This window comes from Aquarana catesbeiana, linkage group LG04 (genome assembly GCF_042186555.1).
Source record: "Aquarana catesbeiana isolate 2022-GZ linkage group LG04, ASM4218655v1, whole genome shotgun sequence".
Taxonomy (NCBI): Eukaryota; Metazoa; Chordata; class Amphibia; order Anura; family Ranidae; genus Aquarana; species Aquarana catesbeiana.
This window is the reverse complement of record NC_133327.1, coordinates 201,402,857-201,474,945: the sequence shown is the minus strand read 5'-3', so window position 1 is coordinate 201,474,945 and position 72,089 is coordinate 201,402,857. Positions and strand designations below refer to the sequence as shown.

Here is a 72,089-nt window from a genome sequence, read left to right as displayed (position 1 = left end):
GATCTCAGGCACTTGCGATATAACTAATAGATAACAAGATGTAATGTGAAGGGAGGTTAATTCATTGCGTCTGTTTCCAGAACTCTGTCCTACTCCAGGAGTTTCTAGCAAATTGATATCTAGGAGTTTATTGATTATCCTGTAAAGGATGGAAGTAGTCTTTCTACTGACAAAGGCTTCTGCCAGAGACTGGTTGCAGAATGCTGAGTCTTGCATCCAATGAAGTCAAAAACACAATTACAGCAGCAAATCATCCAACTTCAAGAAAGAAAGTTCCTCTGTCACCAACCAAGGATCTGATCTTCCCCAAAAAAGTCTACAGAAGTGCTAAAGTGCACTAGGCTAGAGTGCAAGTTTCCCCATACAGAAATTCAGAATTGCATTCCATAATGGACAAGACAGGCTGATGATGAAAACAAGCAATATGGGTCCACAGAGGAGCACAGCTGAGATTATCCATTAGCTGCCAAGAATAACCTACAGTAAAACTGCAGTCAGGAGGCTAGAGGTAAGTATGTAAATAATATAGTGCAAAAAGAGCTACTACCTAGATTCCTCTCTTGAAATCAAGAAGTGTGAAACAGTATTGCAGATACATGGAAGCTGCAAGTTGAATGGTGTATGCAGCAGGAGCATTTCCACTGCAGCACAGAACTTGGACATACAGTATAGACATGAAGAGAGGACTGCACAAAAAGAATGGTTAGCATAGGCTTTTCAGGTAAAGACAAGCTCTTACTAAACATGAAAGCTTTTTAAGTAGTAATGAATCCCAACTCTTAAATCAGGACTGTATTTTCTTTCCAAGCCAACCAGCTTCCGGTTGGGTCTACATCAAAATTGTAAAAATGTCAAGTTTGCTGCATTGTATACAACTACGGAAAAGGTCTGGTTTTTCAGTTGCTGGTCTGGTTGTTAGGTTGACCCACCAGCCAGATGAGAAGCGTTCCCTTAATGGAGGCTTTTACCTGCAGCCTTGATGAATAATAGAGGTAAGTTAACCTGTGTGTGTCCAGCTAAAAATCCATGTATAGAGAGCAGTGGGACGGGAAGGAAGCTGTAAAGCCACAGGTTGTCCAAGGCTGGAAGAGGAGTCATCAATGAATACGAACTGTGGGGCATTGGAGGATAACGGGATGATTACAAACAATATAAGAAATATGGTTACAGCATGAAGAGGATCAAAAACAATTAATACAGGACAACGGAAGAGGAATTATTAAGAAGTATTAAATATGGGGCACTGGAGGCCAATGGGTGGATTGAAAACAATATGGTGAATATGGTTATAGCATGGAGAGGAGCAGAAGACAGAACACACAGGGCAAAGGGCGAGAAGGCATTCATAAATATAAACTTTGGGGAAATAGAGGATAATGGGAGCATTGGGGATACCATAAGACAATAAGAGGCAATATAGTTACAGCATGGAGAGAAGAAGACAAAACAGGAAAAGGGAAGAAATGCCATTAATAAATATGAACGTTGGGGCACTGAAGGGCAATGGAAGGATTGGGGATACCATAAGACAATAAGTGTGAATATGGCTACAGCATGGTAAGGAGAAGATAAAACAGGGCAAGGGATGCAGTGCCGGAAAAAGGTCATCCAGCACCCAGGGCAAAGATGCTAAACTGTGCCCCCCCCCATTCATGATATGCAAGTTTAGGGGACCCTACGAATAGCAGTCGCTCGCTTGTCACAATCACTGCTGTTGTCACTAATTCTGTCAGCCTTGCAACAGAAGGAAGGCGCCCCCATTCCTACAGTAAACCATGGTGCCCAGGGCTGGTGCCCAGGGCTGCTTCCCCTCCCGCCCACCCCTTGTCCCGGCCCTGAGGGGAAGAGACGCCAATAATACATATGAATTTTGGGGTACGGGAGGGAAATGGGAGGATTGGGGACACAATGGGGCAATAATGCGGGATATAGTTACAGCATTGAGAGGTGCAGAAGATACGAAAAGGGAAGAGGAGTCATGAATGTACATGAACTATGGGGCACTGGAGGGCAATGGGAGGATTTGGGATACTATGGGACAATAATGGGGGATATAGTTACAGCATAGATATGAGCAGAAGACAAAACAGAGCAAGGGAAGAGAAGTCATTAGAAAAATATGAACTTTGGGTCACTGTAGGGCAATGGGATGATTGAGGACACTATGGGACAATAATGGGGGATATAGTTACAGCACAGAGAGGAGCAGAAGACAAAACAGAACACGGGACGGCAAGTCATTAATAAATATGAACTTTGGAGCACTTGGGGGCAATGTGAGGATTGGGGATACTATGGGACAATAATAGGGGATACAGTTACAGCGTGGAGAGCAGAGGAAGAAGATAAAACAAGGTAAGGGAAGGGGAGTCATGAATGAATATGAAGTATGGGGCACCGGAGGGCAATGGGGGGATTGGGGACACCATAGGACAATAATGGGGGATATGGGTAGAGCATAAAGAGAGGAGCAGAAGATAAAACAAGACAAGATAAGAGGAGGTGTTAATAAATATGAACTATGGGGAACTGGATCAGGGCTGGGACAAAGGGAGGGCAGGAAGGGCAGTTGCCTTGGGCGCAGTGAAGCAAAGAAGTAAAAAATGGAAGCAGGGTAGAACACCCATTCTACGGCATGTATTAATCGTGGGGGAAGGGGGCACAATTCTGCATCCTTGCCCTGAGCTCTGGATGACCCTGTCCTGACACTGCACTGGAGGGCAATAGGAGGATTGGGGACACCATAGGACAATATTGGGGGATATGTTCACAGCATGGAGAGTGGCAGAAGATAAAACAAGACAAGGGAAGAGGGCTCATTCGTGAATATGAACTATGGGGCACTGGAGGGCAATGGGAGGACTGCGGATACCACAGAATAATATTGGTGGAAATGTTCACAGTGAAGAGGAGTCATTCAAGAATGTAAACTATGGGACACTGGGGATGATTGGGGACACCATTTTGGGATATGGTGACACCATGGCGAGGAGTAGAAAATAAAACAAGGCAAGGGAAGAAGACTCATTAATGAATACAAACTATGGGGCACTGGGGATGATTGGGGTCACCATTGGGGGATATGGTGACACCATGGCGAGTAGTAGAAAATAATACAAGGCAAGGGAAGAAGAGTAATTAATGAATACAAACTATGGGGCACTGGGGATGATTGGGGACACCATTGGGGGATATGGTGACACCACGTCGAGGAGCAGAAAATAAAACAAGGCAAGGGAAGAAGCATTCATTAATGAATATGAACTATGGGGCACTGGGGATGATTGGGGACAACATTGGGGGATATGGTGACACCTTGGAGAGGAGCAGAAGATAAAACACACAGGGCAAAGGGTGCATACAGATTAGATAGATTTAAAGGGAAGATAGAAATGGGTGAATGAATGAGCATTGGGTCAGTGTGAATAAGGAGGCAAAGTCCCATGTCCCGCAGCACCGTCCCCCGGTTGGGAAGGGATCTGGGACACCGGTAGGATGACCTGGTTTGGTCTCATGGACTCCTCGTAGGTGGGTAAGTACTTGACCTCGTCGTAGCTGGGTAGTTGTAGGAAGAGCGGCGAGGAGATGATGCGGAGCTCATGTTCGGAGAGGTGCCGTACACTGTCTATGAGTGAGTCCTGGGAGCTGGTCTCATTGAGGAGCCCCGGCCCGTTCTGCCCCCGTGGTTGGGGCCGGGTATACCGGCGGGGGCTGGGGCAGATCATCCGCTGTAAGAAGTAACCGATAGCAAAGAGCACCAGGAGGATGAGCAGCCCGGACAGCTTCCTGACGAACCAGCCGACATTGTCCAGGAAAGTATGGAAGGGAAGCTTGCAGCATTTGATCTCCGTATGGCTGACGTTCCCGAACACACAGCAGCCCTCCTTGTCTCCGCACAGCAGATCTCCGCAGCTCCAGCCAGCCTGGGAGTCGGGCAGCAGCAGCAAGGCTGCGATCACCAGGGAGCCCCCGGAGAAGCAGTGCACCATCCTCAGCAGCGGCAGGCACACTGCACCACCACCACCAGCAGGCACTCTCTGGAAGTGTCACATCTTCACCAGTCTTTGGGGAGGGGAGATGAGGACTGGAAAGCTGCAGCCCCCTGCAATGGATCGCTACTGCTGAGAACCCAAACTCAGGCTTTCTTGTCCCATTGACCTTGGGCTCAGACCACTTGATCATCGTATGAATGCTGGTGTGTGTGGAGGGGAGCAGGCTTCAGCTATCAAAGCCAACCCATCATCATCATCATCACTGGAAGCAGACCAGATTAGAGGGAAGACAATCAGATGACATCTCTCATTGAATCTGCCAGCGCTGACACTCATTATCTTTTCTGATGATGCTACTGAGGTGCGTTGACAACAGCAGGATCACTGACAGGTCTATTATACAGGTGAAGGAGGACTTGGATGTCACACTAGGATCATTTCAGCTTTCTATGATCTTCTCTGCCTATTAATAAACAGTTGTCTGGCTGGATATTTGTAAGATCTATGCACATTTTGCTTATATTTCTGGTTTTCCATATTAGAAAAGCTCAGGTAATATATATTTTGCAATAGTAGTGTCTAATCAGTAACAATGTCAGTAGTAATCTGGGGGATATATCAGAGCAAGGCTGGTTCATTATTCACTTGTTTCATGGGAACCCCATTACCAGGTGAGCATTTATTAGTGTAGAATCAGATTGACTGCATGTCAGTCTATGCAATTCATAGCTGTCTGATGGTACCTGCAGTCCGCCTTCTTCTGTAAATTGTTGCTTTGGTTCAGACTACAGCACTGTAGACATGCAGTAGCTGCTGAATATTGATTGCAGAGGACTCCAATTCATTGGCAGTCATCATTGTTGCTACATGTGTGTGTCTGTTATGTGCCACCTAGCCAAAGTCTGTCTCTATGAGAAATTCTTTGGCTTCCTAAAGTGTGCTGTGGCTGCAGGCTTAGTGCTCCCAGCCCCATTTCACTGATCACTACCCTGTCTGCTTCAGTTGTAGCTTTGCTGGTATTACCCATCGCCAGCCTTATGGCATCCTGTGCAAAAATGCAATACAGAATTCTACCCTGTGTCCCAAATCTCCACCTCATTACCAAAAACATGCATTGTCAAGGGGACAAGATAATATAACTGTGTGATCCCATATTTCTACAATTATGTAATGCTGATATGAAGTAATTTAAACAGAATAATAACATTTTTATAAGTGATATGTTGCTTTCCCAGTCATTGATGCCATTTTAAGTGACATATAGGTATTCTGCAGCCAGCTTCCATTTCTCATTGTCCTGTATATGAGACATTGCATACCACACCAGAATGTTAATGTAAACCCACGCTTGTGATTAACACTGTCAGCTGATGGTCATACACCCTGCCATACTTGCAGATTTACTGTAAATGACTTAAAATTCTGCCTTCTAGACCATGAATATTCTTTGCAAATATTTCTGAACATAAAGCATCTCCCTCTATTAAACTTTCTTTCTGTCTGTGATGAAGCACTACTATGGCATTGGCAGGGGTGTCAAATGCAATTTCATTGCGGGCTACATCAGCAGTATGGATAAAGGGTCGGTTGTATCTGTAAAACTATGTCTACTCTTATTATTCAGGAGTGCACTGTGTACAGAGTGCGGGGTTTAGGGGTGCGCTATGTGCAGAGTTTAGAGTTGCATTACAAACAGTGTGCATTGTTTAGTGTACAATGTACAGATTGCAGCGTTCAGGAGTGTACCATGTACAAAGTGCAGAGTTCATTGGTGTGCTGTGTACATAGTGCAGGGTTTAGGGATGCGCTATGTACAGAGTGCAGAGTTTAGGGTTGCATTACAAACAGTGTGCAGGGTTTAGGGGTGCGCCACATACAGAATGCAGAGTTCAGGAGTGTACCATGTACAGAGTTCAGTAGTGTGCTGTGTACAGAGAGCAGGGTTTAGGGATGCACTATGTACAGAGTTTAGGGTTGCATTACAAACAGTGTGCAGGGTTTAGGGATGTGCCACGTACAGAGTGCAGAGTTCAGGAGTGTACCATGTACAGAGTGCAGAGTTCAGTGGTGTGCTGTGTACAGAGCGTAGGGTTTAGGGGTGCACTATGCACAACACCAACCCAGCCCCCAAACTTCTTTGCATCTCTACCCTTTCCTACCCCTGTCTATGTAGGCAGCGCTCTCTACTACTCGTGTATTTGGCTGTTATACCTCCCTGTGTAGGTGGCACTGCCTTGCAGGGAGAGTGTTCTCACTCTCACATTCTGGAGAGCTGTCCCAGCCGTGCCCCGCTGTGAGGGATCTATTACACCTGGAACCCGCTGAAAGCAAAGCCTTACATCATAAATACAGAAGGCTTCTGTGTTTATAAGTGACAGCGAGGAGCAGGAGTGGAAGGTGAGAGACAAAAGGTGGCAGAATGGAGTTCTACTGCAATCCAGCTCCAGGGGAGGGGCACATGGCAATGTCTGGAGGGCCGGATTCCGTCCACGGGCCTTATATTTGACATATGTGCACAATTGGGACTATTTTTAAAATGTTTGCACATAGATTTTACCCAAGATTCACAAATTTTCTATTCAGATTCAAAAGAGGAAATGGGAGAATACTGGGTGAAATGTGTGTGAATCTTGGGTGAAACGATTTACTGTATAAGAAGACCCACATGATTACAAGCCTTTGCTCACTCACCTTTGTTGACTGTCAGTCAGAACCTGACACATTGGGGTTGATTTACTAAAACTGGAGAGTGCAAAACCGGGTGCATCTATGCATCATAGCCAATCAGCTTCTAACTTCAGCTTGTTCAATTAAACTTTGACAAAAAAAAACCTGGAAGCTGATTGATTTCTGTGCACAGCTGCACCAGATTTTGCACTCTCCAGTTTTAGTAAATCAACCCCACTGTGTCTTGATGTTAAGTGACACCTACCTTTTAATGCTGGGGAGAGGGCTATAGAACATTGGAGCACAAAGCCCATTTGGGAATAGGACTCTAAACAACCATACACACGATGGCAGCACAAGTCACACATAACTACGGTATCACCACTTGCATCAATGAATGTGACATTACCTGCGGCAGGGAATCCAACGTTATGGATTATGCATCATAAGTATGTGCTCCGATAATTAGTAGTGAAAGGAATAGTCATGCTTGTGGCAATAATGAGGTCTGGTAAACCTAACTGTGTGGAGCGAAAGGAGGAATTGTAATGAACGCAATGCCATCCCTCATTTTTTCCAAAATGTGCAAGTCGGTAACAGGGACAGTCAGATTTAAATTCTATGCCGGTGTTAAGCAGCCAAAGGGGTACTCATTGAGAACAGAAAATCAGTCCAGTTTAGGACACACTGAGACAAAGCAAATGAGAAAGGAATGCAGAAACATCATAAACAATACTTAGTCCAATATCTGCAAAGCCTCTTAATGCAAGCAATTGTAAACTTGTAATAATAGTCCAAACACACAAACAGATGGGGCACTGAATTCAGTTTTTCTGAGGGTCACTGAAATTGTCACTGGGCACCCCTGGCTCAGATTCGGCAGCACCCCACAGGACAAGGGCCAATCCCACGAATAGGGAAAGGACCCAGATTTGAGACTACACATTCAAACAATTCAGTGGGATTGCCAAACTTTGAAAAGTCCAAAGTAATTTATTGATAAAATTGATTCATAGCAGAATAAAGCCAAGCTCTTTCGAAGGACAAACGCTCTCCCCCTTCATCAGGGCTTAAGAATTTTGACTGTGCTTACTGACTCAGTTAAGCGGATACAAAAGAACTCTGCACTGTAGATTACTGAACAGTTTTGGGTGGACAGGTTACGTTAGTGTTAGTGAATGCAGCATTCACTAACACTGGCATAACATGCCCACCTTAAAGTGTTTCAAGCAGTAAATTACAGTACAGATTTATTTTATATCTGCTTACTTGAGTCCATTTAAGTACAGTTGAAATTCTTTAAAGCATTATTAAACCCCAAACCAAAAATGTACTAACTTACAGTTCAGCTTACTAAACCTTAGATGTGGTGGTGGCAGTCGTTTTCTTTCCTTTTTTTTAGGCTTTTTCTCTTCTGTTTTCACCTGGTGATCTAACCCAGTGTTTCTCAACTCCAGTCCTCAAGGCGCCCCAACAGCATGTTTTCAGGATTTCCTTCAGATGAAATGGCTGTTGTAATTACTAAGGCAGTGAAACTGATCAAATCACCTGTGCAAAATAATGGAGAGCCTGAAAACATGACCTGTTGGGGCGCCTTGAGGACTGGAATTGAGAAACACTGATCTAACCAGTAATACACATCCTGTATTAGAATGCCCAAACCCTGGATTAAGGAGCAACAGAGACACCTTTGGACAGCAGCACTGTCAGTTTGGGGGGGGGAGGGGAGGGTTAGAGCACTAGCAGATTTAGATACACTAACAAACTGAAGCCAAACTAAGCTAAGGCAGGGCATACATTCTTTCGAAAATCATTAGTGGGCTGTAGCAACAGCTGATTTTCGTTCACCCATCGAATTTGAGTAATCAGACATGTTGGAAATTTTTTGAAAAACGAATGATTTTCTAATCAATGATGGGTGAATCATGCGAGAAATGTAATCGAAAAAGAAATGCGCATGTGCAAGAAAAGAAAAGAAGATTCCCAGCCACGAAAATTCTTTTCTGTAGCAACATGAGGTGAAATTGAAGGCTTGGTTGGTCGAATTTCGAAATCAATGGGGGCACCATTGGATCACAAAATGCACACATTTTCTGATTTTCAATGAAAATTATTTCGAAATTTGACCATGTATGGCCAGCCTAACACTTTATAAGCAGTTTTGTTCCTTTTGGGATAAAGGTTTTACAAAAAATAAATAATAAAAAGTAGTGTTGATGGCGGAGAGACTAAGATAGCAAACCTGGACCAAAAACAACATCAAACTATTAATCATAGATAATTATAAATATTCTTAAAGGAAAGTTCATATAATGAGCAGAAGTCCTTCTATGAGGAGGTGCTGCTGGAGTAAAATCCAAAGAAGACTGGATGGAAGGAAAGCAAACAAATTGTCCCAATGGCAAACACAACTGTTAGATGGAACCAGTCTGTGATAAATTATTCTGCCAACAAATCGGTTAGGTATGGCCCAAGGTGCAATGCAGTGTCTGGTGTGGTTCATGTTCATGGTCCCAACAACCCAACTGTATCTGGTGAAATGCAGTGACACTAAGTTTCACCAGGTACAGTTGGGCTTTTGGGACCCTACATGGTCCACACCAGACACTGCATTGCACCTTGAACCGTACCTAACTGATTTAGTGGCAGAATAATTACTGGCCGAATTACCAGGTGAAAATAAAGGAATGAAGATCTAAAAAAGAAAAACGAATGCAGCCATTACATCCAAGAATTGATAAGCTGCAATATAGTGAATATTTGCTTTTGAGTTTCAAACAGTTTTAAGCGCTGATGAAGGGGGGTGCCTTGTGTGTTTGGCCCCCAAAATGCACTGGCTTTATTCTGCTGCAAAACAATTTTATCATTAAGATACCTTGGACTCTTGGAAGTTTGTTTAGTGCTCTCATTGGTATGTATGCAAACTTGTAAAACAGTCTAAAAGCAATACACATCTGGCTTGAGTTGAAGTAGTCTTAAATGAATACATCTCACATTCTCAACTGCACTCATATTCCACAAATCCTACAATAATGCAGTTACATTCATAAAAAGTGGTTATGCTAATGTATCTGAAGATACCAATCAGCAAGACACCAAACACACCTATATTACAGTGTCCAGAAGGCTAATATGATGCATTTGACCTACTGGGCAAAAGATACATCAAATTTATACCATATTTGGTCTCCAATGAATCCTAATTTCATTCTGTCCTATAATCTCCTTATTGCCGGACTATGAAATCCTGTCATGTGGGAAATATAGTTAAAATAACTGGCATTAGGGAGTGTCCACTGGAGCATAATAAACTGCTTTAATACCTCTTCAGCACACCCCTCGTATCCTTTGATTGATTGTGTTAATTCTGTAAATGCCATATTCAGGGACCAGAAAAGATAGTGGCATTTGCAGCTCTGTATCTCTTGCTTACCATTGGAACTATAAACGAGTAGGGTCATTTATCAGAGCCAGTGACTCTGATGAATTAGACTGAACAACTGAACCACTCTGCAAGGGCATTGAACTCTACACAGAACCAAAGACCAGGTGAACTTTGCTAAGTAATTTTTACTTCTGAAGTTAAACTAAACCTATCCATTTAACCGTTTCCGAAAATTCAAGGCATCCCATGAATGAGAACTATCCTATTTGCTTGTGCTCCCAACCAAATTGTCAAACCATCAAGTCATCAAATGGCTGGTTTAAAACTGATCACATGTGTAGCACCATAGCAACTGCGGATCAAACAGAAAATAAAGGCGGACATACATGGATTGAAATTTGGCCGGTTTGTATGGGCACTCTGTTTGTACAAATGTCGATCTACCGATTGACTTGTGTACAACCAGCCTTTCAGATTTTTCCAGAACGACCAGTGCCTCCGGCCATAGCTTGCAGCACTGATCAGTGTATTTTGGTGGCAGGGAAGGCTCCCTGCTATCAGAATGCAATAAGGATTCCTCCATCCACATTTAGTGTGTGGATGGGGTAATCAGGCCATTTTTTCCATTCAAACCACTAGTTTAATGAAAAAAAAAAAGATTAATGTATGACCTACCTAAGATGGCAGGTTTCTTGACTTTAAGGGATAGGAGGGTATAGTTCAGGTTTTATCTAACTGTTGCCAATTGTCTGTTTTGTAATAATGTCTTCTTGTAAATATTTTCTGCCTTCACTGTATCAGTGAATAACAGAAAGAATCCTACTGGTGGCTGTGGAGCAGCACAGATGCTGTAAAACATCTTTTCCTTTAGACTCTACTTCCAAAAGAATATATCTGATAAACCTCCCCTTAGCGGGCATGGGCCCATTTTTAATATATGTATCTGAAATTAGACTGAAGCAGCTTGCCATTTTTCCCATTCTTTAATCATAAGAGTCTAGTTCAATCTCATAATCATTATGAAGTTATACATCATATCCTTTCATTTAACAAACTGACTGCTTGTATGTTTCCCTGTCTAAGTGATTGATTTTAGATTGGCTTTTCCTGTGGCCATTATTTAAATATACTTTGATGTGGGGATATTCCTTCAATATTTCTGAAGTCGCTGCTGATTAAAAATGTATGAGCACCATTTAACAGTTATTAATGGCCTTAATGCAGTTCCTGGAACTTTAGGGATTTAAAAGGTAGTGAGGTGCATATTTTAGGAGATTGGACCTTATGAATCTCCCCTTTGTGGTGTCACAGGGGTGTCTGAGGTGTCCAGGCATGGGATAATAGAAGCAGATTAGTGAATTACAGCACTATGCTTGGCTATTTATAACATCAGCCTACCAGCACTGCTGGATATATTAATCGTATAATATTCTTTTTACTGCTATGGAAACAATACATTACATCTGAAAGGTACAGATGGTTATAAAATGAATAATCCTTTCATACTGGGAAAATGTGCTGTAAATGGTGTAAGAAAATATTTGACTTGGTGCACTCACCATGTTTTAGCAGCCTGCTTGAAGTAAAAAGAGAAAATAACTGTTAGTGGTTACCAGAAAATTGTCTGCTCTTGGATCCCTGCAGTGGTCCGTAGGTAGGCACATTCAAATTATAAGTAATGCCTTAAATCACTCTTCACATACAACAACTAGGAATAAGCTTTGGGTTCAGGTTGATGATGATTTTAACCCAAACCTAAACTGTTCGCAGAACCGCTTGAACTTCTGGCTACTGTGGCTGGAAGTTATTCTTTTAGTGGCTGTATTAAAAATGCCACCAAATACTGTAACATCATCTGGACGCCCACTGGTTTGTTTCAAATTGGTATACAAGCTGGTGGTCATGAATATGGATTACATTGGTATATATTTAAATAAAATTCATTTTTCTATTGTGTCTGTTTATTTACATTGCCTTTTTTTTGTGAATGAACAACAAGGGAGAGAGTTTCCAGATTTCTTGAAGCCTCTTCCCTGCAGAACCCCACATCCACTAGCCAAGGGATTTTGGCATCAGGCCAGTGCTGAGGACATGTGCCCTGGTATGGTTCAGGAGGGATGGGGATGAACACTCACTGCCCCCTTATTGTCTTATGGATTCTTAGGTGGACTCCACTCTGTGTTTTTCTTGTTTTTTTATTTTTTTTTTTTTGGGGGGGGGGGCTCCCTTAAAAATCCAAATCCACATAGGATAAGGGCCTGTCATACATGGGGACCCCATGCTTTTTTTTTGCATGTGTTCCCCCTTAAAAATCTGTACCAAACCTCCATCTAGGATAAAGGTTAGGTTTTCTGTTTTTTTCTGCTGCAGGAAATGTGGCTTGGTATGGTTTGGGGGAAGGGGGCGCATGCTTTTTGCCCCCTCCTGTTCTGGCCACCTAGGCAGCATACTAGGTTAAGGGCCTGGTGTGGATTTTGAGGGGGAATCCACGCAAAAAAAAAAAAAAAAAAAAAAGGGTTGTGGGATCCCCCAAAATTCCATGCCAAAACCTTACCTGGGTATGCAGTTTGGCTGTCCCCCACTTCTCCTAAACCATACTAGGCCAGATGCCTTCAATATGGAAGGGTAATGCGCCTTGTCCCCATGTTGATGGGGAGAAGGGCACCACTCCTACATCCCTGTCCCATCAGATGTAGGGGTCTCGGAGATCGGGGGGGGTTGACTTATTGGCAGCGATGAAGCTGCACATTCTTTTACCCAAGCCAAACAGGCATAGTGTCAGCAGGGCAGAAGTTGGAGTCAGTAGAACAGTGGCTAGTGTCAGAAAGATACTGAGGACAGGTTCCCCAGTCCCTTCCTCTGCAGCCTCAGCTGCACTGGACAGTGAATGAATGGGAAGTGCTCCATTCACAAACTGAAGCATACAAAACACACGTTGCTCAGTGGGAGAACAAAGGGGCACTGGTACTTCTTGATTAGAGTTTGAACACTGCTGATTGGCATTCTCAATTCCTTGGATATCTTTTTATATCCCTTTCCTGTTTTATACAGTTCAACTACCTTTTCCCGCAGATCCTTTGACAATTCTTTTGCTTTCCCCATGACTCAGAATCGAGAAACGTCAATGCAGCACTGGATGAAAGATGCAAGGGTCTGTCAGGAGTCCAGAAACGCATCGACCTTCTACACACACAAATTACAAGCAAACATATCACAGGTGAGGATGATTACCTTTAATAGCCATTCAAACCTCTTTGTGTCAACTTGTGTGAATGTTATCAGGCCAAAATAACCAGGGTATGTAAACTTTTGATCAGGGTCATTTGGGTAGTTTCTGTTGTCATTATGATTTAAAAACACAGTTGATTGATAATAAATGGCTTCAGCCAAACACTAACCATGAGCGGAAGAAATGTTTTTGTGTTATCATTCATATTCTCTGAAAAATTGCCAAGAAATCATCAATTCTACCAGGGTATGTAAACTTATGATCACAACTGTAAATCACCACCATGAACTAGCAGAAAAATGCTTTACACTTCAGAGTCAGACCACTGCCTGTGCTCTGTATGAAGACAGTAATCTCTCAGCAGCGGTCCCGCACACCCTCTGCTATCTGAAATACACCTCTCCAATCAGCAATTCTTTCTTTCCTTTGCAAATGTTACTGGCAGGAGAGCTGAAGCATTTTTCTGCTAGGGCTGGGACTTTTATAATAAATAAAGGACTTTTTTTTTTTTTTTTTGGGTGAATAGGGGGGTACTATGCACCTCATACTCATTCATATAGTGGGGGGGGGGGGAACCTCGTCTGCAGACCCCACAGCCACTAGCCAGGGTGGTTGTGGGGTCACATGGGGACAAGGTGCTTTTTTGAGGGGCAGAGCCCCCCCTGTCCCAAAGCACCCCGCATGTTGAGGGCATATGGCCTGGTATGGTTCAGGAGGGGGGGGGGGGGGCGCTTGCCTGTCCCCTCTTTTTCCTGACCTGCCAGGCTGTATGCTGGGATAGGGGTTTGGTATGGATTGTAAGGGGACACCACGCCATTGTTTTTTATTTTTGGGCGTGGGGTGCCCTTTAAAATTTATACCAGACCAAAAGGGACTGGTATGCATTGGGGGGGACCCCACGCTGTTTTTCGCCAGACTTCTTATTGCCGGCAATTCTTTTTTTTAGATTCAGCTGTCATCAGGGAATCCCGCTGACAGCTGAAGACTCATAGATTGGGACACGGCAGCCCACTCCTTAACAACCATGTTGTCTAGTAGTTATTAAGGACGCAAGCAGCCGACCGGTCCTTAACAAGCCCTATTATTTAATGTTAATAGATATGCCGGTTAGTATCAGACATTAAATTACTGCATGTTTTCAGTACTAAAATACTACAAGACTTTAAAGAATAACTCATGCGGTATTTTAGTAGCGTTTTTTGTGAATACCAAAAAACCTTTTGAAAAAAAAACCTTTTGAAAAACACAAAGTGGTATTTTACTGCATTTTGTAAGAGGAACAATGCAGCTTTGTGAATGGAGCCCAGTGTTGTTACTAGCAATGACATAGAGCCAACACTGGAGTATATGCATGTGAACAAGAAGTTGCTGCAAAGGACAAAGGAGATCAGCAGCACTAAAATGAGATTAAAAAAAAAAAAAAAAAAAAAAAAAAGGTAAGACAAGTAATTAAAAATGACAATTGTTTATGACACACGGGGCTTTAGCAAATTGAATGTCATTTATTTAAGGTTTATATCTACATTTAAATAAACTTGCAATAAGCTTATAGTCTACAAAATAATGGGATGCTGAAACTCTACCATGTTGTAAAAATTGTTCCTCTTGAATTGCAGGAGGTAGTAACATCGTGTAGCACAGTAGACAGAATCTGGAAACCTGGGCTGCACTGAAGGATGCTGGGAGCATCACATGGCCTTGCAGAAGCAAGCTGTTCAGTCTTGCAATGCTCTTCTTAGGGGCATGGTCTTGTACTGCTCCCAGTAAGCTTCTCTGTGGACCCATGTTGCATCACAAAATGTTATCACTCCCCATTTATTAATGCCTGGGGGGGGGGGGGGGGGGGGGGGAGGTGTAGTGTGGTCATTACTTCGTAAATATGTCTGCATTTTACACTAATGCCGCGTACACATGAGCGGAATTTCCGTCGCAAAAATCTTGGATGGTTTTTCCGACGGAATTCCGCTCAAGCTTGGCTTGCATACACACGGTCACACAAAAGTTTGCTGAACTTTCGACCGTCAAGAACGCAGTGACGTACAACATTACGACGAGCCAAGAAAATGAAGTTCAATGCTTCCGAGCATGCGTCGAATTGTTTCCCAGCAAGTGTAGGAATTTTGCACGTCGAAATTGGTACAGACGATCGGAATGTCAGATCGGAACTGAAAAATTGAGAAAATGCTCTCAATCTTTTGCTGGCTGGAATTCCGCCAGCAAATGTCCGATGGAGCATATACACGGTCGCATTTTCGGACCAAAAGCTCTCATCATGAGTATGTGGCATCAGCACGCCAGAGGAACATGTCCCTGCTCTGCATATCGGTAAAATCCCTGGCCTTACTGACTACTGTCCTCTGCCTTACTGAATCCTATCCTCTGCCCTGTTGACCCCTGTCCTCTGCCTTGCTGATCCCTGTTCTTTGCCCTACTAACCCCTGTCTTCCACCCTGCTGTCTCCTGTACACTGCCCTACTGACCCCTGCACATTGCCTTGCTGACCCCCTGTACTCTGCCCTACTGACACCTGTGCACTGCCCTGATAATGCCCGTGCAGTGCCTGCTGACCTCCTGTTCTCTGCCCTGATGACCCATGTATACTGCTCTACTGAGCTCTGTCTTCTGTCCTTTTGACCCCTGTCCTCTTCTCTGTTTATCCCTGTACACTGCCCTGCTGACCCCCTATCCTTCGCCCTACTGGCCTCTGTCCTCTGCTCCATCCTCTGCCCTGCTGACCCCCTGTCCTCCACCCTGCTGACCTCTGTACACTGCCCAACTGACGCCTCTTCTCTTAAATTGCTAATCCATGTACACTGCCCTGCTCACCCCGTTCTCCACCCTACTGACCCCTGTATACTGCCCTGCTGACCCCTGTACACTGCCCTACTGACCTCTGCCCTACTGACACCTGTACTCTGCCATGCTGACCCCTATAATCTGTCCTACAAACTGCTGACCCCTGTACATTGTCCTACATACTACTGACTCCTGTGAAGTGCCCTACATTCTCTTGACCCCTGTACTTGGCCCTAGAAAGTACTGGCCCCTGTACACTGCCCTTCACGCTACTGGCCCCTGTACACTGCCCTTCACGCCACTGGCCCCTGTACACAGCTATACATACTAATGACACCTGTACACAGCTATACATACTAATGACACCTGTGCACTGCCCTAGATACCAGTGATCTCTGTAAAATGCAATACATCCTACTGACCTCTGTACATAGTCCTACATACTAATGTAGCCCTCTTTGAGGGGGTTATGAAAAATGACCCTCCCCTAACAGGATATTGCACAAAACTTGTAGGTAAATAAGATAACCTTTGCTAAATGAAAGAGTGTTTTTTTTTTTTGTTCTATCTGAGTTTATTGTTTCAAAGATGTGGATACTGACTCGGTTAAATTGATGATAGGCAACTCCTATCCTCATATTGATTAGTGGTTCCAAATTAATAATAACTACTGCAGTAGGGAACAGACACAAAAGATATGCTCAGCATCTTTCCAAATAACTGTTCTGCTTTATTATGACGCAATTGAAGGTTTTTATGCACATGATTACGTAGGTATCACATTAATATTACAATTGTACATTTATGGTAACAAGGGGCGTTTCATAGGCAGGCTAATTCTAATCAGGACTCGAAAGAATGTAAACATGTACTGAAAACATTATTAGAGCTGTGTGCACAGTGAGGGCAGTGTGCAATACATACAAAATACAATACAATTATATACAGAACTTACAAATTTCCATTACAGTCTCCCCTCTTTTGATCAATATTTTGATCACTAACCATACCTGCTATCACCTTTAACCTGGAACCTCCACACGCTTAGGTGGGCAAAAAACTCCATTGTGGAGAAAATAATAGCTGAGCAACTTTTTCATTACAAAATGACTTTTCATTGTGAAAAACAAATGATTGATAAGACATATTTACAGAGTACTGGCTGTACACTCCTGTGGCCAGAATGGCCTTCTAGCTGAATTGTGGACATGCTGACTTATCAGCATATGTAAGCACAGACAATTCTACATAAAATGGAAGACATACAAAAGACAAATATGACTTCAACATGGCTAAACTATTTTTCAAATATATATATCCCTTACAATTAAAGTAATTGAATCAAAAAGTACCCTAGACTGTGATGACAAGAGGGAAACACATCAAGCACAGAGATTTCTTTAATTAAGTCATTTTTGCAGTGTCTGGTGTGGATCCAGGTGACTTTTCCTTCAAGTTTTGCAAAAACTGTACATGAAATAGATGCTGTATTGAGTCTCCAAACATTTCTTTATATATAAATGTCTCTTAACAATCCACAAGTCACCTGGCTTTAGTTTTAGATCCTTCCAAACTTTTAGGATCTGGAATTGGGGAGAAAACACATAAATGAGTTTGTCAAAAACCTTAAAAGATCAGCAACATTCTCTGTGAGATCCGAATGGAGGACTTCAGCTGCTGAGACAAAATATAAGCAAGTGAGTAACACACTCCCAAACCAAATCCCATAGGGAGAGAGTCCAACATCCCCCTTAGGGGCTTGATAAAATATAAGAAAACATTCAGGCAAAAGTTTTCTAGTTTCTTACTTTACTTTGTCCGCTATATTGTAGACAGTAGGGGGTGTATATAAAACCTCAAAACTTCTAGTAAGGACTCTCCTATAAAAATTATTTCCTCTGTTACTATCTGTACTTTCTGGCACTCTGTACTTACAAACTACTTCTGATAACACTTTTTACTGTGGCCTTTGCAGTAGCATTTGCCACTGGACATCCAAAAAACATGTCCATACAGACAAAATGCATACTTGTAAGATCCTGACTTGGGCATCTGGATATATCTTTTTTGTAATCTCTGGAAGGGATGTTCAGCTTTTGGTAACACCTTTGGTAACAGGTAAAACAAGAAGTGGTATGTTAGTAAAACAACTGTGGTGAACCCTGGCTCTATCCCATGCTCATTTACTAAGGCAGCCATAACTGCTTCTGATGACACGGTCCATGTGTCAAGCTGGAGAGAAAAGAGTGGCTGGCAGACATAAATGATCACCTTTTCCAAAGTCCTGTTTCATAAGAAGTTGCCCCCTGTGGACCACTTGTTCTTCTTGTTCTGGGGTCCTTAAAGTTGAATTATTAATCCCAGCTATACTGGGCCAGAACTAGGGTGGAATCTGTGAGTTGCACAGACCCATCAAGTGTCCGGGGCTGTTATGCAGCATCCTTAGTCACCTGATCTGCTTCCATGTGTGAAAGTTAATATGGCTACCTCAGCAAGAAGCTGGAAGGCTGAAAACAGCCAATCAAATTAACTTGGCATGCTTTATTGGTTTACCTGCTGAAGTAAAAACAAACTTCTGGCCCTTCAAATGGAACCAAAAGCTCTCTATATCTCGACTATCTATATAAATATACACTCTTTTTGTAGCTCACAGGCTTTGCTAAAACATGGAGCTCTGCTTCTTGAGCTGGGGAAAAAGGATCCAATGACTTTGAATACAGAGTATCCTTCTGGGTGATAAACTGCATACTTAAATCTACAAAAAAAATGTAATATCTGGGTCTTCAGGGAGTGTGTCCTGTACTGGGCTCACAGCAGCTGATTCCTACACTATCAATTTAACACGTGTCTTTTCCTTTCTTTTGAATAAATGTACGCATTTTTCATTGTTAGATTTGTACATAAACAAACTCATATTTTAAACCTTTCATTAGACAAAGATTTAGTTAGCTGTATATTTGCTGCACAGAATGTTGGACCATTAAAAATGAAATGTTTGACCAAAACAATATCTAACTTTGTCTAATAGCACCTTTGCATAAAAGCTGCAGCTCTGATATATCAGGATGAACCCTTCATTACTGGGTCCAGCTTGCATAAATATATTACAATGGCTTTTTTCTATCACACTGTTTGTGTAAGAACTCCAGTTTCATGTTTCAAAAGACAACTTTTTCCTGGCAATAATATAATAAATGATAACAATACCCTGCGGTCATGGAGAGATGTCCATAAATCCAAAACTATTCTTCTGCTTATACCACAGTACTTACAAGAAAAAGGGGCACATCATTTCACAATCCATATATTCTGCTTTGGATTTCAAAAATAAAAATAAATAAAAACAAAAGGACCAATCTGTATGATGGACCATAAAGCATCAAAAACTATAAAACAACTGGCTGCAGGTGGCATCTATCCTAACAGGGTGTGTGGACTTGATGTGATGGGTCTGTTATATTTAAATGTTATTTATAACAACTCTCACATCACAGACCGCACATCAAGTTGTTATCAAGAACCTTGAAATTTCATTTTTGTAGAAAAACTTCTTATGTATCCCATCCATCTTGGCTTTGTTAAATATTATGGCAGCTTTATTCAAAATAACAACCTCATCTTAATCTTTTTTTTTCTCTCAATAAGAGCTTATTGAATAAATGTAAAATTACAAAAATTGTTATCTTAATCTAAACTAATCCCATTTTTTCAAATTTCCCTGGATTTCATTTCCAACCAAAGGTTGTCTAAACCAGTTTCAATATATCTATATAATTGTTAAACTCATATTAGAAATTAATACTCATTATTACTTAATTTTACTTAATTTCCCTTTTTTAAATGCACTGTTTCCACTATCAAAGGATATTCAATTTGTGTAATACACGGTTAAATGTAACCTTCATTTTACCATGTTTGGAAAACAGATTCAAAATAATTGTGATCACATTGTTTACCAGTAGATTCCTTAACCCGGCACATTTTGTTATAAATGTTTTGTCTAAAAAACAGAAATTGGCATGGTGTCCTTCCAGCTTATCACTAACCTCTCATCCCAGCCACATTTTTCATGAGAGCGCAAAGGAGGGGGTCACATCTGCGTACATGACACACACACAAGGGATAGAACTAAAGCTCCCAGCATTCGCACACACACCAATATCTCTCTAAAATCGCTTACATTTTTCCCATTTGTACACAACACATGCATATCATTCTCTCAATTTCTTTTAACTCTCATTAATATTTCCCTGCCTAAATTTTGCTTTCCTTATTTTGTTCAGATATCTTTTATATCTAGTTTCTATGATCAGACGGGCAGCCAGAGTGCTCATCCCATCTTCCCTCTCTGACAACATATAAAGTATTCTGTTTTACCTCTCATTTCTCTATTTCTGATTTTTACTAGTTGTAGTGCCTGACCCCAAATTCATCCCACAACTTAACATGAAAATGTTCCTTTCGGTCTAGTGTTAATGTCACCCTTCATCCATCCTGCTCACATAGATAGCTGTTTCTCTAGCTGTTTACTCTGCATGATTCTTAGTCCCTGTGGACCTTGGTAACCCAGTTACCCATTGTGGATCCCTGTACACTTTAACCATTAATCTAGGGGCTCAGTATAGGCGGAACCGCACCTTCGGTTCATATATAGCGCTCCTCTTGCGCTGGGCATTTTTGAGGGTCTCTTACCCTTCATTCGCTTACTTAATTCAATGCCCATAATGACTGGCCAGTCTTCTCTACATATGCCTATACCCTCTTGCCTCTAAACTACTTTACCTAGCAGATGTACTACATATACCTGTGAACAGTACTATTCTTCCCTTTCTTATCTATAACACTCCGATGGACAATAGACAGGGACAACATAACATATAACCACCAATCAATACAGTTCGATTAAGGGGAGTAAAATAGGTACCCTTTGTCCCGAAAATGCCTTACCGATCAAGGAAGACTGATAACTCAAATGTAAGCAAAAGGCTTACCTCAGCCGGCTGATTATCAGAAATTCCCGGATCGTCTCAAGCTCCTCGTTTCGGATACTCAGGGTCACCTGGAATCCCCTCCTAAGGCAAAGCTCGCCATGCTGACTCGGTTAAATTGATGATAGGCAACTCCTATCCTCATATTGATTAGTGGTTCCAAATTAATAATAACTACTGCAGTAGGGAACAGACACAAAAGATATGCTCAGCATCTTTCCAAATAACTGTTCTGCTTTATTATGACGCAATTGAAGGTTTTTATGTACATGATAACGTAGGTATCACATTAATATTACAATTGTACATTTATGGTAACAAGGGGCGTTGCATAGGCAGGCTAATTCTAATCAGGACTCGAAAGAATGTAAACATTTACTGAAAACATTATTAGTGCTGTGTGCACAGTGAGGGCAATGTGCAATACATACAAAATACAATACAATTATATACAGAACTTACAAATTCCATTACAATACAAACAAAAAAAAAAAAAAAAAAAAAAAAAAAACAGTACAAAAGATGGTACAAAGTATAGAATAAGTTTGTACATAAAATTGTAGGCGTACAAATACAAAGTATATCAAAAGATCATGAACATAACAAAGGCTATAGAATATTATCTTTGGTATTGTTATTGGGTGTAATAACAAGGTAAAGTTCCACAGAAAATAGTGCATATCTTTAAATGTTCGGAAGAGTGGGTTTGATAATAAAGTTGGCAGTGCCTCCACTCAAGACAGAGGGGATTCCCTTCCTGGAGAATTAATCAGTAATCTTTACAAAGTAATTGGGAGCAAAAGAACTACTGCAACCCGTATATAACATTAACCAAAATATATAGATGCACACCAGTATAGAAATAATACAACCTTTTTATAAGAAGAGAATAATAACAGTATGTACAAACAAGTATTATCAGCAAAGGGCCTGATAGGAGTCCTGGTGGAATTGTATACCCAGGTATGTATAGTTATTAGCAGAGATGCCTATAGATGAATGTTGCAGCGGCCCAAGAGGGTGAAGCAGTGGCTGTCTGTGTGTCAGTGACCCGATGACAAGCTCAGCGGTCACAGGGAGATCCTCTAACTGTTGTCCAACCAAGCTGAAACAGCTTCTCACTGGCAGGAACTGTGGTGTGGCACTGGAACTCAGAATCTACTCTGTGCTTTAGTGCCTCTCTAGTAGTTTCAAAACTAATATGCAACCAGACCTCTAAGTACCAGAAGTGGCCATTGAATGCCTAACCTGGCCCCAGCCCATGCTGGTTGTTGAGCCCTAAACTAAAACTAGCTATAGAATCCCAGACCAGAAGGGATAGGCTTAACTAGAATAAACAGGAGCTACATGAAAACTACATAAACAAGTTCACTGGAAGGTGCTCACTACACACATACTGTACCACAGACCAACCTATCTGGCACTGCCCATGTGAGATAACAATAAGACAGAAATGTGTGTCACTAGGATTCAGGAATACACTCAAGAAGCTTTGGGCAGCTGCAGTTAAACTATTGGAACATTGGAACACGTGCATAACAGCAGGGGTCTCAAACTGGCAGCCCTCCAGCTGTTGCTAAACTACAAGTCCCATGAAGCATTGCAAGGCTGACAGATACAAGCATGACTCCCACAGGCAGAGGCATGATGGGACTTGTAGTTTTGCAACAGCTGGAGGGCTACCAGTTTGAGACCCCTGCATAACAGCCTTTGCTTCTGATCTGGGTGAAAATGCAGCAGCAGCCCCTGTGTGTTCTTGTATAGGGCCATGTATCTCAGTTCTCCGTCTCTCCGCCTTCTGAGGTTTTTAAAGCCCCTTCACGAGACAGGAATTGTTATACATAACACTGTGATATTAGCGGCTAACAGTAGAGGGCAGCAGATCCCTACACCACTGACACCTGGACACTGCCCTACATACTGACCAGAACTCAACCCAGCCAGTCAGACCAGAACTCAGGGCAGACACTCAGACTAGGACTGAGGCCAGCCAAACCTGTTTTATTTATTTATTTTTATGCAATTTTTACCTTTGTTTGTGGCCTAGCGGTGATCCTTTATCTCTTCCATGTTGTTTAGGCAGAGCTTTACCTCTTAAAGGTTACCTATCCCTGCCTTGTGTTATTACTGTCATATACTGTTGTCTTGATTGAGGACCCTTACTAATCCCTAGTTTTGGATAGCGTGAGAAACCTACAAACATTGCTTTCTTTGTCCCCAGTGAGATGCACTCTATTTGTCCTGGCAACCACTGTCACTTGAATAGAAAGTGAGAGGAAATCCAAAATTTGTCATTTTATAAAACCGGCTAAAACCATGCTGTATCATTTTACAGTATTGAATGTAGATCAATATTTTTTAGTCTATGCCCAAAGAAATTCAGTAACAATCTCAAAAGGTTTTGACCACATTTAAGTTGTGATATATAAAGCTTAATTCCCATGGAACTTGAACAAGTACATACACATACTTATCAAAGGCCTTGTGAGCCATTATTGATAACCAATAAGACACAGTAGGTGGTATTTGAGAAAGATGAAAAAGGAGTTCTAGTTCTGGAGAAGTGCCATTGAGGTTTGGATTATATTCCTGGAACACTGATAAATTAAACAAATAAAGAACACCCTAAAGCTGAACTCTAGGCAGATATAAAAAGACACACACAAGAATGCAGCTCTATATTCACTAAAAAAAACAAAAAACAAAAAAAAAAAACAATGTATCTAATGTAAGTATTTGAATTCTCTCTCGCTATTGGGCTCTTGCAATCAACTGTAAAGCAGCACTCGAACTTGGAGATTGATGGGAAGGATTAGGAGCCAGTCAGTTGAGCATTTTAGTCTACTGCTGCTCTTATACCGTCCAGTCATAAGGCTGAGTGGGGTGGCAAAAGGAGTAGACACCACTGTATTCTGTACTATAAATGGTGTCATCCTCCTGGCTGTGTTGTGTGATAAGAAGATCAATACCTCAGGAATGGATGGAAAGAAATACAAATCCTTTGATAGGTGAAAAAATTATCTGCCTGGAGTTCAGCTTTAACTTTGAATCACATTGAAATACAGTATATTTGCTTCCTCTAACTGTTAGTCATGTTAAATTAAATAGAAGACATCTAAATGAAATCCATTTTATAAATTATTTTTTTCGGGCAAGTCTTGGTTCACATCATATTGAGCAATGAGTAACACAGCACAGGAAGATACATCCCAAACAGGATATCATGATTCCATCAAGTACATTATCTTTATCCATAACTAGGTGTCATTCACATTTGTAACTGTCAGTTCAATGATCTTGCTTGCCTGGCCTTAAGGACCCCAAGCCATGAGCTATGCTTATGAAATTTCCATTATTCTCAGAAATTAAACTCTAAAAAAAAAAAAAAACTGGGGGTAAAGGGGGCTGAATTGAAGGGATGCCAGGTAATTCTAGCATGTGTGGCCAGGCGGGGAAGATGAGAGGGGGTAGATGTTAATTGGGGGTAAGGAGACAAAATGGGCAAGAGGAAAAGACCTGTTTATGAAGGGGGGGAGGGGGGGGGGATTAGCATAATGAGTAGATAGGGTAACGATTTTTAGACAGCATTAGAAGAATTGGGAGTCAGCATATTTTTGCACAGAGAGGAGTAGCTGAAGTCTATCCATGGGAACTATGGGGTTTATTTACTATAGTACATAGTCGGCGAATGAGCAAAAGCATGGTAACAATTGGCTAAAAACGGGTAGATTTAATCGGAAAATGTATTTACTATAGCGCTTGAGAAATAGTCACGAAAGCGAATTTACTAATGGTCACAGAAATCACCGACCGTCTAAATCAGTTCCCGTGGTAGGAGCATGGAAATAATGTTTAGAGCCTGATCTCATAGATTAAATGGTTCCTAAACATGTGGTATATTGTTTGTAGATGATATGCTTTTAAACTTCTTCAAAAATTGATGTGAAAACAAACTTTTTTTTTTCTTTTTTTTTTTTCCATAATTTTTATTGTTTTCTGGATAATTTGTACAAAAAGGAGGTTATAATACAACAAAAAAAAAAATTATGAGTGAAAGTCTAATGCCCCGTACACACGGTCGGACTTTGTTCGGATATTCCGACAACAAAATCCTAGGATTTTTTCCGACGGATGTTGGCTCAAACTTGTCTTGCATACACACGGTCACACAAAGTTGTCGGAAAATCCGATCATTCTAAACGCGGTGACGTAAAACACGTACGTCGGGACTATAAACGGGGCAGTGGCCAATAGCTTTCATCCCTTTGTTTATTCTGAGCATGCATGGCACTTTGTCCGTCGGATTTGTGTACACACGATCGGAATTTCCGACAATGGATTTTGTTGTCGGAAAATTTTATATCCTGCTCTCAAACTTTGTGGGTCGGAAAATCCGATGGAAAATGTGTGATGGAGCCTACACAGGGTCAGAATTTCCGACAACAAGGTCCTATCACACATTTTCCGTCGGAAAATCCGACCGTGTGTACGGGGCATAAGAGATAAATTCTCCCTGGTTCTCCCACTATGTACCATACTAGCACAAGTGCGCATGCCCAGACAATAAAAATAAATAGTCACAATCGTTTCCACATTCAGTTTTAACCTTGCGCTATAGTAAATTCTGAAATGCGCGAATGCCAAAAATGCGTTCGCGACCGTGAAATTGTGCGGACCAGCAAACTATGCAAGTTTCCACCTCTTTTCTAGTCCATAAAGGGCGGCTGGCTGCCCACACCAGTGTTCAAAAGAAAAAAAAAAAAAAAACGCGCCTCGCGACGGAAAAAACTGGGTGGGAATCCTCCGGCTGACATGGGGAGGATCCAGGAAAGGAAAATTACGGTAAGTATGGACAACAATTTTCCTTATTCCTGGACCTCCCCATGTCAGCCTACTATGGGATGTACCAAGCAATATTAAGAAGGGAGGGAAGACAAAAAATAAAAAATAAGCCAAACTCTCAATGCAATGCTACTCAAAATTTTTAATGGGCAACAGCCGCCGTAATACTGTAAAGCCAAATGTTTCCTCAGGCGGACAAGCCATATTAAGCTTGTAAAGCCTAATAAAAGTTGTTGGGCACGCTCCAGCTTGCTGCCCCCAAACTACCTCAGGGGCGACTTTCGTGTATGCCCAGGATGCTGCCATACCCCTCGTCGAATGTGCTTTGATCTCTGAAGGAGAAGGAAGGCCCAGCGTTTTGTATGCAATATGCATGGTCTTGACAAACCAGGAAGACCCAACTCTGGATGTTGCTGGCATACCCTTTTAGGCCCCATTGGGAAAACCTACAGCTGATCTTGTTTGCCAAAGCTTTTAGTCCATTTCAGGTAGGTTGAAACCGCAGAGACCAGGTCTAATCTACTCCACTCATCAGCTGTATCCGCCGGAAAGGCTGGGAGAAAGACCTCCCAGTTCATACGAAATTATGTGGCCACCTTAGGTAGAAAGCTCGGTATTGGCCTAAGGACTACCTTGTCTGGGAGCACCAAACAATATGGTTCTTTAGATGAGAAGGCGCACAACTCTGAGTCTCTTCTGGCTAGTAAAAAACAAAACTGTTAAAGAAATAATGAACAAGAGAAAGCTTGATCAAAAATGGAGGAACCAGCAATGTTCCCAAGACTAGTGTTAAGTCCTCTTTTGGAAAAAACGATTTAAATGGAGGTCTGATTTCAATGGCTGCACCTAAAAAAAAAAAAAAAAAAAAAAAAAAAAAAAAAAAAAAAAAAAAATCAGATCACCAACGGGATGTAGAGCATATCTTGTACACGACATAGCCGACAAGGCAGGGATTTAACCCTTCAGGGAATTATAAGCTAACCCTTGGAGACTAATCTGCAGAAACTCCAAAATGTTAGATACGGAAGGAGATCCAAGGTCCCAACCCCTTTCCATAGTATTCCAGATCCAGTGATAGGTTACATTCGTTCTGCCGATCCTGTAATAATGTCATTAACTTTAGCCTCCTGCGGTTCGGGTGTCAGGCCCCACTCTGCAGAAGGAGATTTTGACAAGGAGGCAGAGGGATTGGTGAGCCAAACTTTATCCTCCAAGCCAGAGGGAACCACAGCTCCCTGAGCCAGTAAGGTAGGACTACTATTGCTGTGACTCTCTCGGTGAATCTTCAGCAGGATTTTGAGAGCCAATGGAAGCGGCGGGAACACATACACCAAGGAGAAGTTCCAAGACCTGGACAGAGCACCCTGACACAATGCCTGTGGATGCTAGGTCCGGGTAAAGAAGCAAAGCAGTTGACAATTCTCCAATGCCATAAGATCTATTGAAGGCGTCCCCCCAGATCCTGAAGATCTTGCGTAGGTACTTGGGATTGAGGCCCCATTTGTTGTGATCCCCAAAGCCTCGACTCAAGCGATCTGCTAAAACATTGCCAGGCCCTGGGAGTCAAGATGCTGTAAGAGAGCCAAGATTCTTCTCTGTGCAGAGGAAGATTGATATGCCACCTAAAGGAGAGGGTGACTTCTTGTGCCCCCTTGATGAGACACATAAGCCACCGTAGTTTTGTTGTCCAAAAGAATCTTGACAGCTCGACCTCGCAACATAGGTTGGAACACTAAGAGCGCGTCTGACAGCATCCAATCCCAGGAAATTTGAACTCTTCGCCCCACAAAGGTACCATTGGCCTTGAACCTGTTGTCCCAGGCAGTGTGCCCTGCAGCCTGCCAGACTGGCATTGGTCGACACCACTATTGGTTCTGAGGCCTTCAACGGAACTCCGCTGGAAAGATTGGGAGCTACTGACCACCGACCAGGGACCAGATTATCGGAATTGGCAGATGATCCCACTGAAGAAGAAAGTTGCATTGAAACCTCCTTCTGCGCAACCTGACCCACGGGACTACTGGACCTGTGGCTGATAAAACCCCCAGATACTGCATGGATTCCTTCAGCATCATACAAGGCCTGGCCATCACTGCTTGTCTGAGACTGGATCCCCTGGACCTTCCTCTGAGGAAGAGAAACACGACCCCGATCCGTGTTGAATTGTACTCCCAAATACTCCAACATTTGGGTCAGATGCATCTGGCTCTTCCAAAAGTTGTTCAACCAACCGAAACGCGTTAGTATTTTGCAGGCGAATTCACATGAACTAGGCGCTCATTTGACAGACCCAGAAGTAGCATGTCATCTAAATAATGAAATATTTGCACTCCCTTGACCCTGAGAGTCGCAACGACAGCAGACAGAAAGCCTTCCACGGAAGGCCTGAGAAAGCGATGGTGAGATGCGTCTATAGAGATATGAAGATATGCATCCGCCAGATCAATGGAAACCATCCAGTCTCCTGACTCCACAACCGAAACGATCGTTTCCAATGACTCCATTTTGAATGGTGGAACCTTCATGTAAGAATTCAGGACTTTGAGGTCAAAAACTGGTCCGAAAACCTCCTGAAGCCTCTGGAACCAAAAACAGAGGGGGAACATACTCTTTGACCCAATTCGTGCCTTGGAACCGGAAGGATGGCCCTGCTGCCAACAGCTCCCCTATATATCCTTGCAAACATTGCCTCCTTTCCAAATCCGTAGGAAGTCCAGTTTCTATGAACAAGGTCTGAGGGGGCCTTGTTCTGAACTCGAGACGATAACGTGATCGAATGACGGCTACAATCCAGGCATCATGTAATTTGTCCGCCCAAACCCCCCCCTGGATAGGGCTAGTCTTGCTCCTACTTGAGAGGGTTAAGCGAAGACAGCTTCAGAAGGACTTATTTGAAATCTTAGGACCTGACACAAGCGAAGTCGCATGACAAGTCAAAACCCATGTATTTCAATGGTCCCCATTCTAATTGGTGCGACTTAAGTCGCAGCTAATCCAAAAAAGTTTTTTTGCACTACTTTGTTCCCACATCTGCGAGATTTGTTCTAACATGGTTTTCACAGGTCGAATGATATCGCATCACAAATTGCACAGCAAAGTCGCAGTGTAAATCACGCGACTCTGGGGATGCAGCAGTGGAAACAGCCCCAGTAGCTTTGTTGGCCCTGGGCTTGGAAGGTTGAACTAGCTTCTCTCCACTGTCTGAAAAACTGTCTGAGGCTCCATTCACACTAGCGCGTTTTTTGATGCATTTTGCATTTTGCAGAAATGCACGGGGATTTTTTAACATGGGTTCCTATGGAACATGTTCACATCAATGCCTTTTTGTTTCTCTGCATTTTTGGAAAGGGTCAGGGACTTTTTTTCATGCAAAATGCAGCGTTTTGCATGTAATAGAATTCAATGGACAAGCATCAAAAACGCAAGTGCAGCGTTTTTGCAGCGTTTTTGCCGTTTTTTTTTTTTTTTTTTTAATTTTTTTTACATTTTTTTTTTAGACTGTAAAAAAAAAAAAACTGTAAAAAAAAAAAAAAAAAAAAACGCAAAACGCAAATCGCGGCAAAAACGCCGCAAAAACGCTGCTCAAAAACGTGGCAAGCATGAAAAAAAAACCTCCAAAAACGCTCAAAAGCAACATGCATAGGTGTGAATCGAGCCTAAGCCCTGGCCTCTCTGAATCCTTCTTTGGATCTCTTGTTAAACCGAAAGGGCTGCTGTGTCTTAAAGAGCCATTATCTTTGTGGTCATCTTGACCTGGTCGACAGCCACAACTCTACAGCAGTCTGCAAAGAGAAGAACTGCCACTTCCCAGACTTTCATCCAAACATCCATCCACCAGCTCCGCTACCCACACTCTAAGTCTGGATTCACACCCATGCACTCCCAGTGCATTCCGCAGAACCGCACCACAGAACGTGTCCCATAGGAGACCATGATAAACGGACAGTAGTGCAAATCCGCAAAAGGCACCAAAAAACGCACAGGTGCGAACCCAGCCCAAGTGCTGCTGCCACAGGAGTGAGTGCTAATGCCGGTCTGCAGGCTGCTGTCCAAACTATACAACCTTTTAGGTCTGCGGTTACTTTGCGATCCATAGCATTCCTAAAAGAGACCAATTACTCCCGCAGAAGCGTAATGTGGCAGGCGAATATACGTAATGAAGCATCCACCTTGGGCGTAGTGTCCCAAGGGGTACAGCTTCGACACACCATTATACACATTGAGCTTCTTCTCAGCCCCCCCCCCACACACACACTCATCAAGTACTTTTTAATTTCAAAAATGAAATGGGAAGGAGGGTAATGATCTCTTTAAATATGGGTAGTATCTATGCTGTTTATTTGGAAGCGAAAATTCTTTCCTTAACAGCCTCCACCAAGGGGTGAACCAGTGCAAAAATCAAACGTATGCGATTCTGAGACCATCTCAGCCTCAGATGGATCCGAATCGCTATCGACTTCAGAGTTAAAACGCACTGAAAACACATGATCTGAATCTGCAGATGGTGAAGATACAGCAGGATAAGGATTCCTTGAAACACTCTTTAACCCTTCCTTGACTGCGTGCTTAATGTAGAATTTAACCTGGCGTGCTTTCGCATCATTGTCCTGAGCCGTCTGATGTCTTGACCTCTCTTGGCTTGGGTCCAAGCGACTAAAGTGAGGTAAGAGCGAGGGAGATCTGGAATGCTGTGAGAACAGGTATCTATCCAGCTGCATGTGACTCTGCGATTTGTCATGTTTAGTCCCTTCTTTACTCTTTGGAGGCTGGAATGCTGATTTGGAACCTCTTTGCGGGAGTTTACCTCGCAGTGGGCCCTTCTCTCTGTAAAACACAGAGGATGTGCTCTCTTTTAAAAAAATAAAATAAATAACTAAACTACAATTAAAATAAACTTCTCCATCCAAATCTTCTGTGCTTAAGGCAGCTAGGCAGGCAGGCATAATTCTCCAGTCCTAGAAGGTACAGGATAATAAAAAATACTCTGACAGACAAGTAAATACAGCAGAAAGTACCTGGAAGGAAGCTTACCAGAGCAGAGCAGAAGATTGACCAGCTGGAGGCTGAGATTAGCCTAGAGGACAGAATCAGCAATCAGCAGTGAGCATTCTGGTGTGTGCTAGACAACTCAAAGAGGAAGCTACCTCTGACCTCACCTGCACAACTCTGAGCTTCCTCAAAGGAGTACATGTGGAGGAGGTGAACTACAAGACCCAGCGAGCCAAACCATGAACACACAAAAACATGGAAGGAGAGAGTGCCAGCACCTGCCTAACGAAGGTATTTACAGTCATTTATACTGCCAGTGACCTTGCCAGTAATACACTGTCATTTATACTGTACCATACAATCCCAGCACCATGGGAACCCACCTCCTCAGGAGATTTACAGCCTATATGGGGGGTCTTCTGAATCGGGAGAGGCTGAACCCGACAGGATGGATGGAGAAGAGAAAAAATAAATAAAAAAAAACTTTAAAAGGCGACCAGAGCGAGGACGAAAAAAGAACACTGGTGTGGGCAGCCAGCCGCCCTTTATGGGCTAGAAAAGAGGTGGTCCTGGAGGGGTCAGAGGGGGCAGAGCTGACCCATAGTAGGCTGACATGGGGAGGTCCAGGATAGATAGATAGGGAAATTCTATATGTATTCTGTATATTCTTATATGTATTCTCTGCAATATATATATTTGCGTATATACTGCCATGTGCATTGTGTATGCCCAGGGACTTTACCATTTGGGATATAGCTCTTGTTACACTGAGCATGCTCAGAGACTTAGCCGTTTGGCATCTGATTATTAAATGGTAGATAATGCACTTGGTACTCTCCATCTCACATAAATAGAAACCAAAACTCCCACAGCTGTCTTCACAAACAACACGCAATACCATTGCTGAAGCAAATTTAAAATGAATAACATTTTTGTGCATTGTTTAGTATTTCAAAATTATCTTAATTTTCACCACAAAAATGTGATATGTGTACCAACATCATAAATCACAATTAAAATATCATTACCAAAATTCAGAGGGTAACACCACTATTCTACACTCACACACCAATAAACACCAAATATCACAGAATAAATCAAGAAACATAACTCCTGACTGATGTAACTCCACCACCTATGGGTAAATGGCCACAGACATTTAGTATTTAGGTGTAGGAAGGTTCCACCACCTTTGCAAATCTTGCCATATGCTTTCCATTGGGAAGGACAAGAAGCAGCCTTGTGAATTCCACAGCAGCACCAATTGCAGCCTCTTAGCAAGCGAAAAGCCCTAAAATGAGAGATGGTCCTATAGCAACATGCTGACAGTAATCAGCCATACCCAGCTTTGGAACCAGCTGGCATATCACAGAAACTGGTTGTTCAATGGCACCAGGACTTCCAGGGTACATGTACATTGATTAGCTTTTTACACCCCAGGGACTTAGGGCTGTTTAACACCACAGAGATGGAGCATCCATGCATTTGGCAACACAGTGGCTAACTGGTTAGCACTTCTGCCTGGCAGCACTGCGGTCATTGGTTAGAGGTTTATATGTTCTTCCTTTGTTGTGGTGTTATAGTTTCTTTTTCACAAGGTATTATCTGACGAGATAATGGAAATAAAAGAAATGCCATTATAAATCAGAAGAGTGTGTATTTTACACCAAATTTTACACCAAATCACCAAAACAGTTTTTTTGGTCAGATATGATTTATAAGTATGGTGTGGTCTTGCACCCATATTTAAATGTTGAATGCTGATGACGAACGTGCTTGTTAACAATTTGTGTGAAGCAGCCCTCACAAAGTGGACATTTCCTGCGTTGTACCCTCCACATGCATAAAAACAACTTACAACTTGAATTATTTTGTGTTTGCTAACACTGATCATGGCCAGAGACTTGGACATTTGATCTTTTCCGTTATACACTGCACATATGCTTATATAGCTGATGCATTCTTTTATTTGGCAAGAATGTGTGTTCCTGATTAACAGGTGTGAAAACTTGAGGCATAAATGAAGAGACGGAATTAATTACACTTGTGGGCGTGTCCTTTACTAGGTGGGTGTAGGTGTTCTAACAATCTAACGTATGTTATATAAAGGCCTGCAGCAGTAGGGTTTACTTTGCCTGAGAAAAGGCCAGATTATTTGCAGGCGGGGCTATATTGTGCATAATGATCCACACCCCACTAAGGCTGTGGTTTGATGATTGCGTTTCTTGTTTGTGAGCATCAGCTGACCCTTCTCTTGTGATTGTTACTTACAAATCTCAAATGTTAGACTTACAACTCCCAATGTTGATCTAGTTTCCTTTATTGTTTTTAGAAAGATTAAGCTAACCAGAAATGTATGTGTGTATGTGTGTGAATGTCAATTGGGGGGGTTAGTTTGTTATTGCGCTGCCTTTTATTTTGTCAAGTTTTATATCTTGTCTGTTTTGTTTGTTTAATCCTGTACTTAAAGCGGAGTTGCACCCATATTTTTCACTCTTTACCATGCAGCACCAATGTGCATCCTTAAAATGAATTAGGGGCCGTAGCACTGTACATCATTTCCGGTTTTGCAATGGCTCCTGGGAGATCTTGGTCAGCTTGGCATGGCACTGCTCTCGTAAAATTTAACATTGTCATCTATGGAAATTCTTGGTCAGCTTGGCATGGCACGGCTCCAGTAACATTTAACATGGACGTCTATCGAAAATCTTGGTCCTCTTGGCATGGCACTGCACCCGTAACATTTAACTTTGGCGTCTATGGAAAATCTTGGTCAGCTTGGCATGGAATCCAGGAAGAAGGACACTGTGGCTTCAGATGCCCACACTGGAGATGGCCACGCTGTGCAGGAACTTCAAGACATGAGTATTCTAGGGCTATTTTATCTTAAAAGTCATATTTCAGCCGGAACTCCCCTTTAAAATTTTGATAGGGGTGGTGTGGTGAGAGTTGTTATACCCTAAAATGTTTAACATGTTAGTGCTAGCCTTATTTTGGTCCCTGCTGTACACTATGAATTTTAAGGTGTGTCCAATGTAAGTGTTTCTACCTTTTAGATTGTAAGCTCTTTTGAGCAGGGCCCTTCTAACCATATTGTAAAAGGCTGTGAAAAATGTTGCACCATAGATGCCAGTAAATGTTTTGGGGCAAAGTAACTGAATGTGCAAAATAGGGTTCCTATTGTCCAAGTAAATTGTAGATTCTGTTTTGAATTGTTTTTTTTTGTTGTTGACGATTAATAAAATATTTTATAAGTGGAATGTATTGTTAACACACCTTTCAATCTCTATTATATCTACTTAGCTACAAAATCATTTTATTCTGCACACATGCAAGTCATTAAACTGAGAAAGAAAGAAAATCCAAAATTAAAACAAGCTTTTAACAGCTCCAATGCTGATTTTCAGGTTTCAATGATTTTTGCTATGGCTTAGGACTCAGTGATGGCGAACTGGCACCCCAGATGTTTTGGAACTACATTTCCCATGATGCTCATGCACTCTGCAGTGGAGTTAGGCATCATGGGAAATGTAGTTCCAAATCATCTAGCGTACCAAGGTTTGCCATCACTGCCATAGGTGAACTATTAAACATGTCAAACTAAGTATTCATTTTCCCTAATCATCAGTTGCCACCCCATAAATACCATTTTATAATCATTTAGGTAAATAAGCGATCGCATATCTTTTCGCAATGGCACACAACTGGTTGCCCTGGCCGGCTCGTGACCTGGAAATGCATCATCACGTGTGTGGAAAGATGTTCGGATGCACTTGCAAGCAGTGGCAGCTGGTTGTTTTATCTTTTGGGGAGGGGGGTCGGCAAACAGCCACCCCCCCGGGGGGACAGCCGGGACATTAAAGCCCTGCATCCCCCTCCGTCCAATAGGATCACCTGACCTTTCAGCCAATAGGGAAACGGTATCAGATGACCCACGCTTCCTGATTGACAGAGAGGCGATTCAGTGTTAGAAAAGTGAACATTCATTTGCTTTTCTAACACACCTGGGTGGGCTCTGAGCGCAATGCTCTGCGGTCTGAGTCCCCCCTATTTTGAAGCCTATTATAGCCTAATCAGGTGCTTAAAAAAGCACCTGACGGGCTGCCCCTGCTTGCAAGTGTTACTGCTGCTCAGAGTTGTCAGCAAGTTTACATAGTAAGATCATTTTTTTGTCATGAGGAGATGCTGATTTGCAAGGTGAGTGTGGGAGACGTCTTAGTGTTCCCGGGGTTTGGCGGGATGTAGTGTTTGGTGTGTGGAATTGTGTGTTTAGTGATCCTCAGAACACACGTCACTTACTAATTTTAAGCACAGTAGACTTCCTGCATTTGTCCATGTAAATATAGTGTGGAATGTGTATGAGTATGCATTTCAGCAATTGCTCCACAAACTGTTGGATAAAATCAGATCCTGTATAGTCATAATGAACTCTACGCACATGTAACTTAGCTAGCAATTTTCAACCCCATACATACATACATGTCATTCCATCAAAAGTGCACCATTTACAGAAAATGCCACAGATGAGTCATCTATGGTCACATTTTTAACAGTTTTCCCTGACATCTGAGTGTGTCTGCATATACCACACTTAAAGAGGAGGTCTGCTGAAAAAAAATATTAAAAGCCAGCAGCTACAAATACTGCAGCTGCTGACTTTTAATATATAGACACTTACCTGTCCAGGGAGCCCGCGATGTCGGCAGCCGAAGCCGATCCGTCCTTCGGCTCTCGGCTGCTGCCGCCGCCGCCATCCTCGGTAAGGGAATAAGGAAGTGAAGCCGTGCGGCTTCACTTCCTGGTTCCCTACTACGCATGCTTGAGTTGTGCTGCGTGTCCTCTCAGATTCCTGCTGTGTTCTGGGACCTGTGTGTCTCCCAGAATACAGCGGGGGAGGACGGGGTAGCCGGAAGTGGCACAGGTCACCACAAGCGACGCGGTGATCTATGCCAGGAAGTGGGAGCAAATACCTGTATTAGACAGGTATTTGCTCCCTCCTCCCCCCTGAAAGATGCCAAATGTGACACCAGAGGGGGGGAGGAATCCAAAAAGTGGAAGTTCCATTTTTGGGTGGAACTCTACTTTAAAGGCTAAGTTCACTTTTTTTTTTTTGCTAAATTCCTCTATGCACCAATATACCATTAATGTACCTCTGTTGCAAAAAAATACACAATTTCTTTAATTGAGAGAAGGCCTTACCTGCGCTTTCCTTAGAACGCTTAATCCCTTGCTGGTATGTAGATATTAGACATATCTAATATGTTAGAAAGGAATTCATCATCTAACCTCATTAGCCCACACATCCGTGGCTGCCTTCCCTCCTTCCAGCAGATCACAACCACTCCCAGGTGCACGGTTTTCTAATTCAATTAATCAGTGATCACTGGTCTCACTCAGAGCCCATTCACACAGGGGCAACACGACTTCCAGCACGACTTTGGGAGGCAACTTGGACACGACTTGAGTATGAATCACAGCACGACTTGGGGCAACTTAGAACACAACTTGAAGTCGCCTCCAGCACAGGGAACTTTACAAGTGGCCAATCAGAGCTTATCAGCTGTGTGCGAGAAGGAGGGGTCTGGCTGTTTAGAGGAGGAAATTACTTTCTGTTTCTTTTCTGCTTCCTGTAAAGTTGCCTCAGTATGAACAGTGATCAGACTTGGAGGCAACTTCCATTGACATCAATGGGTACAAGTTGCCTTCAAGTCGGATTGAAGTAGTACAGGAACCTTTTCTGAAGTCGGAGCGACTGCAGTAGTGTGCATTAAGACAGATCCATTCACTTACATTGATTTTTTCGTGTAGCGCGACTTGAAGCGACTAGGGGCGACTTGGGGCGACTTGAAGTCGGATCCAAAGTTGCCCCTGTGTGAATGGGCTCTAAATGCACAGGCATTTTTTTTCCTTAAACTCACCTTGCATTGATCTGTTCATTTAGAGAATGCAGGAAATGAGAGATCAGATACCAGCCTATGTGGAAAGAGCTGTAGTATTGAAAACAGAAGACGTGTGTCCTGGGTTCTGTAAGGCTCAGCATACACTATACAATCTGATTGTACAATGTCTAGATCTGCAATTATGTAGTGCCTGCCTGAGGGCCTGTCTGATTGGATACAGAGTTATATAGTTTTGGTAAATCTAAAGGAGACTGTACAGAGCTTGTACAATCAGATTGTATATTGTATGGCCACCTAAAATGAACTAGTTGCTAACTACTCCTAATCCCTGTTTGCTTTGCAACACCATTTTCAAAATACAAATCCACTTCAGTAACATTTAAAAGTAAGGAGTAACTCTTGTGTTCATGGAACTGTACTGCTTTTTGGAGTGAAATTGTGCTGCCTGCCAAAAGTGGGTGTAACAACACGAATTTGATAGGAAAAAAAATCAGCGCGGGGGTCCCCCCAATCCAAACCAAGCTCTTAGGTCTCTATTATGTGATAAATCATTTTTAATGTCTAAATATAATTTTATTAGAATGTTGACTTGTGTTTATTCTTTCAGGGCAAAGTTTCAGGATGTGAAAAAGTGCCTGCTGAGCCTTAAACTACCTTATGCCATGCCATGCTGTACCTGGCCCGACTGAGGGTTACTGCTAGAGGCCAAAGTCACTTCTAATCTGTTCCTGAGGCAGCCTCCTGGCTGGATGTTTGCTTTACCGCTTACCACAATGGGCAGTCCGTGGTTGCTGTTTTTTCCTTCTTTTTGGATACCTGCCTTTACAACTATCTTTACTTGCAGGGCCGTTTCCTTAGCCCTAAAAATGTGAGCTAGATCCACGAAAAAGCTTTCTACAACATGATGTTGTGGAGGGGCGGCTGCCTCTCTCCCCTTGCAATTTCTTGCATAATTCAACTCGTCCTGTTTACAAACCTAGTTTTGACGACCTCTGTTGGGTCGGTCCGGTTCAATTCTGCAATTCTGTTTACAAGAATTCCAGTGATACATACAGGGCTCACACCACGTAGCTATTTACTCTTGCCTTGTGCCTTGTGGCCGCTACCTCTCAGCCTCGCTTTATGTTCTCCTGGATTTCCAATGTTGATGGTATACTTCCAGGTGGCTGCCTGGGAGTTTTATTACAACCATGACTCTACTAGACATGTGCATTCGTTTTCGTCCAAATGCATTTTCGTCCGAATTTCAGGTATTTTCGTTATCGTTTTAACAAACAATAACGAAAGTGCAGAGTCCGAAAAACGAAAGATCCGACATAAACAAATGCTTTATTTTCGTTTTCGTTGCTACAACAGTTCGATATAGATAGGAGATTCGACATGATGATGACAATAACAATCTGTGTCCATCAAACCTGTGGTCGAATGTGCCTAACCTTAGCTCTATTAGTCCAAGATTATTCTACATAGAGAGAAAAGATTCGACATATAGAGAAAAGATTTGACGTAGGGGAGGAAAGATTCGACGTAGGGGAGGAAAGATTCGACGTAGGGGAGGAAAGATTCGACGTGGGGGAGGAAAGATTCGACGTAGAGGAGGAAAGATTCGACGTAGGGGAGGAAAGATTCGACGTAGGGGAGAAAAGATTCGACGTAGGGGAGAAAAGATAAATAAAAATAATGATGATGATGAATGTTATTGGCTGATTGTAACCAAAGAGGAGGAGCAGTAAAATAGCTAGAACTAAGTACACACGTACTTTGGCTTATGGTGTCTGTTGAAAGTTCTAAGAAGATTCGACAGAGCAGGTAAACTATATGGCGTTGTACAGTTTAGCTGCTCCGTCGAATCTTCTTTGAACATTCGACAGACACCATAAGCCTTCAATGACAGATTCGACCTTAATTTGGATTTTCGGACTAATGCAATTTTTAACGAAAAATGAAATAAATAAAAACGAATTTCGGGAGTAACTAAATAAATTTATTTTTCAGACGAAAACGAAATTCCGAAACAAAATATTTCAGTGTGCACATGTCTAGACTCTACTTTGATTCCTGCCCTGATTTTGTATAGTAAAGTTGGATGTGCCCAAGTTAGTTCTTCCCTGCACATGATTGTACTGTTGCTGTACCATGGCTGACATTCTCCTGGTGTCATGGAACGTTAGGGGTGTTCATGACCCCTTGAAGAGGACCATGATCTCCACATGTATAAGATGATTCCAGCCTGCAATAGTGTGTTCCTAGGAAACTCACCTTACTAGTGACTCTGTGTCATGCCTTAATTATTCCTGGTTATCGGGCAGCTATCACTCCACACATACAAACTATTCATGCGGGGTCAGTGTCCTGATTCACAGGGCCCTGGCCTTTTGGGAATTACGTTCTAGGGTGGACCCTGATGGTCGCTTTATCTTTCTATATTGCGAACTGTATGCTATTACTATTGTGTTAGCCTTTGTGTATATACCGCCTCCCTTTTTAGGAGCAGTGATATAGCCGACAAAACAGATGTCCCTGTGTTTCTCCTTGGGGATTTAATTTGCTACTTAGACCCAAAGTTAGATAGGCATCTGCCTGTTCTCTGACATGGAGGTGGCAGAAACACTGCCTTAGGTAAACTAATTTCAGAGGTGGGCTGGATTGACCATTGGCGATTTAAATACCATTTGGACAAACAATTTTCCTGTTTTTCCAAATCCCATGGCTCCCTATCTAGAATTGACCTCTGCCTGGGTAATAACGCTAGTATGCCCTTGGTGTCACGCTTGGAATATCTACCGCGTGGAGTGTCTGACCATTCTCCTCTGGTGGTCTAGCTCCGGGCCCAACCCCCCTCATCACTTCTTATGCCCCGTACACACGGTCGGACTTTGTTCGGACATTCCGACAACGAAATCCTAGGATTTTTTCCGACGGATGTTGGCTCAAACTTGTCTTGCATACACACGGTCATACAAAGTTGTTGGAAAATCCAATCGTTCTAAACGCGGTGACGTAAAACACGTACGTCAGGACTATAAACGGGGCAGTGGCCAATAGCTTTCATCTCTTTATTTATTATGAGCATGCGTGGCACTTTGTCCATCGGATTTGTGTACACACGATCGGAATTAACGACAACGGATTTTGTTGTCGGAAAATTTTATATCCTGCTCTCAAACTTTGTGTGTCGGAAAATCCAATGGAAAATGTGTGATAGAGCCTACACACGGTCGGAATTTCCGACAACAAGGTCCTATCACACATTTTCCATTGGAAAATCCGACCGTGTGTACTGGGCATTAGAGTCCCATGGGAATTGAACGCTTTTTGGTTATAATTATTTCCCTCTCATGAGCGTATAGATTCCCAGATACAGAACTTCTTTGTCACCAACCAAGTGAATGGGAAAGAACTAATATGCTGGGAGGCTTTCAAGGCGTATTTGAGGGGAATCTTTATAGCAGAAATTGACGCAATCAAAAAATCATCCTCTGAGTTTGTTCTACAGGTTGAAAGCCAGGTGCGGCAGTTGGAACTGCAATATATTTTTCTACCTCACTTGACTCCGCAAGGGAGGAGTGGATATCGGCCCAGGATTCTCTGGATCGGTTGAAAACCTCTGCTGCGGAATGTAAATGTTTTTTTTTCTAAAATGGCGTTCTACAAGGAGGGAGAGAAGACAGGGCGTTTGCTTGCTAGAATAGCTAGGTCTCACCAGTCATCCCCTGCCATAAGTGCCATACGCATCTCTCATGGTCGTACAGTGAACCACCCTAACCTTATCACTCAGGAACTGACCCAATTCTATGTCACAATATACCAATCACGGTCAATACTGCATTGAGGAACTGGCTGTATATCTGAGTACTCTGGAGCTACCAACATCAATGAAAAGTCAGCAGTCTAAACTGGACTACCCATTGACCTTGAATGAGGTGCAAAGCGCAGCTGCCTCGTTCTCTGCGTCCAAGGCCCCTGGGGATGACGGTATCCCAGTTGATGTGTACACGAGATATGGGGAATCTATTCTGCCAAAACTGCTACAGGTCTTTAATGCTGTTTATGAAGCCCAATGTCTATCTATGTCAAGGGCTAACATCGTTCTGCTCCTGAAGCCGGGTAAGGCCCTATTAGATCCCAGGTCCTACAGGCATATTTCGTTGCTGCAGGGCGATGTTAAAATCCTAGCCAAGGTACTTGCCATGCATCTCAATGAGGTTATTTTGTCTATTATACACACTGACCAGGCTGGGTTTATGCCACACAAATCCACTGCATTGAACCTATGAAGGTTATTCCTCAACATGCAGAAACCCGCGGATACTATGAGCCAATGTGCGCTATTGTCTATGGATGCTAATAAAGCGTTTGACAGTGTGGAGTTGCAATATCTGTGGGCAGTGTTGACCAGATATGGTTTTGGCAAAAGGTTCTAATTAAGATTATCTTGATGCCCCAACTGCTGTATCCCCTACATAATTCTCCAGTGGTAATCCCCCTAAAAACCTTTAGGATAGTTCAATCTATCTTCAGATCCCAAATTTGGAATAACCTCCCCCCGTATTAGTCTGGAACAACTTCAAAACCCCAAGGACGAGGGTGGGTTGGCACTCCTCAATCCTTGGCTGTATTACATAGTGGCCTAGTTGCAACACCTTACTGGCCAGTTTCTTGTCACACCATGACACTCATCTACAACCTCATGTACTGTCCCTTCCATCCTTCCTTAAAGATACTCTTCAATTTTTGCAGATTGTAAATTAACTTACCATTCCTGACAATTGTTTTTGGTCACCATTGATGTGGAGGCTTTATATAGCTCCATTTCCCATACATTAGGTTTGGCTGCTGTGCGACGATTACTCTCACAGAGATCTCTCCATGACCGATCTTTTGATAAATTTGTACTGTATGGACTTGATTTCATCTTGAATAACAATTTTTTCCTTTTCAACCATTCCCACTACCTCCAGGTGCAGGGCATAGCGATGGGGACATGTTGTGCCCCATCCTATGCCAATCCATATCTGGGGGAGTGGAAACGGCAACTACTCTCAGATGAGAGCCTCACACAGTATTCTGGTCACATTCTTACATGGCACAGATATATTGACAACATATTTCTGGTCTGGGAGGGGCCAAAGGAAACCCATTTGGAGTTTTTGGACAGAATTAATGATAACAGCTATAATCTTAAATTCACCCTGTCATATGATTCCAATCAGATTACCTTTTTGGATGTGTCAATCCAAAGAAATAGATTTGGTAAACTGGATAGCACGTTATATAGAAAGGAAACTGCAGGCAAGATAGTATTACATGCCTCCAGCTTCCATCCGACCACCCTAAAAAACTCGATACCTTATAGACAATATTTAAGATTGAAACTAAACTGCTAAAGTGATTCCCTATTTCAGGCTGAAGCTAGGAAATTGCAACAACGACTTCTCAATAGGGCACATAGCAGAACATCCCTAAGTATAGCATTTAATAAGGTACAGTGCAAGTCATGGTCTGATCTTCTGTTCGACAATCGTTCCAAGCTGGTAGACAAACCAAGCTCACAGCTTTCAAGAATAAATTTACGTTATTCAAATCAACACATGCAAATTAAGAAAATTTTGAATAAACAAGAACTCTGGCAGCGTATTCAAAAACATGTGTATAGTATGCAAATTGGTAAATTCTACCTTCCCATTGGCAGATATGTAACTGATATATACAGAAAAAAAGTACAGCGCTGGATAAATGTACCGTGACAAACTTAAATATAAATACATACAAAAAATGCAAATATATAAAAAGGAATACGTGATCACAAAATTGATTTGAATTGATAATAAAAATAAAATAGAAATAAAAATATGATTTTCATAAACCCTAGTGTCCATATTTTTATTAACAGAAGATACAACTAGTGCGCAAGAGTACACACTCGCTAAAAAACAGAGAAAGCCACCTACATAAGAAAGTTTACTCACATAACTCAATATACACATCTGCAGTGAAATCACCAATTCATCACTTCACATTGTTTAATAAAAATATGTTACAGATAAATATATGTGGCGCTAACCCACCTAAAGTGCAATACCTACTGATCCTGAGATCAATGATAACTAAATACAATAGAATACAAAAACAAATGATCAATAATAATAGCACAATGATCAAATATAAACACTGATAGTGATGACGTGCAAAAAAGCAATGGAGTGAATATAATCCTTAAGGTGCAATGTGCATACAAATAAGGGCCATAATATAAATAATTGGGGATGTTGCAAAAATATGTGAACTAGTACATAATGAAATAAATAGGATAAAATAGCCAAAAAAATATAAAATATAAGTAAAAATCAAAATGTAGTCCAAAAACAAATACAGTGTGACTCCTAGTAGCGGCATACAAAATCTTCCAAAAATGGTAAGAAAAGTGCAAGTGCAATATTAACCCTAAATAGCAGTGTGCAAAAAATGTGTGAACTGATGCTACATAGGCTATAAAGTAAATGTCCAAATAAACAAAAAACAGTTCAAAATTGCATATAGTGCGATTCCCGATATCAGCCCGGTGAAATCTTCTAGGAATGATGCAAAAGTGCGAGTGCAGTAAGTAAACACTGTAACGGCCAGTGTCTAATATCTATTAAGTTGATCCGATCTTGTTCCGGAGTGCGGCACCAGTTTCCCCAGTCTCTCACCTGTAGTTGTGGCCCCCAATGGGCCGAATCGAGCATATACCAACAAATGGTGGAATTAAATCCTGGGGATCAGCTTCCAATGGTTGTCACAGGGGGACACAGGTACACCAGCCACAGCAGACACTCTCCCGTACTCTTAAGATGTCCTCAGATGTTCTCAGATGGATGGTGAAAAAAGAAGAGATGGCTCCATAGTGCAGTAAATTCAGATGTTTATTTAAAAACAAAGTAGCAACTTACATAAAGATCAATGCGTTCCAGAGTAAAAACAAGGGCTTCCAGGTTCGGTCACGTGTGGTGTGACGCAACGCGTCAGTGAGGAGCCAGGTGCCACTGCTTCCGGGTACGGCCGAACCCGGAAGCCCTTGTTTTTACTGTGGAACACATTGATCTTTATGTAAGTTGCTACTTTGTTTTTAAATAAACATCTGAATTTACTGCACTATGGAGCCATCTCTTCTTTTTTCACCATCCATCTGAGGACATCTGAGGACATCTTTAGAATACGGGAGAGTGTCTGCTGTGGCTATATTGTGACTTCCACCGCAATACACCACCCTTCACCCTAAGAAGATTGAAGGCTTACCAGAAAGCCCTATTTAAAAGGCATAGTGACACCAACACTGGAATCCTTGAGTACTTCCTCCAGCAGACGAACCTCAGCCGTCATGGAAAGGATATCCCCCTCATGGATGTCCAAACAATGCTCCAAACTGCTCACCTCCAGGATGATGGGTATATATCAGCAGAGTGTTCACTTCATAGGAACCGTATACAACCACTAGCGTTGTGATGAAAGGAGACCTCTGCCACAAGTCTGCACAGCTGCTGAAAAACAACGCATGTCCTGCAGTGTGTCCTCCCTGTTCCTATGTTTTTAGTTGGCTCTGGTTACACACACGATATTCCAATTTTAAGGTATGATTCCTTTGATCAAATAATGGCTAAATCAATTGGATGATGTGTCCATATATGTGCACTTCTTCCTTCTTGTACAATGCTATAATTTTGATACGCTTTATAAGATTAGATGTCTTCATACCCCTGAGGAAGATCAGGACAGAATACGATCGAAGCGCGTTGGGATTTTCTGAGCGGTAGCATCCAGTGTTGAGAAATACACTTTGCATTTCTTGCTATCTGCATATGTAACATTGACATCTCATTATTTTAAATATCATGCATACCAGAGCTCATGTAGTTTTCAATTCATGTTCCATGAATATTTGTACTCAATAAAGAGATTTTTTTTATATATTTGATCTAGTTTAATTTTTTTTTCAGCTGCCTATAGGCCCTTGGGAGCATTTTTTAAAATTTTACCTGTTTACATGTAGCTCCTCTGGCACACTAATATTGGCTACTCACATTATGTTATGATGCACTGGAGCGGATTCTGTCCCTATTGGCTTTGAACAGATTGTTCGTTAAATCACAAAAACACTTTCCCACTTACAACCTTTTACATAAAGTTTGGCTTAAGGTTAAACAACCTGCAAGGGTTTGAGGGATTTACAGCCTATAGCCCAATTTGGGCAAATAAAGCATACGGGAAACTGTTCAACTGCAAAAGGGTCTCAGATGGAAGGCATATAGGGTGACCCATTTGAAACACATTTTTCACAATGGGAGCCTTCTCCCCTTTTCAACCCTCCAGGAGAGATTTAGTCTCCCCCTTCCATGCAATGTTATCACAATCAATTGCAGCACATGGTTAGGGCTCAAGGTGATGTGACTCCGTGGACCTCATCGCCTACACTGATTTCGTCGGTAGATCATGCTAAAGGTCTTATTTCTCAGTGCTACAATATGTTACTGAGTGACTATTTGGATGGCTATCCCACAAAGGCTAGAGAAAATTAGGAGGGGGCATGGGATCCCTGCCTGGTGATCAGTGGAGAGATGTGTTGCAGGCGGTGGCAACTAGCTCCTTAATCTCTTCACAAAAACTGTCCCAGTTATTCATAACACTGAGATCCCATCTCCCACCTGGTAAACTGCATAAAATGGGCATACTTGATGACCCCTTGTGCTATAGATGTAAGCAGGAAAGGGGTGACCTCATCCACCTTCTCCGGAGGTGCCCTAAATTACACCACTATTTGACAGCTGTTTAGGGTACCGTAATAGGATATTCCAATCTTCTGTCCCGCTAGACCCTAAATATTGCTTGTTGGGTATGTTAAGAGATCTTATACCGGAGGTGCCCACAAGAGTGGCGGTTAATCACGTCCTCTTCCAAGCCCACAAAATACTTCTGCTTTGGAAATCTCCTGACCCTCCTTCATACCAAATGTGGCTATCACACATTGGACATCCCCTTGTTTTTGAAAAATATGTGTACCAACACAGGGGATGCTTGGGAAAGTTTGAAAGGTTATGGGCACCGTGGCTGGACACCCCTGGGCTTAGCCTATGGGAACTTGTTCAGATGTGGCTTCTACAATGTCCAGACAGACCAGTTTAGGTTTGGCTAGGTATAGCGCATAACGCACTGGAGGTTGTGTATATTTTCTTTGGCTCCATGTGATATATCATGCACGTCAACATTTGGGATGTGTATACATGTGCTCTGTTTATGAATGTACAAGTGAAGCACTCTACTTGTATTCGATGGGTAGACTGTGGGGGACTGTCACTGGCATGCATCTGCATTTGTTCTTGTTTGTTTCAAATAAAGAACCTGTTTGATTCAAAATAAATATCAGCAAAAAATGTAGAGCACATCCCATTTAAGAATGGTTTATTGTTACATATACACCCAGGATCTTGGCTAAATCCTGCACTGTAGTGCCATATAGAAAACACATTTGCAGTTGCTGACTGCGGAACCGCAACTATGCGTTTGCACGCTCGCCTAGTTACTCGTACTTTTCTGTTCGACTAATCAAGGTCTTAATTGTTTTAATTAGGGGAATTAGAAGAACAACGACCATTGTTTCTCCTTATTCTTAGTAAATGAACCCCACTGTGCCACTGAACTGTTCTTCACGGTTATGGAGAGATTCAAACTGGTCTTCCATTGTCTTCTATTGTTTTGATTTTATTAATTTTGGTGAACTACAAATGAATAGTAGGGGTGTCCCTTTGTAGGCCTGCTTCTGGAATTGAATAGTGATAGAAGACCTGTACGTTAATGTAATGATATGACGTTCGTATTCCCATTTATATATGTAAGGAGGAATATATCTTTCCAGGAAAAAAATCTAAATTCAATCCATTTTAATTCCAGATTGTAGCACTGCGACTTGCAAATAAATACAAGAGAGGTGAATACTAATGCAGAGCACTGTAAACACAATTTGTACACAATGTAGAGCACAACATTGAAGATCAAAGTTCAGCTTATTTTTGTTATTAAAATGCACCTTTGCAGCAACAGACAGATGGAAATAGATCAGTTGTGCAGTGATTTGTTTCTGCAGGGGATCTGCGCTCCTTTACTCCAAGAAAGCCAACAAAACACACAGAAAATCCTATGTCATCAATGAGGATGTCAGGCAGGGGCGTTGCTAGGTCTACAAAAGATCTGGGGCTAGAGCCCATAGTAGCGTAGTAAGGAAAGTCATATGCTTGGACGGGCATACACATGTATATACAGTAATATACGTGTGCGTGTGTGTATATATCCCCAGAGAACCCCCCACTTACATCAGGGTCCCCAGAGAGCCTTCTCCTTACATCAGAGTGCCCAGAGAACCTCCCACTTGCATCAGGGTCCCCAGAGAGCCCCCCACTTACATCAAGGTTCCCAGAGAGCCCCCCTTACATTAGGGTCCCCAGAGAGCCTCCCCCTTAAAATCATGGTCCACACATAGCCTCCCCCTTAAAATCAGGGTCCCCAGAGAGCCTCCCCCTTGCATCAGGGTCCCCAGAGAGCCCCCCACTTACATGAGGGTCCCCAGAGAACCTCCCCTCCCCTTGGGGACCCCTGCAGAGACGCGGGGCTGTGGGCCCCAGATTCGGGGCTATAGCCCCAAAAGCCACCCCCTAACGACGCCACTGATGTCAGGGCAATTTCCATTGTAAGCACAAAGCAAAGTTCTTATAATGTGGTTGTAGCAGGATTGATAATGTAAGATCATGGGCCGAGCACAGAACCCTGATTGTTGCTGACAGATGTTGCAGCACTGGTTCCACCTTTCCTTCTTCCTGGTCCCCGCTTACCTCCAAACAAGTGTGCTTTGGGAAATGTAAAGATCCACAGCTGTCCAATTGTGAGCACCAGGTATGCCCCCTTTTTGACTGGAAAGGGAACTTTTCTGAGGGTCATTCCCCCCCTCTTCCATCTTCCTCCTACCCTATACAAATCAGTAATCTATGCTACCCCAAATCTATCCATTATAATGCATGTGGTTCTACTATGGAGGCTATCAAAATTTAGAGTTAGGACTGCAAATAATACTAGGGTGCCGTGAAGTGGCTCTGCAGCTTATGCATGTACTGTATTTGGAAATGTGTGCAAACTAAACCCCTGTTTTTTAATGCATACTGTTAGATGGGGTAATTTGGTTGGTTGCAGGCTGGTCGGTAAGTTGAACTGGGAATTTTCTTTGGTTTTGTTTGACATGCGTCGCCCCTCCACGTGCTTCTTGCTGCAAAGGCCAGTTATAGGTGGGGGCAGTAGCCATTTGTTTGTACTGTAGAAAAAAAGGTTTCTGAATTTCTTGTCCTTGCTCATGCTATCCAAAATAATAAAAAAATCTGGACCATGTCTATCTGCAAATTGCTTTATAATGTGTTGCAGGTTTTTGTGTCCTCATGGAGCTCATGTTAGAAAGGCTCCTGATGAAGTGGGAGTTGTCCTGTGAAATGCATAGAGATTACAGCTACTGCCTATGAATTATTATTTTGTGTAGAGAGTGTTTTTATCTCCGCACAATGTGAATGTTTATATGTGTTTTTTATGTCATTTCCAATAAATTTTGTATTTTTTTTATATATACATTTGTTGTACTACCCTACTTCTAAGCACCTCTCACAAAGTCCCTTTGGCAAATTGCTGTGTTTAGTGTTCCTGAATAGTTGGGACTGAATGCTTAGGTCCAGGCATGTACTGGCCATCGGGACTACCAGGAGATTCCCGGTGGGCCGATGGCTCAGTGGGCCAGTCAGGTGCGGTCCTGGAGCCGCACCTCTCTGACAGTGAGTGATCGCAATTTCACTCCTGTCAGGAGGAGCAGCTTCCGTCATATGCTGGAGAGAGCATTAGGCGTTATGCTCCCTCCAGCCTGCAGGGGGAGATAGACCAACGGCAGACTTTCCTTCCTCTCTCTCCTATCACTTGTTGTCACATGACTGGAGAGAGGAAGGAGAAGCTGCCTTCAAAACGGTGAGTACATGTGGGAGGGGGAGGAGAGGGAGGACACTGATGTGAAGGGCTGCTGATGGGGGCTCTCTGATGGGGACTGTGATGTGAAGTGGGCTGCTGGTGGGGATTGTGATCTGAAGTGGGCTGCTGGTGGGGATTGTGATGTGAAGGGAGCTGTTGGTGGGGACTGTGATGTGAAGGGAGCTGATGGTGGGGACCGTGATGTGAAGGGAGCTGCTGGTGGGGACTGTGATGTGAAGTGAGCTGCTGGTGGGGACTCTGATGTGAAGTGGGCTGCTGGTCGGGACTGTGATGTGAAGTGGACTGCTGGTGGGAACTGTGATGTGAAGTGGGCTGCTGGTGGGGACTGTGATGTGAAGTGGGCTGCTGGTGGGGACTGTGATGTGAAGGGATCTGTTGGTGGGGACTGTGATGTGAAGTGGGCTGCTGGTGGGGACTGTGATGTGAAGGGAGCTGCTGGTGGGAACTCTGATGTGAAGGGAGCTGCTGGTGGGGATTCTGATGTGCAGGGAGCTGCTGATTGGGACACTCTGATGTAAGGGGGGCGCTGTTGGGCACTCTCTGATGTAAGGGGGACACTGTTGGGAACACTCTGATGTAAGGAGGACGCTGTTGGGGACACTCTGATGTAAGGGGGACGCTGTTGGGGACACTCTGATGTAAGGGGGACACTGTTGGGGACACTCTGATGTAAGGGGGATTCTGTTGGGGACACTCTGATGTAAGGGGGACGCTGTTGGGGACACTCTGATGTAAGGGGGACGCTGTTGGGGACACTCTGATGTAAGGGGGACGCTGTTGGGGACACTCTGATGTAAGGGGGACACTGTTGGGGACACTCTGATGTAAGGGGGGTGCTGTTGGGGACACTCTGATGTAAGGGGGGCGCTGTTGGGGACACTCTGATGTAAGGGAGATGCTTTTGGGGACACTCTGATGTAAGGGGGACGCTGTTGGGGACACTCTGATGTAAGGGGGATGCTGTTGGGGACACTCTGATGTAAGGGGGGCACTGTTGGGGACACTCTGATGTAGGGGGATGCTGTTGGGGACACTCTGATGTAAGGGGGATGCTGTTGGGGACACTGATGTAAGGGGGACGCTGTTGGGGACACTCTGATGTAAGGGGGACACTGTTGGGGACACTCTGATGTAAGGGGGGCACTGTTGGAGACACTCAAAATTAAAGTGGGCCAGTCATGAGGAAGTCCAGGGCCAAATTTTTGTCCTAGTCCAGCCCAACCGGACTGCTTTTGGTCCGTGTGTACAGCAGAAGCTGGTCTTTAAACCAGCGTTCGATCAGCACTTGCAGCCAATAGCTTTGAGAGATGATCAGTGTATTTTAATGGTGGTGGTGGTGGGGGGTGTCCTCCTCTCAGAATACAATATCTCAGCGGGAAAGATCCCTGCATCAACATCGTTTGTGTTGATGTGGGGATCTGTCGTGTTTTTTTTTTTTTTAATTCAACCTGCTGGTTGAAGGAAAAAAATCTGAGTGTGTGTACCTAGCTTTAAGGTATATTATTGGGAGCTCCAGCTGAGACAGCAGACATATCTGTAAAGAGATGCTGCATCAGATGTTTACTCACAGTTTGAGATGCACTGATCTCAGCTGCACTTCTGATTGCCTGGAAAGCTTATGTTACAGCTTTCTAAATATTGTTAAGTGCTGCAAGTCACAACAAATGAATGTTTTTCCAGTATGAGACATCCCAGAGCGCATTATGATGCCTTTCCCTCAAATCAAACGCAATTATCTATTTATTTACACACTCTAGGATGACAATAATATGTGCAACTTATAAACAAAACATGCTTTTTAATTTAATATATGGAACTATACTTAGTTGCTTAGGGACATATATATAAAGCAATGAATCTGATATTCACCAAACCTCCACTGCAGGCTAGGGATGACCTTGAGTTCTGTCTGAACCCATGTTTGGCTGGACCTGGAAAGAAGCTGTCAGTGCTGGCCCAGTAAGCTGCGGACAAGGGAGGTTTAGTCTTAGATTGCGGAAAGGGTTATTTACTGTTAGAGCAGTTAAAATGTGGAATTCTCTCCCCCAGAAAGTGGTAATCACAGAGTGTGTTTACAACTTCAAAATATTTTTAGTTGATTTCCTCAGGAAGCAGAATATGCAGGTACAGTGTGTCTACAACTTCAAAACATGTTTAGTTGATTTCCTCAGGAAGCAGAATATGCAGGTACAAAAGTAATTTTTTTGTGGTTTTGTTGCCTCACAACCTGGAATTAACATGGATTGTTTGAGGATTTGCATCATTTAATTTACAGAACATGCCCACAACTTTGAAGATGTTTTTATTTATTGTGAAGCAAACAACAAAAAGGACAAAATAACAGAAAAAGTCAATGTGCATAACTATTCACCCCCTAAAGTCAATACTTTGTAGAGCCACCTTTTGTGGCTGTCACAGATCCAAGTCGCTTTGCATAAGTCTCTATGAGCTTGCCACATCTTTCCTCCTTGCAAAACTGCTCCAGCTCCTTCAAGTTGGATGGTTTGTGCTTGTGAACAGCAATCTTTAAGTCTGACCACAGATTTTCTATTGGATTGAGATCTGGGCTTTGACTAGGCCATTCCAACACCTTTACATGTTTCCCCTTAAACCACTCAAGTGTTGCTTTAGCAGTGCGTTTGGGGTCATTGTCCTGCTGGAAGGTGAACCTCCGTCCTAGCTTCACCTCAAATCACACACAGAGTGGTACAGGTTTTGCTTAAGAATATCACTGTATTTAGCACTATCCATCTTTCCCTCAACTCTGACCAGTTTCCCAGTCCCGACTGCTGAAAAACATCACCACAGCATGATGCTGCCACCACCATGTTTCACTGTGGGGATGGTGTTCTTTGGGTGATGTGATGTGTTGGGTTTGCGCCTAACATAGTGTTTTCTTTGATGGCCAAAAAGTTCAATTTTAATCTCATCAGACCAGAGCACCTTCCTCCATACATTTTGGGAGTCTCCCACATGCCTTTTCGCAAACTCAGAACTTGCCATTTTGTTTTTTGCTGAAAGTAATGGCTTTCTTCTGGCCACTCTGCCATAAAGCCCAACTCTATGGAGTGTACGGCTTATTGTTATCCTATGTACAGATATTCCAGTCTCTGCTGTGGAACTCTGCAGCTCCTCCAGGGTTACCTTAGGTCTCTGTGCTGCCTCTCTGATTAATGCCCTCGTTGCCCGGTCCGTGAGTTTTGGTGTGCGCCCGTCTCTTGGCAGGTTTGCTGTTGTGCCATGTTCTTTCCATTTGGTTAGGATAGATTTGATGGTGCTCCTAGGGATCATCAAAGATTTGTATATTTTTTTATAACCTAACCCTGACTTGTACTTCTCAACAACATTGTCCCTTACTTGTTTGGAGAGTTCCTTAGTCTCCATGGCAGTGTTTGGTTAGTGGTGCCTCTTCCTTAGGTGTTGCAGCCTCTGGGGCCTTTCAAAAAGGTGTGTATATGTAATGACAGATCATGTGACACTTAGATTGCATACAAGTGGATATGATTTCACTGATTATGTAACTTCTGAAGGTAATTGGTTGCACCAGAGCTTTTTATGGGCTTCATAACAAAGGGGTGAATACATATGCACATACCAATTATCAGTTTTTTATTTCTGAAAAATCGTTTTATGTATATATTTTTCTAATTTTACTTCACCAACTTAGACTATTGTGTTCTGATCCATCACAAATAATTCAGATTAAAAAAAACATTGAACTAAAGGCTGTAATGTAACAAAATAGGTAAAAATCCAAGGGGGGTGAATACTTTTGCAAGGCACTGTATAGTTAGTCTTGGTCACATCTAACAGAGCACTGGGAATGTGCTGCTCATAGACTATGTCACATCAAAAAGGGGCCTGGGCATGTGCTGTTTCTAGGCTCTGACACATCTAAAGGAGCCCTGTGGATATACTTAGACTCTGTCACATCTAAAGGAGCACTGAGGATGCACTTTTTTTGGCTCTGTGTATAGCTAGGAATGAGTTGAATTTGTGTAAGACTAGAGTAGAGGAAGGACGCAGGGGTCTGAGCACCAAGCCTGGGGGATGTTCCTGTCCCTCCATGGTCCCCATTACTTCAGGGAGAGGACAACAGACAAACATATTTAACAGTCAACAAACCTGTCAGTTTCACCTGCAATACCATTACTAAGAGAGAGGATGGCAGCCAAATTTAACAGTCAATAAAGCTGTCCGTTTCACCTGCTGTCAAGAATAACTCAGAGAGAGAACGGCAGCCATCTTTACAAGTCAACAAAGCTTTCAGTTTCACCTGTGGTCACCATTACCTCAGGGAGAGGACAGCAGCCATCTTTAACCTCTTCCCGACCGACTCCTGTATATATACGGCTCTGCTGCGCGAATCGCCCTATATATAAGAGACGCTTTAAGAGCTATAGCAGACACGTGCATGTGCCCGCTGCACGGTGGGGGACCTGATGCACGTGACCGGTGGGCACGATCCCCGCCGGCCACCCGCGATTGCGAGAGCAGGAACGGGGATTTGTGTGTGCAAACACACAAATCCCTGTCCTGCCAGGGGAGGAGAAACAGATTGTGTGTCCCTACTAAGTAGGAACAATGATCTGTCGTCTCTCCCAGTCAGTCCAATCCCCTCACAGTTAGAACACACTGAGGGAACATACACTTAACTCCTTGATCGCCCCCTAGTGTTAACCCCTTCCCTGCCTGTGACATTTATACAGTAATCAGTGGCTATTTTTAGCTCTGATCGCTGTATAAATGTCAATGGTCCCAAAAAAGCGTCAAAAGTATCCGATTTGTCCGCCGCAATGTTGCAGTCCCGATAAAAATCGCTGATCGCCGCCATTACTAGTAAAACAAAAAAAAAATAATAAAAATGCCTAAAATCTATCCCCTATTTTGTAGACGCTATAACTTTTGTGCAAACCACTCAATATACGCTTATTGCGATTTTTTTTTTTTTTAAACAAAAATATGTAGAAGAATACATATCGACCTAAACTGGGGAAAAAAATTGTTTTTGTTATTTTTTTAAATTGGGATTGTTATAGCAAAAAGTAAAAAATATTGTGTATTTTTCAAAATGGTTGCTCTTCTTTTGTTTATAGCGCAAAAAATAACAACCATAGAGGTGATCAAATACCACCAAAAGAAAGCTCAATTTGTGGGAAAAAAGGATGTAAATTTTGTTTTGGTACAGCGTCGCACGACCGCGCAATTGTCAGTTAAAGTGATGCAGAGCCGCAAAGCTGTCAGTTTCACCTGTGGTCACCATTACCTCAGGGAGGAGACTGCAGCAAACTTTAACAGTCAACAAAGTAGTCAGTTCCACCTGTGGTCACCACTACCCCAAAGAGAGGACGGCAGCAAACAAAGCCATCAGTTTCACAGTCCGTAACAATTCCAGAGTGAGTTGTCAGTCTCACCAGTGGCTACCATTACAACAAGGAGTAGTTGGTGATCATTTCTTGAAGGGAGTTTTATATTATACTTCTGTATATACGCCTCAGTAAGGTTTAAGTTTTAGGCGAGGATTTCAGCCAATTATTGTGACTTCTCGGTGTGTCAAGGCAAATTTTGCCAATCATCACTTGCAGTCTCTACATCTCAGTACAGATCTTGTCGTCCTTTACCATATCTCATACATCAGGTCAGTCTGTCTGGAGTTAGAGCTTTTAAGCTGAAGGGGTCCCTCTGCCATTAAGATCAGCAAACAAGGACTGGTGAAAGAGGGTTGTCAAACCCATTTTACACAAATTACAGAAACAGATATATCTATATAACATGTCCTAGGACATTCAATAGAAATAGATGTCATCTTCTTTCCTCCTATTGGAGCTTGTTTCAAATGATCTTCAACTATCATCATTTCCGTTTCTTTTCTGAAGCATCACCTTACAAACACTTCTAGAAGGATTGACGGACGTAACCAAGATTCATCACTTGTGCACTATCAAAGAAGGGCCCCAACTAAGCTAGCAAAAGAAAAAACAAAACAACAAGAACGTTTGGGAACAATATCCTTTTGTCTTAATTATTAGCACTTGTCTCACTATTTATTTTATTAAAGATAATTTTTTTAATATATCAAAGCCCTGCAGGCAACTTTGATTTAGCAGGGCCTTCTCTGATTCTCAGGGGTTGCTTAGCTCCCTGAAGATTTAACATTCTTGTAGCTGCTTTGTTTGGACTCTGGTGGTCCTGTTACAAGTCAAATGGTAAATGTGGTGGAATCTGGCCCGGTCACCTTTAGTGAAAAATCTCCTTTTTAAGTCTGTTTTATGACTGCATTGCATATTAGTAAATTATTATAAGGTTGTGATTATAGTTGCATAACCTTGTCTTTGTTGAATCACTTACCTTTTAATATACTGAAGTTCGTTAACTGGTGTGGTTTATTTGTGTAAAGGGTGTGTCAGAGTTGATGAAGTACTACACCACTCAATTCATTGAAAGCAGGATAACTCCAGAGGGAAACTAGTGGCTCCTGTGTTGGGTACGCTGCACAGGGCTATGAAAATTGTTAGAGAATATATATACACTCAGGTTGATCTGGATGATCTGGATGGACCTGTGTCTTTATTCAATACTATAATTGTAACTATGTACAAAAAGAAGTGAGCATGCTCATGACAATATTGACCTATTATAGCTCCATGATCATTTGGCCCTTACTAGGTCAATGATGTCACAAGCAATTCTGTCCCTCTGTGCAAGTGCAGCTGTGGGGTGGGAAATTCTTCACCTGCAGCTGACTGGGCTGTCAATGACAACTTATTTCTGGGTTTGAACAACCAAACCCAATCTCATCCCTTCACAGGGCTGCTATGTGCAGCTGCAGCAGGTAAGTACTTTGCATTTTTGGTTTGCTTTATTAAAGTATATAACTAAAGGCAAAACATTTTTTCTTTTTCGTTTTAGATAGGGTGGATTTGAATACAAATCAGAGTTTTATTGCTGTCTGTTCCCCTGCTAGGGAAAGTGAAAAGTAAAAAAAGTTTGTCACCAGAACAGTAATAGAAGGAAAATCTTCCAATGGGGATACTAGTTCTGATGAACCTGGTGACTACCAGGGATTCCCTCACTTTGGAAGGATTTCCTCTCACTTCCTGCTTTGTCTATGGGACAGGGATTGAAGGGAAATCCTGTCAATCAGAAACAGAGAGCAAAAGAAACCTGACAGGAGTTATAGGAGTTATAACCCTTCTTTTAAGTGATTAGGTATTGTAGATGGAGTTGCGCAGAATATATAATGTCAAAAATCCTTTACAATGAGAGTAATCAAAAATTGATCAAACATATGCAAACATGTCTATTCAAATGCAAAACATATAGGAATATATATAGGAATATATACAGTGAATATAAAACTATATAGTCCACAACCAAAGAATATATATATATATATATATATATATATATATATATATATATATATATATATATATATATATATACACATATATATATATATATATATATATATATATATATATATATATACTAAATATATATATATATTGGGTGATAAATCAATCTTTAATCGTGATAAAAAAAGATAGCAGACTTCCTCAATATGAATGAATCCATATATGATAATGTGAAACCATATAGTGTGCTTCCACCTCCGTGCTCACAGAACTCTCACCTTGATAAATTTACAAGTACGCCTTTTAATCAAAATGCAATAGGTGGTGTGATGGTCATCAAATCACAGAATACTCCTAATTCTCCTAACTCAGCTTTGTTCAAACCTGGGGTGCTGGCCCGTTTAAGGTGCCAATCAGTGCGCTCATCCGCATGTTTCGGACAAGGCAAAAAGGCCTCCCATAGTGTAATATTAAAATGGCAACAATTTATTGAATTAAATTAACTCTTACATCAAGTATGCAATAGAAATGCTTTGTATAGGTTGGACTTGATGGACTTGTGTCTTTTTACAACGTTGTCTACTCTGTAACTATGTATAATCAGAATACTCAGCATCTGTCGATCTCTCACATCACTTCCAATCTGGGATGCCCTACGCGTTGAGTTACGTCAAGTCACATGACTTCATCAGGGGGACCGGATTGGTTGTGGTGAATTTTTTTATGTGGTAGGGATAGGAAATGTAACGGTGGCCATTTTGTTGAAGCCGCTATATGCGGTGGCCATTTTAGATATGACCAAGGCCTGTAGTGCATCCTCTAGAGCAGGGGTCTCCAAACTGCGGCCCGCGGGCCGAATGCGGCCCTTTGGTTGCCTTTATCCAGCCCTTGGGGCACCAATGACACCAACAATGGAGAGCTATTCCTCCCAATGGCACCAACAATGGGGCACTATTTCTCCAATACCAGTGACAGGGCACTATTCCCACTCCTACTGACCAGAGGTGCTATGTCTGTTTTCTTTTTTAATCCCCCTGGGCACAAAGTTAGAAGCATTGTTCACTACTGCTGACTCTGGGCATTTGCTACTCAGTCCAGCCCCCCTAATGTCTGAAGGGCAATAATCTGGCCCTTTGTTTAGAAAGCTTGGAGACCCCTGCTCTAGAGGCCTATGATAACTCTCTTTATACTATCCAAAATGAAAAAAAAAAAAAAAACATTTGCCTTTAGTTCTACTTTTGTGTAACAGGCAGACACATTTAAAAAAAATATGACTCCTCAGCTACATGTTTCCTCTTATAACACAGTCTCTGGTCTTCTTAAATGTCTCTCTTGCTTTCTAAGTCCTATTCTCATTGAGCTATATAACCAGAATCTTTAGGAAAGCTCTGTGATATCTGAGGTTCATGTGGTAACTCAGACTTGAGGTTCAAGACAGGACTGAGGATTCCTGTGTTTCTTCTTGTAAGACTGCTCCGTGGTGCTCTCTACAGAGGCATATACTTGACTGTCACTGCTGCCCTCACACTGCAGCTGTTGTCCTCTTACCAGATGCAAGTGAAATGTGTGTGAAGCAGTTTCCTGTTACTGACCAAGAAGTAAGGCGTCACTAATGTCCTCTTTGTCCTCGTGCATGCTGTAAGCTTTTCCTGCTCCTTTTTTTGGCCTACATGCATATTTTCCTTTACTAACCTCCCCAGCACGCTATCCTGGGCCCGTACACACCTAGCCTAGTAACTTAACAATGTTTTTTGTCAGCTACATTTTGGGGATTACCCTAAACAACCCCTCAAATGTGTACACATGTTATTGTTGTCCTCAAATTCAGGCAGAGTGCAAGAGGCCATTTTTTGGGGCCCAAACTCATTTGGAACCCTCCCCCCCAAAAAAATGCTAAGTCAACAGATACAAATATTGTATCTACTAACTTTGCAAAACCCATACACACTATCCCTCTTTTGTGTTCATATTTCTGTATAAATTCACCAAACCATGTAATGCAAGGGCCTGCCTGATTACCTACAAATTGTAACGTAGAAAGTTTTTGTCTCCTATTATATTGATAGGTTATTTCAGAATGTAAAAATGTGCTGCAATTTGGACAGTGTGTATCCAGATTTTTAGATTACGACACTTCTTACCTGTCCACTGGGCTGCCAATAGTGTAAGTAAGGAGGGGCTGGCCAACTATCACTGATTATTTATGCAAACAGCTTTCATGAAAGTGGAGAGGGTTACCTGTCCAAAACATCTACCCATTACCCCCCCCACCCTAAAATTTGTCTATTGGGCCACCAGAGGGGGTGAGGAATCAAATAAGTTGACCTTACACTTTTGTCTTTAAATACTCATTTAAGTTTTATCCTTATGTTGGCTAAGCATGTTTGTGTCAAATCTGCTTGCAATGTTATGTGCAGAAGTAGTAATTTATTTTTTCTTTATTTAATTCACAGTTTCCTTCCAACCCAGAGCAATGGCAGGACGTTGCAGCCCAGTTCCAACATCAGTGGGATTTTCCCAACTGTGGTGGTGCTATTGATGGCAAGCATGTCCGGATTGTACCACCACCAACTCTGGCTCATATTATTTTAATTATAAGGGCTTTTGCAGCATAGTCATGCTAGCTGTAGTGTCTGCCAACTATGAGTTTTTGTATCTGGATATTGGGAAGAATGGCTGTTACTCTGATGGAGGAGTGATTATGCAGACAGAGTTCTACAAGCGGTTCCAGAATGGCACCTTAAACTTGCCACCTGCTGAGGAGACTGTTGAGGGCCTCAATTTAGTTTTTGTTGCAGATGAGGCCTTTGCTCTGGGGGAACATCTGATGAAGCAGTTTCCTATGAGAAACCTCACCCCAGAGCAGAGAATATTCAATTACAGGCTCTTTCATGCCAGTAGGGTGGTCAAAAATGCCTTTGGCACCCTATGAAGTCGTTTCAGGCTGTTTTTGACTTCAATAACCTGGCACTCTACAAAATAAACCATGTGGTCCTGTGTTGCTGTATCCTACATAATTTTTTAATAAGGAATGCTACCAGCTACCTAGTCTCACTGCCAAGTGACGCGGACCCTGCAGTGGCAAGCCCAGCTGAAGAGGCTGCAGCTCATGGGCGTGCTGATGGCTATTGAAAATGCCCATGCTGGATTGCCCTCACAAATTGCCAGAGATTTACGGCAGAAATACCTTGATTGTTTTGAGGGTAGAGGGGCAGTGGCTTGGCAGCAAATTGTAGCTGATCATGTCTAATCTTTTTTTGAGATCATAAACTCATATTTCATTTGAACTACTGTTGTCTGTGTTTCTTATCTGTCTAATATGTTCACAAATGGGCTTTATTTTGGCCACTTGCTACAATAGTGAAAATGTACCTTATTTGCTACATGAGGTGACAATATCTTCTTCAGCTAACTATTATGGTGTGCTGTCCGTTTGCTACACACAAACAATGTTTTCGTTCTTAATGGATCTAATGCATGAAGTTCAAAAACCTTATGCCTTTTCAATGCCTTTAATTTTTTTGAGGCCTTAAAATTGCAGGAGTTGGCCACATTTAAGAGCACGTTGTCACTGTAACTACAACAACTTACCAGATACACTGGTATTGAGCATTGAAATAATAAGCCACACATTGTTTAGTAAAAAACATTTTACTCCAAGCACAGTCACATGTGCGTTTTAAGGTTTTAAAACAAACCAACATCTTGGTGTATAAATGGTGGCTAAACAGGCATGTTCTAAAACCTTAGATACACATCCCAAACTCAGGAACTTACAAAGTTCGAGTTTGGTAAAGTGAAGGCCAAATGAGACATTCGTATCCCAAGACTGTGTGGATGTTGCCTTCCTTAGGGTGATCTCAAGACCTTAAAAGCCCAAATTTGAAGCCACATACATGTAGAGGCATAACAATTAAATGGCCCTTATAATCCCATGCTGAAAATGTGTGTAGTTACAAACATCTTTTTTTCTAAACCCACAAAACACACAGTGTGTCAACATGTGCTATCTCCCATCATGGGGTATCAATGGATGTGTTTCTGGGGTGCAACCCCTTCCTCTGAGCTACTTTAGTTATGAGGAAGGGGTTGCACACCCAAAACACATCCATTGATACCCAGTGATGGTAAATAGCACATGTTGACACACTGTGTGTTTTGGGGCTTTAGCAAACTAGATGTATGGAAAAAAAACACATTTTAGGCATGGGATCATGAGGGAAATAAGAATGTCAAGGCCCAATTTAGGGGCACCTTCAAATTTGGGGATTTATAGTTTTAAAAACACAGAAACATTATAATTCACATTAGTTTGGGCAGTGTTTCCCATCTCTCCTCCTTAAGATGCAAACCCAGGTCATGTTTTCTATATTTGTAGAATTTGACACAGGTGAGGAAAATACAGAAAACAGGACCTGGTGGTGCACCTAGAGGAGTGGAGTGGAGAAACACTGAGTTCTGTCCCTAAACTTTCACCTTTCAAAGTCATAAAAACATGGTAAACATTAAAAGGGCAAACAGGAGCCAACAAGTGGAACAATAAACTTCAGACCAGGCAAGAGGAAATTAAAATTTGGCAAGCATGTCCACAAAACCTCTGATTCTTCGCTGTAAAGCAGTGGCAGCCTCCTTGATTTGCTCCATATCCTTCAAACAATGCAACATATCTGCACTCATTCTGACAATAGTGCATCATGCAAGATCATGACCTAGTAAGAAGAGTAAAAAATATTAGGGGAATGATGGTCAAGTGGCTGAGGCCCTACATAGTGAGTTATGGTCAAGTTACTAGTTAAATTCAGGAAAAACTTACCTACCCAGTCTATTGTTGCTTGCAACCTGCTTGCCCTTCAGACACCTACACTACTAGGAATGTACACACTGCAACTACTCTGTAATCTTGGCCCTGGTGCCTGGGTCTCCAAAACTCTGATACCTAGCAACACTGCCAGCTCCCTCCACCTCTTCCTTTTCCATGCTAATGTTAAGGCACTACATACTTTGGTAATGTGTGGAGTGGGTGTTTTGTTTGGACATCTAAACACTTAACATATATACACTTTTGTTGGCAGATTTCAAGAATACTTACTTGCACAAACAAGAGCCTCACAAACACTTTCTTCCTCTTCTGGGTCGCTTTGGCCCTCACTGTGACTCGCGTCGGGGGATTTGACATCCACAATGGCAATGTCTGTGCTGGGTCCAGGAGTCAGATCCCATGGCTCCAAAGAAACATCCTGGGTGAGCTGACCACACTCGATTACCTCAAAAAATAAACAATACACCATTCATTAAGCCACCCCAAGTCACATCTGTTTCTAGCATCCATTTTGCTACATTAGTTGACCAACCTTGCAGTTGGTCTGATGTCAGTGTTTGCTCCTGACTAGTGAACTCCACCATGCTGCAATCTGGTTGTTTTTCTGAGAAAAATGCATAGAAAAGGGAAGGTGATGTAATTTTACAGAGTGTAAATGTATTTTTGAAAATGTAACTGCCTACTCCCAAACTGTCATTTGAAGTAAAACACATAGTGTCATCCGCTGTTGCTCCAGATCTCTTTGAGTCAAGGACCTTGTTCAGCTCCCTTCTAAAAGTACTCCTCAGGTTTGAAATTTTTGTCTTGACATAGTTGATGTCTGCCCTGGGGCACACAGGTTTCACTAACTCGAGCAATTTCTCCAAAGTTGCCTTCCTCAATATTTTATTGGAATAGTCTCTACTCTTGACCTTCCAGAGACAGGGCAGCTCCCGGTACAGGTCAATGAATTGGGGTAGAAAATCAGGCGAAGTAAATTTAGCCGTCATGATATATGATATGATGCCTGCAAGCCAGAACACAAGACAAACCATAATGTCTGGCTTAACTCATAAGCTGGTCCCAATATAGGCCTCAATCTAAGCAGTATAGGCCACTATCCACCTATGCCCCAATTTCCAATTGTCGTGTTATGGCTCCTTTCTTGTTTGGCAATCGTTCGTCCTCCACTCCAAGATCGTTCCTACTGCCGTTCCATCGACCGTGCATTCTGGCTTTATATACACCGCGCATGCGTGAAACTCCGCTCTCAGTGTTTCATGACGCTGGGGTGTGACCATCTCTCTTTTGCATGCGACACAGATGGCGGAACATTTGGGGGGGACAACATTGCAGATTCGGCGGATTACAGCCAGCCCCACTGTTTCTATTTCTCCACATTCAATTTGCAACTGTGTGGAATTCAAAATTGTGTGTGATTGATGACCAAACTCTAAAAAAGATTATAATTATGTTCCATTTTCATACACAGGAAAGTGTCAGTCTGGAGGAAACAGCCGCCAGCAGCCAGACGGAGTCGCAGATACCTCCCCTACGCCCTCCTGAAAGAGCAGGAAAAGCAAGAATCTGGAGGAGGCCACAGCTTCCTTCCTCAGCCAGGCCACTACTGCGCTCCGTACAGACCCAGATGAGGCTGAGGGATTTGCCGTGGTGACGGACAATAAATTAAGGCAGATGGCCGGTGAGCAAAGGAACAGGTGTGAGGAACTCATCCTGCAGCTCCTCAACAAGGGGGTGAGGGGCTAAATTTCAGAAAACACACACCTGTGTGATTTTGTGACCCCACATCCACCACCTCCTCTGCCAACCCACACACCACAGCCACCCCACCCACCACAGCCACCCCACTCACCACAGCAGCATGGCGGTCAGTGGCAATACCAGCCACAAGACCCCCAACAAGGCCGCTGGGCTGGGGATTTTCACCCATTCACCACTTACTAATTTCTATTTTTTATTTTTTTTAATAATTATTTTATTTGTTATATTTTATATATTTTTGTATGCATAGAATGCACTTTTTGGTTAAGTTCTTTGTATTTGGATGGCAGATAGCATCTCTAATTTAATTTTTTTTGTATGCACAATAATAAAATTGTGTAGAATAATACTTGGCTATGTGTTTTACTTTAAATGACAGTTTGGGAGTAGGCAGGTACATTTTCAAAAATACAATGTAAAATTACCAAGGGACTCATATGAATGTTGGATATCTACATAATGTATGTATAGTCTCACTAAAACTGACATGTCACAATGATCGTATATAACTGGTACTTATGACATAGGCACTGCTGGAACATTAGCTAACAGATGACTGCCGGATGAAGGTGGTTTTTCCTATCCATACTTGTATACCACTGAAAATCAGCCAACAGACCTCTGGCGAAAATTTACTAGCCTGCCATCCAACATTTGGTCAAAAAGTTGGACAACAATTGTCAGAAGGAGCGTACTAACAGTCAGATTTTAGGACAACAGACAATCCCCTGCCCTACAATCGGATCATGTGTACAAGACTTGTTTGTGAAAAATCCTACACACTTCTTTGAATTCTGTGACATGTATTCACTATGCCCTGTGAGTAGACACTGCTGTGTCACAGAATTCACAGATCCTGCCTTCTGAACTACAGAGGTGCTGAAGGGAGGAGTTTCAGGAGGGTGAGTCAGTACAGGAATCACTGCTTGCAGGCAGCAAGGTACCATGGGATATATAGTCCGTAGAAATTGAAAATAAACAGCAGAGGAGAAGCTGCAAAACATGCAGAGAATCCAGGAAGTTGTGGAAAGTGATGGCAGCAGATAGGCAGAACTCACAACATGAAAGGACGTTTTTGAAGTAAGCTTATATTGGATTGTCAAAAATAGTTATTGTTGCTATTAAAATGTTGATGCTCCACAAAAAAAGTGTGTGCTGTGACCATAGATTTCCTTTAAGACAATAGCAAAGAGATTTAATTTCTCGTGAAGCGTTAGCAAAAATGTGGTTTGAAGAATGCTGATTTATGCATTTCAGACCCAAGTAAAATAAAAAAATACATATGTTTGGCGTTACCCCCTAGAGGACCTCTATGTTTTGGGTCCTCCTAATCCTGAACAGCCAGGCAACACACATGTTTCCAACTTGCATTCTCGATCAATTACCAGTCCTTGGGCTTGTTTTTTATGTTTTATTGAGAGAATATAAATGTGGATGGGGATAAGGGGTTATGGAATGACCAAACTGAGTTCAGCAACAAATTGAAGGACAACTTCTCTATGTAATGGAGAAATTAGCAAAATCCCAACTGTAGACAGGAACTCTATATCTCCTTAGTAGAAAATAATAAAGTCCCAACTGTATGCAGGAGCTCTATGTCCCCTAATAGAAAATGCCAGTGCACCTGACTTCTATGACTGTATCCCAGAGCAAGAGAGTTAAGGTAAATTGTGGCACTGTCTCTTTTTATTCTAGCAAAGTGTTGCATCCGGCTGTATTCTCCCTTTGTTAGCTTTGGGAGTGGTGGGTAGAGGTACTCACATTGTCCCCTGAAATCCTGCTGCTTGGCAAAGGCTGCTGTTTGGACCCAATGCTGTATAGGTCCTCCTTTGTAATACAGGGTGTCTCCTGGATGAGACTAAAGGGTGGTGAAGATCCCTCTGGTCAAACTGCCAATTTCCTTCCTTCCTCAGCCCTTGCCTGGAGGCAGAGCCCCCCCCAGACCCCGGGGTCCCCTCCAGGCCTCACAATCCTCGACTCAGCTCTCCATACTCTAACCAGGAACGCCACACTGGCCAGGACTTTCAATATATTTTGGGCACATCTTACCACCCTGTCAGGCCTCCTGCTTGGGGATTGGTCAAACTCCCATAATTATTGGGATTCCTGCCCACTAGCTTCTAGAAGTTTCTGGAAAGGTGGGAGGGGACTAAGGCCTGACCTGCAGAGCCATCCAGCCTGACCTGAGCTTGAACCCCACAGACATGCTCATTTTAGCTACTTGTAAGCCAAAATAAATTTGCCTAGGCTACTTACACTTAACCTGTTCACACTATGTACACCAGGGGTGCTACACATAATTATATTCAGAGATTTAAAAAAAACCTTCAGTGTAGCTTGTCTATAGATCACTAATTCCAGGACAGCAACTTAACTTACATTTTTCATACACCACTTCTGTGAATTTCATATTTTGTGATACAAACCTTTCTGTTTTTGCTTATTTTAATTTTTCCCTCTGCCTTGAATATGGGTAACATAGGAATAATCTACATGTCAGAAGGACTCTATACAGGCACAATATAGACATGGGTAAGCAATCAGTGTGAAATAATGAACAGGTGTAAGGACAGAGTCTACAGGGAAGAAACTGGTGTCATTATCACATGCAATGCTATTTTCACTGTAAGCGCAGGAATCATTTGAAGGGCAAAGAGATCACAGAAATCAGAATAATGAAGGTAATGACAGGAAGGCTGAGCAGTAAATGGAAGAATGCCAGGATATATAGCCTTAGATCAAAGCTCTAACTAGCAATAAACCAATGAGAGTCAATAAGAGGCGTAAGGAGACTCCTCTTACACGGTATATATATATGTCTTCCTTCTGTACAACTACAAGTCCCAGCATCCCTTACCATTTTAAAGAATTTTACAATGAAAAAGGCTTTATTTGGAAAAAACATTGTCATTCACTAGCAGAGATGAAAGGAAAGCAGATGCTGCAGATTTCTTCATTACAACAAAGAGATTTGCTCAGATGATTAAAATGAAGAAAGATACTTCCAATCAAACAAAATAACACATGAGTTTAGGAAAGTACATCATAAAACTATCAGCAATTTCTCCAGGATTGAGAAGGGTATAAATATTCTGATATTCTTGCAATGCCTGGTTTTACCTGGTTGGGGTGTTCCGTCAATATAACCAATTCATCAATATCTCCAATTACTTCCGGTTAATGTAAACCATCAGTAGTTGGAGATTTTGATTAATTGCTGTTTTAACACAACACCGGGAAGCGTGTACACTCCGATACACGAACAGTTTGCTGTTTTGACAGAACAGCGGCAAAGAAGGAAAAAGTTGTCGCCGCCATGTTGCTGGTTAGTATCGGAGCGGACTAACACTATCCACTCATAATATCCTGTACTAGAGTGTACACGCTTCCCAGTGATGTGCAAAAAAAGCAATTAATCTAAATCTCCAATTACTGTTGCTTTATCTCCAATCACTGACGGTTTACAGTAACCGGAAGTGACATAATTGGAGATCTTACTGAATTGGCTATTTTGACAGAAAAAGGGCTGCAATTTCCTTCTACAAAACTAGTTACTTTTAAAAAAAAAAATGATACATTTTAAACTAGAAGTAATATGTATTTTGCTGCTGATGTGCAGATGTACATGATGTGAATATTTGTTGATGGCAAGAATGAACACTTTAAAAGCCCAATGAGAGCAAAGTCCAATATTAATTCTATTTACATAAGTTTAATTTTTTTACTGCCCTTCCGTGCCAGATTAAATGTCAGACTATAATGTTTCTAAACTACAGAATACATTTACCAACTTTTGTACAGAGACTACTTAACCAGTTAATAGTGGATAATGCAGAATAATAAATCCTGTTTTGCTATGTTAGGGAAAGGATTCCTTTGCCAAGTCTGGCTTATGCATACTCTCAGTGCTGCTTGATAACCAGAAAGTACAGCTTAATAAGCCATAGTCCTCTACGGGGATTTATTTGCACTATTAAATATTTTAAATTAAATTTGATATGCAGTGTAGTGTGCTGCAGTGCCATTCACTTTTAATGGCATCCCCAATGCATAGTCACAGGAGAGGCCAAAACACAACACTGCAGTGCACCATAAAGCACATGTCACTCACCGAGTTTTAAGTTGTTACCATGCGTTGGCTGCCCATTCATAATGAATGGGCTGCCTTAAAAGCAATGTATGGTAATACACCATAACAACTTGGAGAAACATGAATGGGCCCTAAAGATCTAGACAGCAACATCTCTACTAGGAGGGGGTCCCTTCCTCTGAGATATTTAACTGATTATTAAAGATGAGGTTTAGGTAGGATCTTTTTTTTTTTGCATAGTTATTGGTGGAAGCCAGTGGTGGCTGGTGGTAAAAATTTCCACTGGCAATACATAACCCCCCCACCCGGCCGCGATCTTCTCACAGGAGTGCCACCCCCTCGGTGCGATTAATGGCTATACCTTCCTACTGTGGTAGAGGTGTGAGGAGGAGGACAAGGTGGCAATGCTTTGCTGCATCCAGGGTAGGAAGAAGAGACTGCTGCTGCCGGGATGTTGCTTCTCCTCCTGGCCGAACATAAGCCAGGTACTGAGACCCGCCCTAAGACTTCCGGCCAAATCGGGTCTCAGGAGCCGCTTCCTGATTGGCCCTAAGAAGCAGGAAGACATTAGCAAATATAAATTTGCTATTGTCACACAAGTGGGTGGGCTCGGGGCGCAGTGCCCTGCGCCCCAAGCCCATCCTTTTTGAAGCCAATTAGAGTCTCCAACTCTAATCACGTGCTTAAAAAAAAAACAAACATTAAAATCCATGCATCCGGCGCCCTGCATGTAAATTAGGGGCCGGGCGAATGGAACCGGGGGGGTGGGGCATCTGCCACTGGTAGAAGCTGCTAACCCCTGTAGTAATCGTTGCTTTTACAGTAATAGCAGCAGTCTTACAGTGCTGTGCCAAATGCCTGCCCTTCTGCATAATAATTGCAGGGGTCGCTCACTGGGCACTGCCACTAGTCAGAGAATGCTTTGTATTTTGTGCACTACACATATTTGCCAGCACACCATGGATCTTCAATTATAATCCAAAACTTGTAGAGAGATCACATTACAAAGGAATAAGTGCAATGTTTCAGAGCCATGCAGGACCCCTTCGTCAGGCATGTGATGATGAAAATGCTGTGTATTTTGTGCGGCGGTTACAAGGTGTCTCCTGATTGAATGAGGTGAGAGGTGGGGCAGTGATGTCACAATCTCCACCTTGTCCAGTCAGTGAATGCCTTGTATTCACTGAAAAAAATATACAAGGTATTCTCTGAAAGGCGATGGTCCTAAGTATGCGACCCCTTGTGGTTACAATGCAGCGGGGCAGCTGCATGGCACTGGACCTGGAAGACTACTGCTGTCACTGTAGTAGCAGCAACTACTGCAGTGATGTGCAGCTTCCACAGGGACTGGTCATGTATGAGATATACATACTGTACTTACATTGGGCCAAGCTGTACCAATGTAACTATGCAATAAAATATATATTTAAACTTTGGCTTTAAACTGTTTGTAATCAGAAATCAGAGTAAAAGATTTGCACTCATCTGCTGGTTGCAAACAGGGTAAATATTGGAAATGTACATTTAATATTTTATATTTGCCTAATTAAGTGATTACATTTTTAATTTTAATTTTTTTCATTCCAAAGCATAACGTGTAAAGAAATATATGGAAAAACATTGACTCTTTGAAAGAACGTCAGGCATCAGAAAAAATTTCATAATGTCAGGTTATATAGATTTGTAAGTTTATTTTTGAAACAGCTAAATCAATATAGTTTATATTCTATAAACTATATATTATATTTATAAATTTTATAGCATACTAAGGCATGTAGCACCAGGTGTTTTCGAATAGTTTTCGATTTGTTTTCCAATTTCCAAAGAGAATGAAATAGAATAGAAAATAAAGGAATAGAATAGAAAAAATAGAATAGAATAGAAAAATATAACTGAAAATAAAAAAGAATAGAATATAACAGAACAAAATAGAATATAAACTAATAGAATAGAATAAAAAAAGAATGGAATAAAATAGAAAGAATATAACTATCTTCTGAAATTCAGATTTCGAATAGAATAAATTTGAATTTGAATAGAAAAGAATATAATAGAACAGAAAATAATTGAATAGAAAAGAATAGAATAGAATAGAATAGAATAAACAAATAGAATTTAGCCATTTCCCAAAATTCAAATAGAATCGAATAGAAAAGAATAGATTAGAATAGGAAGATGGTTATATTCTTTCTATTCTATTCTGTTGTTTTTTCTATAGTATCCTATTATTTTCTATTCTAATCTATTCTTTTCTGTTCTATTCACATTTGAATTGATTCTATTTGAATTATGGGAAGTGGTTATATTCTTTCTATTCTATTATTTTCTATTCTATTGTTTTTTTAACTCTATTTTTTTTGTATTCTGTTCTTTTCTAATCCAATTTCAGAAGATGGCTATATTATTTCTATTTAAATCTATTCTTTTTTATTCTCTTCTATTCTATTTGTTTATTTTCTATTCTATTCTGTTCTTTTGTTTTCTATTCTATTTTGTTGTGTTTTACTCTATTATATTCTGTTCTTTTATTTTCTGTCATATTCTTTTCTATTTAATTATATTGTTTTCTATTCTATTCCTTTATTTTCTATTCTATTTTATTCTCTTTGAAAATTTGAAAACAGATAGAAAACTATTCAAATTTGAAAACCTTTTGAATTAGAATTTGAAAACTTTTTGAATTTGAAAACTATTCGAAATTGATTCGAAAACTATTCGCATTTGGAAAGTTTGAATCGATTTGAATATGAATAAACTAAACAAATTCCAAAAACAAATTAAACTGACTAAACAAATTTATGTAAAACATGAATCAAAAGAAAACTAAACATTTTTTTTCATTCTGCACATGTCTACTGTTTAGTATGCAAAGATACTTTACTTCATTATTCAGATTTCTTTACTCTGTGAATCAGAGCATGTATGGTATGTTTCAGAAATAATCTCATTTGCTCATCAATCGCAAGATATGAAATGCAGTAGCATTTGATAATTCTTTATAATGTTATGGCCTGACAGTACATTATACAGTATTTTTGGCTCATCACATGTGAACAATGCATGCAATCACTGTTGAACTAGGAATTCTTGAGAAGCAATACAATAAAAATTTTGCAGCACATTATAAAGGGGTTGGGGAGTTGCAAATCAAGTAACAGGCAGCAATGATTATTACTTTTGTGTATGCATCCTTAAGATGACCTTACACCCATGGAAGAGTTAAAGAGAATGACTCCGCCAGAATGAGCAAAAAAATAAATCAAAGGATAAGGATGGAAAATGTAAATCCAATGGGAATTAACACATTTCTAATTGTTGAATTTGCTGCGGTTGAGAAAAATTATAACTGGTCTTATGCACATACACTTAAGTTAATTTAGAAGTAGAACATTTGTTCTATGTAAATTGATACATTGGCATGGTATTCAAATGAAAGGTAGTTCAGAATTAGTTGAGTTCATGAAGGGACTATTGAATGGTCGGAATAGTGATTTTTATACTTTCTTGTCCAAACATTAAACTAAATTCTACGGGTGAAAGCTTATCATTAGCTTCCTGTGATTCCATAAGGCTGCCCATCACAATAAAGGTCAAACAAGAAGGCTTAAAAAATGGATGATGCTGGGCCAAGCTCAAAAGTTAATGAAAAGCCAAAAGTTGTACAAAGCTTTAGCTGCCTACAGCTCTGAATCTCAAAATGTTTTGGGCATGAATATTGTATTTTGGGTGGCTGAATATTACAGTTGCATATACCGTGTTTCCCCGAAAATAAGACCGGGACTTATATTAATTTTAACTACAAAAAACACACAAAGGCTTATTTTCAGGTAATGTCTTAGTAATTTACGGTATGTACAATAATCTACGTTTATTCAATAACAGTCATGTCATCATGACAATCTTAAAGTGGTTGTAACCCTTAAACAAAAATCCTGATCCTAAAGCATGGTAGACAGCACAGCACCTGTGCTGTGTCATTTACCCCTCTCTATGTTTCAAAAAACCTGAAATAAAACAATAAAATGTTTTTCAAAAAAGTTCCCGTGTCCCCTGTCCTCTCCCCTTGACAGCTCAGGATTCGGCATTATGACATTCTGTAATCCCAAAAATAAATCTTGGTTAAAGTTATTGTTTGCTTGGTTAAATTTAGTTAAAATTACATAGTTACATAGTAGGTAAGGTTGAAAAAAGACACAAGTCCATCAAGTCCAACCTATGTGTGTGATTATGTGTCAGTATTACATTACATATCCCTGTATATTGCGGTCATTCAGGTGATTATCTAATAGTTTCTTGAAGCTATCAATGCTCCCCGCTGAGACCACCGCCTGTGGAAGGGAATTCCACATACTTGCCGCTCTTACAGTAAAGAACCCTCTACGTAGTTTAAGGTTAAACCTCTTTTCTTCTAATTGTAATGAGTGGCCACGAGTCTTATTAAACCCTCTTCTGCGAAAAAGTTTTATCCCTATTGAGGGGTCACCAGTACAGTATTTGTAAATTGAAATCATATCCCCTCTCAAGCGTCTCTTCTCCAGAGAGAATAAGTTCAGCGCTCGCAACCTTTCCTCATAACTAAGATCCTCCAGACCCTTTATTAGCTTTGTTGCCCTTCTTTGTACTCGCTCCATTTCCAGTACATCCCTCCTGAGGACTGGTGCCCAGAACTGGACAGCATACTCCAGGTGCGGCCGGACCAGAGTCTTGTAGAGCGGGAGAATTATCGTTTTATCTCTGGAGTTGATCCCCCTTTTATGTAATCCGTTTTGTAAAAAGATTATATAATGTGCAGTGTGTCTCCTTTTGTAACTTTATTGTGGAAAACACCTTATTTACAACGCTGCTGGGCGCTCACGAGACCCACCGGAGCTCTTCTTCCCTGCTCCGAGCACTGCAGTGGGAGGGGCAACTGACGTCACTCGGGAGGAGGAGAGCTCCGGTGGGTCACATGAGCGCCTAGAGGCGCTGTAAATAAGGTGTTTTCCACAATAAAGTTACAAAAGGAGACACTGCACATTAAATAATCTTTTTTACAAAATTGATTACATGTTTTTACAATGACTAATTAGGGCTTATTTTTGGGGTAGAGCTTATATTGCAGCCATCCCCGAAAATGACACTAGGTCTTATTTTCGGGGTATGGTTTATTTTCGGGGAAACAGGGTATCTGTGTATAGGAGAGTATGAATTGTGGATCTCTGCTCCGCCTATACAGATTTTTTTTATTG

At 41.9% G+C, this 72,089-nt stretch overlaps 1 protein-coding gene and 1 long non-coding RNA gene across 2 annotated transcripts in view; one reads left to right on the top strand and one right to left on the bottom strand.

The window, feature by feature from the left end:
• Window positions 1-4,243, bottom strand: part of LG04H3orf80 (linkage group 04 C3orf80 homolog) — a 7,064-nt gene extending 2,821 nt beyond the window's left edge. The window contains 2 exon segments of the mRNA XM_073626106.1: window positions 1-4,038; window positions 4,040-4,243. The exon segment at window positions 1-4,038 is cut by the window's left edge and continues 2,821 nt beyond it. Coding sequence (XP_073482207.1) covers window positions 3,417-4,038; window positions 4,040-4,182 — 765 coding nt within the window. The 5' untranslated portion in view covers window positions 4,183-4,243 and the 3' untranslated portion in view covers window positions 1-3,416.
• An 8,436-nt stretch (window positions 4,244-12,679) lies between these two features.
• LOC141139719 (uncharacterized) lies at window positions 12,680-63,118 on the top strand. The gene is made up of 2 exons (XR_012243790.1): window positions 12,680-13,261; window positions 62,482-63,118. It is a non-coding gene; the product is annotated as an uncharacterized lncRNA (long non-coding RNA).
• Window positions 63,119-72,089: the final 8,971 nt, after the last annotated feature.